Source organism: Amblyomma americanum, chromosome 1 (genome assembly GCF_052857255.1).
Source record: "Amblyomma americanum isolate KBUSLIRL-KWMA chromosome 1, ASM5285725v1, whole genome shotgun sequence".
Classification (NCBI taxonomy): Eukaryota; Metazoa; Arthropoda; class Arachnida; order Ixodida; family Ixodidae; genus Amblyomma; species Amblyomma americanum.
Window position 1 is genome coordinate 78,341,560 of NC_135497.1, and position 72,089 is coordinate 78,413,648.

General features: G+C 47.8%; 1 protein-coding gene, 1 long non-coding RNA gene and 1 pseudogene across 2 annotated transcripts in view; 1 reads left to right on the plus strand and 2 right to left on the minus strand.

Annotated features, from left to right (window-relative positions):
* The window catches only part of LOC144113091 (kalirin-like), a gene marked incomplete in the record, with an annotated part of 253,434 nt that extends 243,245 nt beyond the window's left edge, over positions 1-10,189 (minus strand). Inside the window, 6 exon segments of the mRNA XM_077646013.1 lie at positions 1,462-1,575; positions 2,213-2,314; positions 2,523-2,613; positions 2,707-2,821; positions 8,856-8,927; positions 10,006-10,189. Of these exon segments, the coding sequence (XP_077502139.1) occupies positions 1,462-1,575; positions 2,213-2,314; positions 2,523-2,613; positions 2,707-2,821; positions 8,856-8,927; positions 10,006-10,072 (561 nt within the window).
* Positions 10,190-17,454: 7,265 nt separating this feature from the next.
* LOC144108150 (uncharacterized) lies at positions 17,455-19,734 on the minus strand (annotated as a pseudogene).
* A 12,868-nt stretch (positions 19,735-32,602) lies between these two features.
* On the plus strand, positions 32,603-58,144 carry LOC144133478 (uncharacterized). Its single transcript, XR_013315058.1, has 5 exons — positions 32,603-32,909; positions 57,154-57,242; positions 57,359-57,408; positions 57,558-57,742; positions 57,956-58,144. It is a non-coding gene; the product is annotated as an uncharacterized LOC144133478 (long non-coding RNA).
* Positions 58,145-72,089: the final 13,945 nt, after the last annotated feature.

Consider the following 72,089-nt stretch of genomic DNA (forward strand, 5'->3'; position numbering starts at 1 on the left):
ACAGGTAATAAATTAGGGGTGTGCAAATTACGCAAAGGAGAAAATTATGCAAGTAAATACAGTACACACATCACCTGAAAATAAATAAAGGAAGACAGACACCTAACTTTAGTGGCATGTTTTTTCTCTACAATGACGCGGAAGACACTACTATGCATGAATCACCATGTGGCATCACCATGTGGCATTCGCCTATGATCGCTAAATAATTTATAATCAAATTTTTCTGTCACACTGTTTCGGTTTCAACAACCGAAAGATCTCTGTGATGTCAAAGAGTGGTATTGGTTTTATGTCACGTGAGGCATGGAAAAATGCCGATATAATCGCTGCTTCATCGTTTTCATTCACCACAGTGCTGAAGCCAGCCTTCCTCAAGAGCTGGAATGACAACGAATGTAGTAGCAGCGATTATATTGCAGTTTTTTCATGCCTCACGTGACCTATAACCACTCTCTGATATCACAGCCACCGTTCAGCTTTGCAACCGAAACCGAAACAACACAAGAAATAAATTCGATTATAAATTATTCAGCGGTCGTATGAGAATACTACGTGGTAATCCATGTATAATAATGCGTTACGCATCATTACAAAGAAGCAAACACGCATGCAAAGTTAGGTGTCTATACTCCTACTGAGCCTTTAACAGTCCAAAGAAACTATGAAAGGTACTGTGTGTTTCGTGTCATAAAAACATCACTTTTATCGCTATTTTTTGTCTCCCATTACTTTCTCCAGCCTGTAGCTTTTCCGAACGAGGACGGTGCCTAGGCCCACACCGCTTGCACCAGCATAGATTTCAGTCTCAGCATTTTCATCAAAGTGCCCGAGGACTGGAAGGACTGGAAGGGGACTGTACACGACATTGAAGTTCCTTGAAGGCTTCCGTTTGCGGCACTTTCCACTTAAATGGCACATCTGCCTTAGTCAGTTGGGTCAGAGGTTAGGCAATGCGCGAAAAATTGACAAATCGGTGGCAAGGAACCTCGCCAGTTTTCACTCACTCCCAAGAGGGCGCCACATCCTGTGTAAAAAGTGGATTGCGATGCTTGTAATGAGAGACTGTGACGAGGAGGGGGGAGTTCCTCGGCATATGTTGAAATGTTGGAGGCTGTAGCGAATGAACCTGCTAGTGAGCACAACTAGATTTCTTGTCAGGCATGATAACAGACAAAAACAAGAATTTCTGGTAGCAAGAAAATGTTTCAAGGCAATACACACCCATGTGAAATGCGTACTAAAAGAATCAGAAGTCACCAGTAGATAACCCTCAAGGTGAAGTCCAAGCAAAGCTAGACAGCACAAACCATATCTGGACAAACACAAAGATAAGAAAGAAGGATAGCACCACCATTCTTTTTTGATAGGCTCATCCAAGTTTGCAGCACATGCACCAGAGCCAATGCCAATTCAACCAGTGGCAGGTTCTGGTGTGAAGTGATTAATAAGCCCTCTCACCATTCTAAGTTCCAGCCACTGGCCATGGTCATAAGGTAACGTCCCATCCAGGTCTGCTGTTAGCTGAGATGGATCAATGTATTTTGAGAGTGCTTCTGGGGAGATCAAATTAGTCTGCAAGAAATCACACATATTTTTTACAAAAATGTTTGCAGTCTAACATGCATATTTGAATTAAAAAGCAGCGAACAGCAATTTTCACTCACAATACAAAAAATAACATTAGTGCATTAGATCACTTGTACAGGCATGGACAAAAGTAAACAGAGCATGCTATTGGCTTCTAATATTTTTCACGCGTTGCCTAACTTAAGTTGAAAACTATGGTATAAGCATGCTCTTAGTGGACGCTAGTCATCAAGCATCAAACACCAATCAACCGAAAAAGACTGCAGCTCCGAACATCTAGTGTTTCATAAACTACATTAGCAAGCATTTTAAAACAACAAACGCTAATTAACAAAAGGTCCCAATGATGTCACGTAGCTATAACAAGACGCTTTACCCAATATTTTTCTTTGATTCAAAGCAAAATAACCTTCGCAGTCTTCACGCCACAGCTCTTGAGAAAAAAACGTGTTTGTTCTGATGACCTTGAAAAATTAGAGTAAACAAGAAGCTAACTGCCTCTTCATAGAGACGCCAGTTTTATATTCAACACTGCATTCTTGAGAGTACGAAGTACATTGAAAAAGCTAAGATAAACAAAACAGTCCAAAATTCATAACGGAGGTGAAAAAGGATTACACACCTCAAATTTGTATTTTGAACTTCCCATGCTTGTTCTCTGCTTCTGCCAGAAGTTTTCTGGTTTTATTATGTATGCTGCATGAATCTTTGCAGGAAAGTACTCCTGAAAACAGGAACAGAGAAACATACCAACGTACATTACAACAAGCAAATGCATAAAAGCACGAAAGGCCATTTCAATAATCTAACATATATTGTGTAGCTGGGACATTCAAACAACTCTGCTCAGCAGTAACAGAAGTAGTAAGCACTGACAATGCAAACCATGCACCGCATTTTTATAACTAGAGGCTATAATGGATGGCACATGCCTGAAGGACTTTTAGAATGGGTTTCACTGTAGCCCAAGTAGCTCCTCGCATGTCAATCACTACTGAGAAGCCGAGTTCCCGAGCTTCCTCACTGAAAGAAAGCACGCAGCATAGTGTTAGGAACGGACAGCGTACTTTTCAAACAAGTAAGAACTCTGGATGGCCACATGTGCACCGAGCTTACCAAGGAATGCTAGACAGGTAGGTTAAAACCTTGCGCATTTCTTCCGGTTTTAGCCGATCCGGTCTAGACCTAGCTGGGAAGGTGAGGACTGGACCTCCTCGAAGGTCTCGGCCACCTGGAAGCAAGCAGAAAAGGGATGACCAACGCACTTGGGATACTGAGCTTGCTCACAGCTAGGCATTACAGAGATGCTCTTTCCAATCCTATCAGCAGAAAGTAACAAGTCACAATAACTTTCAACATCAATTTACAAACCATTCTAAAATTACAACTACTCCAATATACCGCCTTAACCAACCCCCCCCCCAAAAAAAACCAACACGAATAAAGCACAAGCCATTTGAAGTCATTTATGGAAGACACAACTAATACCCCTGTCACACGCATTCCTCTAAGGCCTTTCCAGCAAAGGCACCATTTTTCACCAAAGGAGCGAAAGCTTAAAGGAGCAGCGACGTAGCTACACGGTGCAGCCCAAAGGTGAAACTGTCGTTCAGGCTCAGCACCAGCTGCTGTGCTCGAGGCGGCTGAAGTGAGTGTTTTAAAAGTGGTGTATTCTGTTCATTCGTTGCTCAGACAATTTTTTCATTCTAACTGCTTCCTTAAAAGAACTGCAACAGCTACTCTCACCAGCAGCAGCAGGTATTGTGTATCGCCTTGGCCGCCAGGTGCACTCGCTGTTGCTGCAACACTTTTACTGTCTTGAAATCTGGGCATAAAATATAATCACCCGTAGAAAAAGCAAAGCCAGACACCCCTTTCATATTTATAAAAAGATGTTTTCAAACATTGTTGGCTGTATCTATTTTTTTATTGCTTTTACTTTTTGACGTTGGGTGGCACTGCGTTTGCACGTACTCCACGGCTGCGCATTTGGACTCCAAAGGTCTCTGACAAGCGGCTTCGCCTTCAAGGCCCTCAGCGGCAAAGGCAAAGGGATATTAGTTGTGTCTTCCATAAAGGACTTCAAATGGCTTGTGTTTTATTCGTGCTGTTTCTTTTGGGGGGGGGGGGGGGGGGGGGGGGGGGTTAATTCTGTTAGTGCGTCTTATATACGTTTTTTCTTTTTTTGCGAGTGTGGAAATGTTCAGGCTTGTTTCATCGTTTAGAATGGACAGCCTTAAGTACTGCGCTATAGCTGTGATGAAACGAGCCACACAAAAGGGGGAAAAAAAAGTATCGCTATCGATCACACGGCTGTAACATGGTGTTACTTCAATACGGGGACCTCTGCATGCAACATTCATAGGTAAACTTTATTGTGAAATGGCGGTGGCAACGACTTCTAAGATTATGAAACCCTTGGCCGTCTTAGAGGCCCCAAGCATTAGTAACATGAAATGCCAAAAGATGGTGACATCTGCGCTTGTCGCCGGCCCACACTGCCAAGACAAGCTAGCATGAGCCGATTCACTTTTTGTGCCAAGGAGAATTCTTATAGGAACGGAGCATTTCGCGATGGTCGGGCAAGCATGTATAGTTAAGTCGCACTGCTCTAACTGGGTAACTGAGGTGCTCTTATACAAGGGTGCATCTTTAATAGCAACTCTTTTGTTGAAAGCCTGCATATATGGGGTCTTATACACCAGAAAATATGGCAGGTCGCACGAGGCATGAAAAATATAATGCAAATAAAAAAAACTACAATATAACCACTGCTTCTTGCTTCATGAATCCAGCTCTTGACGCAGGTTGGCTTTAACATTACAGAGAATGAAAGCAAAACAGGTGAGAGAAGAAATCAGATTATAAATTACTAAAGGCGTATAGACACCTAACTTTTGGGTGAGTGTTTTTTGTTTGTAATGATGCGTAAGGCATTATTATACATGGATTACCACCTGGTATTCTCCTATGACCCCAAAATAATTTATAATCACATTTCTTTCTCGTGCTGTTTCGGTTTCGGTTTCAACAGCCGAATGAAGACTGTGACGTCAACATGTGCTTACAGGCCATGTGAGGCATGAAAAAAACTGCAATATAACCGCTGCTTCTACATTCATTGTCCGCTGCTTCTACATTCATTGTCATTCCAGCTCCTGAGGAAGGCTGGCTTCAGCACTGTGGTGAATCAAAACGATGAAGCAGCGATTATATGGATGTTTTTCCATGCATCACGTGACACAAAAGTACTCTTTGACGTCACAGCAATCATTCGGCTGTTGAAACCGCAACCAAACAGCATGACAGAAAAAATTCGATTAAAAATTATTAAGTGGTCGTAGGCGAATATCACATGGTTATTCATGTGTAGTAGAATCTTCCGCATCATTGTGGAGAAAAAAGCATGCCACCAAAACTAGGCGTCTATACTCCTTTAAGTGGGCATAGGCGACTACCACGTGGTATTCCATATATACTATCGTCTTATGAATTAATACAGAGAAAACACGTAACCAAAATTTTGGTATCTATACTCCTTTAATATAAAGCAGTTGTACTATGGTAGTGAAATTATTCCTGAAATGTAAATGTTCTATCCAATAAACACAATAAAAGTATACCCTAGAACAAACTGCAAACAAATCCATAACCATCGTTTAAACATGGTAATGAAAAAAAACGTGCTTCAGTATGGGCTAGAGTATAGACCTTTTCACTCTTTACAGCTTGATTGAGAGCACGTGCGTCTGTGCTGCACATGCGGAGTAGATGCCTATATAAAATCCGCCAATCAGAAAGCTTCTAGCAAAGCCCAGTGGAAATATGGCTGCGCTCAAAAAGGCAAACGTGAAAAGGTCTACTATATACCCTTACCCTTCACCTCGGGATAAATAAGTACATGTCAAATAAGTGCATGGAGAGTCCTAGTTTCTTTAGTTGCAGTGGCTGTTCACAGATGATAGCAATAGTGTGCCCATTTATTTCTTGGGAAGTGCAAATGGTCAAAAGACTGCATTTATGAACAACAAAAGCTGCCTTAAAATAATTTCACTTCTACTGATACAGCATTGTATCTTCTGCTTTTTGTTGCATTAAAGCTCCAGAACACCAATTAAACAAAGCACCATTAACAAAACTTCATATTGAAAGATGACACAAATCCTGCACCAGGAAAGCTTGCAACCTGCAATCATAATGCCTTGACACCTCAAGTACATCACTAGAGCTGGAGGAATGCCAACACTTTAATCTACATTAAGGGTAAAGTGAACAACATGAAAAGTTATCAGGAAAGCATGAAATGAAACTAGAACAGCACTGTGAGTGATGGGAAGGTAAACGATCGATGTCAAATTAAGAGACAAAGAAGACTAGCATGGATTAAATAACTGACATGAGTGGACGAAACCCTGGTTAAGGTTAAGGAAAGGAATGGACATGGGCGAGACATTTGAGTGCTCAGAACTGATGACTTGTGCCCTACCAGAGTCGTAGTTGTAACAGCACGGCTGGAACAAGATGACATGCATGAAACAGAGGACACACACAAGCGCTACCCTACCGATTTTATTGAGACAAAGCAGCATATATTTCAAGACATATCTAGCTCCCCATGCACAAAAATCCAAAGGAACATTACGTAAGACAGGACAGGAACCATACTAATTATTTACGAACGAAGACCTTGCACTTTCAATCGGTTTGTAATTTGTGGGGTTCCCAAGGCCATCAGCTGAATCCGGCAGAAAGGAAGAGGAAATCCTACAGCACAATCAAAAAGACGAGAAAATGTGTGGTTTAGTTTAGTTTGTGGGGTTTAACGTCCGAAAGTGACTCAGGCTATGAGGGGCACTGTAGTGGAGACGGAAACCACAACGTGAAAAGAACGAAGACAAGAAGGAACACACAAGGACGGGTGCTGAAGAAGGTACACACAACATAGGACGGGCACTTTTCTTCTTGTCTTCGTTCTTTCCATGCTGTGGTTTCCGTCACTCAGATATGCACCAACTAGCCTAGATAAAAGTCCTTCCTTACTCAATGTAGTGGAGGGCTCCGGAAAATTTTGACAACCTGGGGTTCTTTAGCATGCAATAATATCCCAAGTACACGGGCCTCTAGAATTTCTCCTCCACCAAAATGCGACCGCCGCGGCCGGTATCGAACCTGCGTCTTTCAGGTCAGCAGCCGAGCACCATAACCACTGGGCCATTCCGGTGGCCGAGAAAATGGAATAATTTAAAACAAAAACTGCACAGGAGGTGAGAAACAGAGGAGAGGCAGACAGGACGAACGTGCTTGTGTCTTGTACCTGACGCAGTTTTTATGTTTTAAATCATGCTGTACAAACTGGCCCTCACCGCACACTCCGTGAAAACAAAATCAGCAAGGTTTGCATTCATTTACAGTGTGCCACAAAGGAGCTGCAGAAAGAATGAAATACCTTAACAAATTTGCAAGGCAAGGCCCATACTGAAAAGCGAAAAAAGAACCAGCGTAGACATAAACACCAAGCATAGCTAAGCAGAATCAGCATTGAAAGCAAAAGTTTGTTCATAGTGAAGAGAGACAGTACAGGTACAATAGGAGTGGAACTATAATCAAGCATGGCGGACTGAGACAAAGTAATGAGCTTGAAAAAATCACTGTGCCATGGCTGGCACAGGATAAGGCTAACTAGATATCACTGGGAAAGGTCTCTGTCATGCAGTGGACTTAACTCAGCAGATGACAACGATCAGACAGTTCGCTACATCAATGCTAGCTATAAGAAGTTTCAACTAAGTATGGAAACCAAGAAGACAACACTATTGGTGGATAAAGTGACGTGCAGGTTTGTCGCATATGTCGCTCACCTGCTGCTACCATATGCCTGACTACTCAAGCTATGCTCCAGCATTGACTCTACATACAGGTTAGCCACAGCTGAATGTATCTGGAGCATCTGGAGTATCTCCACCCTGTCCAACCTTAAAGGAAATGCAATGAACACTATATGCATCAGTGTAATTCATTAACTTTGTTGCCACACTACAAAATAAAGATTTTGAAACCAACAGGGCACCTATGACAGAAAATTTTCCTGCTTTTAACCTGACCACAATACAGCCATTCCTGTGGTACTGAGTGAGCTATGTAATCAGTAAAGCCAACAACAAAGTTTATAAAAAGGAGAGGAGCTGTGAAGAAAACATTTTCTGCTGCCTAGACGTAAATAATTATAAAACAGATTTGTGAAATACATATCAGCATGCATCAACCAAGTGCACCTTTCAAATATAGGCTGCCCACCAGGGCTGTTAAAAAAATGAACTCCTTTTGTTGCACCCCTATTCCCAAACAGTAGCACTTGCTACGCACTAAGCACCTCTCTTTTTATCCCCCCTGCAAAAAAAGACAACAACAATAAACTGCCTATATGCTTTGCACCATTGTAAAGCATGTAGGCAATTTAACATAACTCTTAGCTTATGTAAAAGAACACAAACAGCATTCACAGTACTAAGAGCACAAGAAATCTAAGTCCATGCACCTCCTGAGCTAAACTTTGACAGACCAATCTGCAGTTTTTTCAACACGAATAAATGAGCAAAGTAAATAACACTATTATAATTTTCCACAAGTAATGGGCAACATGAAAGCCAGCATTGAATGCTCATGTGAGGCAAGTGAACCTAAACTATTCATGGTAGTGCAGCTGAACACAGACAGAAAAGAAAAAGGTAGAAAGGGAACACAACAGCACTTGCTCCATACCATTTCTTCCCTTTTCTCTTGTGTTCCACAGCACTGTTGTCCACCATGAATCTATACCAACTTGCCCAACTTTCTTTGCTAATGAATCTAAACTACAAGACAATGCCACCAAGCTTAAAATGCAACAAGCAACGGCTTCCAGAAGCCCCCAATAACCAATAAGTTATGAGATAATTGCAAACGTTATTCAGAGTGCTGCAAATATTTTATTTCAGAAAGCTAGAAGCCATGGATGTCTGCAGTTTCTTTTTCTTGCTTTACCATATTACAAAAATTCATTTAGTTCTGTTGCAAAAAGTCACAACAATGAAACTTTTTACATAACCCAAATGTTTCAGGAAAAAAAAAACATTGCTTTCAACAAAACCCTTCAGAGACACAAAGGAAGTTTTGCTAACATTCAATACAGCAGGCTGCATGCACATTGCAGTGTAAGCTCTTGATAAGTCACTGCAAGGTCTTACAATGATTGTTTACAAAAAAGAAGCTAACGAAAAACCACTCACCAGATAATATCATGAGCCTCTCCTGCAAAAGGGGTAGTAATTCATGTGCTCCCTCCATCATCCTTGAGGGCCCTAAACACAAGCACAAATCAGTGTCATTGCTTTAATGTTGGACTAGTGAGATCAAACACTTACGGGACAAAATGTTACAAGGTATTAACACAAACATTATTTGTAACATATAAATGCGGTGTGCTATCACAAGAAATTTTCCTTCTACAAAAAAAGCAAGATATGTCAAGACCTAAGTCAAAAGCTAAAGAACTACACTGCATTAGGTTTATTCAAGATATTCCAAAGTAGTGCAAGACTTTTTGAAAAACCTTTGAAGAATCTCTACCTTAAATGTGTGCGCATAGTTTGCACAGCTGACGGCGCATACATAAACAGACTATACGGCACCCAGCTGATTTCTCTGCGAGCATCAACATGCAGCACAACAGACTTGGAGCTTGAATAAATAAATGCGCTTCATTATCCTAGCTTCGCTACCGTAAAAACAGACAGCGTGCTGACTTCTTTATTTTTGATCACGCTTTTCGTTCATTTTCCTTGCGACAGCTGAATCTGGTTGCTAAGTTGACCACAGCCGCGCAAAATGTAAACGCTCAAACTACAGTGCTGCAGAACAAAACAACATAATGTGAAACGTGTGTCAAGGGCAGGTGCAACACACAGAAGCAATGTAGCGACAGATGCTACCCTCAGAACAGCTGAAGAAACGGGATACGGTAGCAGTGTGTAACGGTACAGTAATGCGTCCCCAAAGCCTCTGAACTGGGAGGTATCACAGCTTACATTGGCTTCATACTGTAACAGTTTCTACATTATTGATTAAGCTAGGCGGTTTGAAATCGGTGGAGTGGCGAGTCTCTTTTTCATACTTTTTTTTTTTTCAATGTGCAAGTTGTAGTGAGCGCACACCGCTGTCAACTCAAAATAAAAGCACGACGTGCTTAAAACAACTGCACAGAGCGAAAAAAGCAGACAGGCACTTCGGGTACTACTCGCTCTACACAGCATGTTAAATGGGCAGTGCACCTTTCAGCACAGGAAAACAAATCAGACCCGAAAGATCGATCTGACATGTAGTACCGTTAGGCTAGAGCAGAACTCTACGCTTGCTCTTCACCATACAAAAGATCCTTACCAGACTTGTAGCGAAAAGCTCCGTCGCTGTCGGCTGGACCATCAGTAGATGACTTGGTCGCACACATCACCTGCCTATGTTAACCAAAACATCATGTCGACGCGAGAAAATAGAGGCAGCTCCAATATTGCACTTCAAAAAACAGCATTACTAATCGGCCATGTTTACATCCATCGCCGCTCCTGTCACCATTGGTCGATAAATCAAAGGTTGATTTTATATAAAATGAAATAACAGGAAAGTTATTTTTTATATATATTTTAAAAATACATACGCGCTAGAAACTTATATTTTACATTTTGGTACCTTATTTTGTCTCATACCCGCTGTCCCTTAACTGCGGGCCTATTGCTGCGATCAAGCAATGCCTAATGAAGAACTTGCCTGAAGCCGTTTTGTTGGTAGTAGAATATAATGGCTAGTGTGCCGACCGTGGCCTTCCTGGTGGCACCGCGAGCGATGAATGTCGACGGCCGCCGCATGGAGCGTTGCAAGTCGTGAGGGTGCCGCCGAGCCGCAACGCTCTCGCAACATCGGCAAGAGGACTAGTGCATTTTTGCTTTCGTTCAGCTGTAATCGACCAAAGCTGTCATGGAGGCAGCTTACTATAGGTTTCAGGGTTTGTTTTGAGTCTCTGTCGAGGAGCTGCACATTTAGCACTTGTCGCTTGCGCGAAAGCTGCTGTGAAATTCAGCACAACTTCGTGTTTCGAAACACGAAACTTGTGCTGTACATAGATATCTTTTGAAGTACTTTTTCGGTAACATTTTCTCTAATAAAGTAGGCGAAACGCTTCGGTTAATTTTATTGGATTATATTTAGGTGTTCTCGCTGTGTACGTACTACATTTGCGAACGAGTAAACACATGCAATGTGAATAACGCAGGAAACACAGTCGTGCAACACTCGTTTTTATTCGCGTGCAATATCAATCGCGGACATGTTACAGAAGTACAGCAAGCAGGGCCCATATGTGCACATGCGAAGCATTTATTGGCAGCGACGCAGTTTTAGAAACTTATGCCGCTGCCTTTGCGCTTCCCTCTCTTTGTTGAGGCCCTTGACAAAAAAAAAAAAAAAACGAAACCTTAAGAGAACATAAAACTTTACAACGGTAGATAAAACTGCCTTTTCATGCTGTTGTTGTCGTTGTTGTTGTTGTTGACCTCACACAATGGCACATACCTTTTCATGCTCTGAGCAGCCAAGTTGACGAAAAGACAGTGTCTGTAGCTGACTCGAAAATTCAACTAAACTTATTTCATGGAGCTTGTTTTTACTAAAAACACAGTAAAGACATCTTCCATGGCCTTTACAGCAGTTGACAAGCTCTGGCTGGGGTACACTAGGCCCCCATTGTCAAAATGGCTAGTAAAGTACGAAGCGGCGTCGGCACTGGCTTCAGCTTTGCTTACACATAGGCAGCCTGCACACTGTGGACAACAGTTCTTAGCAATGATCTTTCTTGCCACGTGGCCTGTAGTGTAGTAGATCAAAGCACTGTGGCTCTTCTTCTCTATGCCGATGCATGGTCACTGCTAGACACGACAGCTTGAACTACATCTTCAGCTTCACTGACGTTTCCGTGGTCAAGAAGGTCATCTATTTTGTCTGAAAGGAACTTACTCGTAGTTTCACACACCTCCTTTGGGCTCAGCAGTGCTTTGATTACGTCTGGGGTGCAGTTCACTCCTCTAGGCGGCTTTGCCAGGTTGTAGAATGCGAGTAAATTCACAGTCATCAGAAACTGTGACACTGTCGGATGGTCGTTACAGCCAGACGACTGTCTAATTATACCAAAAAGGTTTTCAAGCTTATCCTGGCTTAATCTGGATGTTAAAAGATACTTGAAACCCACAGTCGACGTCAGGTAGGACAACAAGCCAAGTGTACTCTTGATGGTAACCCTTAGCCCAGCAGACGTGCTTTCTGTAAGAAAACCACCACCAGCTGGTTTTGCAGTTTGCTCCCATTCCTGCAGATACTCTAAGAAGCCTTTCAGAAATTGCACATTTGGACTGTCAGGCTTGAGTGCCTTCTCGCTTGTTCGCGATGTCATAACACGAATCAGGCGATTCATTTCTTTTACGAAATCTACTGTCGGCTGCACGGTCCTACGTGAGGCTTCAATGTGTTCTCTATAAATGAAAAGTCCTTTGATGACCTGGTCGCTGAAATGCGATGTCCACTTTCATTTTTTCAAAGCAGTTTGGCTTAAAGGGACACTGAGGAGAAATTGAAGTTGGCTTGTATCCATAGAATAGCAGCTCCTGATCACAAAAACGCCACTCTTCCTGAAAACAAAGCTCTTGTAATGTAGAAATTAGCATGAACCAAAATACAGGTATCGCCGCCACAGGCCAATCTCGCAAGTACAAGCGTGATGACTTCCTAGGACAAGAGGCGCCAGCTTGGAGGAATTTTCTTTACTTCATGGACGTCACGAATCTCTGAGGCTTGCAAAAGGAAGGTTGCACACCGCACCGCTAGCAAGCAGAAATCACGGAGTCTGCGTTACGTCACGATACACGTCACTCCGTTCTGTGACGTCATAAGAGTTGCCGTGGCGTCATAAGAGTTCCCTGAGTTTGAATCAGAGGGGCGGGAAAAACTTTTTCAACTTCGAATCCAAATTTCTTTGATATAAATGCATATTTCGCGCCCGGACAAGCGGCAACAAAGCCATGAAATGCCGAACTATCAGATTTTGCTAACAAAAAAAAATCATAGAGTTCTCCTCAGTGTCCCTTTAAGGTGTGCATTTGTCAGGCTTGGCATAACTTTCAGTGTAACATTTTCTCGATCCGCTTCGAAGGCTGCTAGTACAATACCAATGTGAACATGTCCAGCTGGTGTCAGGTATCCTTTTCCAACAAATCCATTTCTCACATTCTTTAAAAGGTGTGGAAAATCTGACAAAAAAAAAGAGCTGCCTTTTAGGATCCACTGGGTGTTTGGTGCTGCTCCGAACGTGGCTTGGAGAACCTTTGAAAAAAAAAAAAACTTGCGATCAGTTTCTTCATCACAATATTTAAACATCAGAAACATGAAATCTGCACTAGCACCATGCACACTCTAAACAATCTTGCATTTTGCGTGAAATTACAGCCTTACCCTGTATTCCAAACAGCCGCCACATGCTCCTATTCCAGCTGGCGCCGTCGCATGTTATGCAATCCACGAAGAGACCAGCCTTTTCCGCAAGGACTGTGGTTTCCAAAATGATTTTCGCCAGTGTTGGGGCCTTCACATTGCCCTTTGAGGCAAAAACACCGAGGATTTGCGTCCATTTTCCTGCGGAAAGGTAATCTCTCACAAATGTACGTGCGTTTTACGTATAAAGTTGCGAACTATAACCAAGAGAAAAAAAAGTTTACCAGTAAATGGCTGCAACAGCGCAATCATCCCATGGTCTGCCAGCACATTCTTCTGGTCAGCAGGTGTATGACCTCCAAGGTCAACAAAGCCTTCAATATCACCTGAATTGTAAAAAAAGCACATGAAAAACACATTGTTTTATGCGCATACATCTCTCAACACAGATCAGAATATGGCAAAGGCGCTAAACCAGCATAAAAAGAAACACGTGCTAAAAGACTTGACGATCGAATATTACCAGAGCACTGCACGGCTCGAGCAATATTGTAGTGCTTAGCAGAACATCGTATTTTTCTCATACTGTAAAAGCTCGCTGATTCGTGCTTCAATGGACCGGAAAAAATGTTCGCATAGTCTGAAATTAAGTTCGAACTATCGAATGACCCCGAAAAAAAAAACTGACAAGAACCGCTTGCATCGCGGTAAATTTATTTGGTGAAAGACTTGGCAGTAGTTGCTTGTTATTTTAGATGAGAACGGCGCAACAATCACTATTTTTAGCGGTGGAGCTCTGCCGCTAGTGCATCGCACGCCGCAAGCGCGGAAGATTCACGGGCGATGAATACGGCTATAGTGTTCTAGAAGGGGGGACACTATAATACGGCTATGCTCAGCAGCTCCGAAGAGGCAAGAAAAAAATGTGGATAGGGAAGATTAGCGAAACAGCCAACCAACGCTATAAACGGCGCGTAGCTGGGTTTGGCTGGCTGGCTAGTGCGGTTGGGCGTACGTTTCAGAAAAGCAAAATCGAAACTATCAGTGTGTCCGCTCTTGTAGATGAGGCCGTCCGTCCGCCATCACGCCTGCCATTCAGCGCAAGTCAGAGGTGCGCGAGTGATTCTGCAGCACAGAATTCAGCTTTGAGGGGGGCTATTTGGACGACCGCTTGCCGAACCGATACCTGTATATACACAACCTCCTTTGGGAGCCCGTTCGAATTAACCGGTGCGAGACCCGTAGCTTCCGAAACAGCGAGCGTGCAACGCCATAGACTTGCATAGCGTTGGCCGGGACCGCGCCGGCAGTTCGAATTATGCGGATTTTCGCATTGCGGGGTTTGAATCAAAGAGCTTTTACCGTATACACAGAACGATCCAAGAATTCATTGCAGCTATACTCACCAGCTGATTTCACATTTAGGTGCTCCGAAAGCTTTATTTCGTCAATGACGAGGCCACCGTGACGACTGTAAGCATCCATGGTCTTTGTTTTTCATTTAGGGCATCGAAGACCTTTGTACTGAGGCCAAAGTCACCCTTGAAGCGCTGTAGGTACTTTTTCAGGCAAGTTTGCCCTGGCAGAACCATAATAGACTGTCCGCGGAGATGTTCATACAACTTCGGGCTTCGCATCCTCATCAGCATACATTATAAAATCCTCTCATCATCGTATCGCATTCCCTTGTGTGATTTTCGCCTTGCAGCAAGGAAACAACTCTCTACAACCAGCTGCTGCTTTGAGGGAAGAGATTTAATTTTGCTGTTAAATGTCTCTTCACTAAGAGCCTCATTTCGCTCTTTCATGTGAGCCACCTGTATCCTTGCATTTGCCAATCTTTTCTTGGTTCTTGACAGGCTTCGAGAAACGTTCCTGCACTGTTTCTTTTCATCAGATTTTCTGGCAATTTCACTTGTGCTTTGCTTTTTTCTGCACGCTTGGTTTTGAGCCAGAATCCTTTGGTACTTGCAGAAAGCGCAGGATTCACCTTCAGACCTCACAGGTAATGAACACTTCTCAGAAAAAAATCATGCCTTTGTAGGAGGTGTGCTTTCCTGAGGCCGGCTTTATGCCGCATCCATCACAAAGATTTGTCAAGGCAACTTCCTTGATCAAAGTTTCGGCCTCTTCGCAAGTTGTGACGATGTGTTTTGACTTTTCCCTTCCCCTGAGGTAAACCGTGGCTTCCACTGAATGTCCATCAAGTAATGGCTTTGCAAATGCTACCATCTTTTCAATGAAGAGGTTAGCGAAGTTATTTTTTTCAGCCTCACAATAGGCGTACGCTAATGAATCGACTGTCACGGATGGCACTTTCATCCATGTCACTGGAATAGCGACGCTGGAGAATGGATGGAGACGATCGTTGGTTGTTCGTGGTCGTTCGTCACCAGCATTTTGCGCTTCGCCAGCGTTTCCTTCTGCAGAAACACAGCGTGGGGTGGTGCACTTTTCAGTTACTGCAGCTCCGCTGTTGGTGTCAGATGCTTCCATGCTCACCGATTCAGCACAACTCGGAGGCTTCCGACGCAGCACGCCTGTGACGCTTTGCTGGAGGCTCTTGCTGGCACAGATTTCTAGTTTTTCTTTTAGCTGACACTTTAGGCAGAATGTGTGCTGGGTAATGCGTGAATATCAAAGGCACGGCGTCGGGTTTCAGGCGCGGTTTATCGCGGGGAAGCTCGCTGGTAACACCATTTACGCGGACACTGAATGTGCGCTCGATACAACTGCTCTCAAAATGTTTCTCGCAAACCACAGCAGCTGGCGTCAGCCTTCTGTCCTCTCTTTTGATGTTTCTTTCCCATTCTGCAAGCCGCGTAGCATCAGATGGTGCAGTAAACATGGAAACACGTTCCTTGTTCGAGCGGTAACCACTTTTACACATTGGCACAAAGCAAGTCTTCTCTTTGCACTGTCGCTTTGGCTTTGACATCTTTTTTGTGCAGTCACATGTAGCTCGTTTAGTGGTGGACACGGGAAAAAAACGATCGAGAGCTCAGTGCATGATTTGACTACACGGTGAAAGCACGCAGAACGGATACACGCACGCACAGAACGCGCGCACAAAACCGTCGAAATCACCACAGAACTGCTCGGAGGAGCGGATGCGTCGACTTTCATGTGCAAGGAGCCACACAGGACAACATACACTGCACCTCAGTCAACAAAATTTCGTGCACAAGCAGGTTAATCGCGCACACACAAGACCAGGTCGCTGTCTTCCGAAGCGAGAAAACCGTGTCGTCTGCTGCGGCAGCACCCTCCCAACAAGCAGCGCCCTCTGCCGCCATCGGTGGGCTTTCATTGCAAACGGTGCCACCTGCTCCCATTGCGCAGCGCTGGCGCTCGGCACACTAGCCAGTATATTCTAGGCACTATAGTAGTAGTAGCTCTATGCCTGAACCGTCAGGAGTTTTTCTGCCCGTGGCCTCCGCGATCAGCTCCGGCGGCGCGCCGTTGCTCCGGCCATTCCATTCGCACGGCGAGAGCGTAATCGGAAAAGCGGTGTGACTGCTCCTCTCGCCGCACCGTGGCGCGCGCAACCCAAGGCTCGCTTTCCCTGATGCGGACTGGCGCAGAGGACGAAAACGCAGTTTTCGCAGTCTGTGTGCGACGCACACTGGAAAATTTCGCACAGCACAAGTAGCTGACTGGTGCAATTAGGCAATTGCTTTTTTAAATTGTTACGCAGACTTAGGACCGGGGTGAGGCAGATCGTCATGAGAGCGTTCGTTTCACAACACGCAGGCAATTTTCTTTATTTCTGTAGCCGTGCATGGTTTCAAAACACGGAACATTTTACAGTTGAGCGGAGAGGATTATTTTAATTCTGCAGTTCTTTTACATATTACTTTAGAAGCTGAAATTACTTTTGATATATAGAGATCGAGAAGTTCTGTCAGTTTTCCTCTAGAAATGGTACAAATGTGATTTGTACTTACATGCGTGTAATATATTTCGCTTGCAACGCTTGCAGATGCCACTGAATGCATTGTCCCAGTCAAATGTTGGGCTTCCTTTTTGTGGATGGCTCTTTTGTGACGTGTTCAAATGTATCATATTATACCCCAATCCTGCTACAGCCTCGAGAGAGGCTAGCAGTATCCCCAAATAAATAAAAGCCTGCAATTTGCATAAGGTTTTTTTACGTTGTGTATGGTTGGAACTGAGGCGAATTTAGTCTCGTTTTTTTTCCTTTCGTGCGCGGAAAGCAAAAAAGAGGGTTTAAAGCGCCGAAGCTACAGCTTGGCAGGAGTACAGATAAAACCATTTGAGGATAAATTACATTTTATTTACAAAAACAAAATCGGAGTCATATTGTTCGGCATCCGTTTTTACATTGTGTTTATTTTAAACATGGAGCACTTTCCTGTGCAGTGGCTTGCAGGCCAGCTTTTTTCGGTAAGCAGCCCTGTCTGTCATAGTAGCGCCGACGTTGGCTAAGAGTGGCCTCATGAACTTATCAAACACTACAGATAGTGTGCTTGCGGCGTGGTCATCCCTTGCTGGGCAAACGAAAAGGGGGCGCTGCTCTAGTCGAGGCAATAACAGTTCAGCCAGCTGCTGACGCACGTTGCTCTTTTTTATGTGCGGCAGGGCAATGTCAACAGCCTTCTTAACGGTCACAAGGACGGTGAAAAATTTTGACTTTGGGAATGTTAGCCCACCCCTTGATTGCAGGTCAATAAGCCCCATCAGCACGGGACTGGGTCCATCCGACTGGTGGAGGGGAGGGCAGAAACTGCATGTTCTCCGCTCCTCAACTGCTCTTGCCACGATCGAACCCTGCTATATAAGCGATGCTGGCATTTGCTAAGGTTGATGGGGGCCACTGCACTGAAATAGAACATACCCATATTAGTATATGGAGCTAGACATTCTGCAATGTATTCCCATTTGTGAGAGCACAAAAAAAAACAGCTTTTGGCACTAACCTATAAAAAAGCTCCGCAGAGCAAATTTTAGACAGCATGTAGAGACAAAGCTTGTGCATAAACCAAATATGACATTTATCATGTCGCCACTCAACGTGCATTCCCTCAAAATTTTCAAATTTTGGGCACTGATACCACTCAGTTGTTATAGCCTTGACATAATGCGAAATGATCGCTTCTTGGTGGCACCTCACATGGGTGGAGTAGGTGAACGAGTGTGCACCCACGAGGCATCGCTTTCAGGGATGTGAAGAGCTCGTCAATGTGCATCACAATATCTTCAGTTGCCGTGAACCTGAAACAAAAATATGCACACTTTTCATATCAGCCAAATATATGTATTAGACAAATCGCTGTTGGCTGCAAAAGAACAGCACTAGTAGTCCTGCGAGCCAGCCAAGCGTAAGCTCTTGAGAAACATTTGATGCAAGATATACCTGGCTGGGGCAACTTGCGCTGTCTCGGTCGAATCATGCGTGGTTGCCTGGGCTGTTGCTTCAGCCGGAATATCAAGTTCGGAGGACGTCACATTCAGGGAGACACCATGCATACTGCAATGCATGTAAAACAGTTACCACCACTACTAAGCAGCAGCCACATAAAAGCAAAAACTGCTTGTAACACATTGGCCATCAGCACAGCAGGATTTGCGTGCTCGTGTGTTCTGAACTGTAAAAAATTCCAGTCAGCAGGCAGGCTACAACACTAGTAGATGTTCGCATCGTGAAATCTTAGTTGTGCAAGCGCCTGAAATCTGATAAGCTTTCTATTTTTAAACAAAAGACAACCAGTTCACAACTATGAGCACTCGTCCCGGAGCTCAAATAACATGCACATACCTCAAAACAGTCTGTCCGTTCTCAACGTTTGAAGCTTGGGATGGGCACAGGCTGCCAGTCCGCAAGATCCTCTCCAGGCTAAATGTCACGGCTCTTGCGTCCAGACAGTCGTTGCCGCCAGCCATTTTCCGCAAAGAACTGCAGAGGAGAGCTCGATGGGGTCGCTCGAGAAGTTCCTTGTTAAAACATAAAAGAAGCCGCTCTCGAGAAGGTACTTAATGCATAGTACCGTAGATTTGCTTGTCAGCAAGATAGCTTCGTAGGTTTCAGCACTAAGAAACTTTTTCCCGCTCCTTTTACAGGCACTGTAGAGAGTTTCGAGGTAGTCTGGGAACTCCTTCTCCAGCCACTGTAGGCGTTCGTCGGTAGCGCAAAAAAGTGCATTTGGTCAGGCTTTCTCATATGCACATGTGCTGTTCGATTGGCCGCATTGTGGATGGCAAACCACTCCTGCATCGTCTTCATAAACAATATTGTTGCGTCTGCGTTCCTGAACTGTTCTGCCTGAGGGTGGTAACTGGGGTATTCTTTCAGAAAAGAAATCGCCGAGATAACTTCATCTGAAAACAGCTGCACTGCTCTGCCCACATGCATCTTCTCAAAATTAGTGGCTCTATGTGCTTCTGTGCCAGGAATCGAACTGGTTTCACAATCTCGTTTTTTTTTAAAGGACAGAGCTGCATCACAAACTCTCCAGTTATTGGCTGACTGCCATCTGTCATTTCCCCGTCCAGAAGAAGGCTTCGCACGTTTTTTATAATATGACACTGGTCAAAGGACAAGAATAGGCTTCTTTCTGGATCACATGGATGACTGACCACTGGCTTGAGGGAGCCATTGCCCAGGTGGCGCATCATTGTGACATTAATCTTGTGGTTATCCGTGACGATCCGGACGACGTAGAACGCCACACTTTTCAACTTCAGTGATCACTTCTTTTGTGATCACTTCTGATACAGGACCTTGCCACTTAATCGGTTAGTGAAGAAAAAGCCGCAAGGAATTTTGTACGACGTGGACAGGCCTGTTGCAACGAAACACAGCACCTTATTGGCAAGCACGATCTTGTTTACATTCTCTCCTGTCCCAGCGTCTTTTCTCACAGTTTGCTGACCAAAAAAGCAGTCCATTTTACGATCGTAGATGTATTTGGAGCTTATAGCCATTTCATCCACAATAATTGAGGAAAACCGCGCTCGCTCTTTCAGCTGCCCCACCTCTTGCATTAGGCGCTTTCATTAGTGGTGTGATCCCACTTTCACTGTTGGATTTGCCAACATAGCGAAGTAGCGTGTTTTTTGAAGGCAATTTCAACAGTCCTCTGTTGCATATGTAACGGTATGCCTTAGGGGACAAGTAGTACAAGACTACACATTCCCGGACAAAGTCTGGAGACCACACTGGCCGTTGCCTTGACGCATTGGCGATCTGTTCCGCTAGGCAGTCTTCTAAGCGGAACTGGGCTGTGCCGACCTTGTCCAAGCACTTTCTCAACGCCGAGTGGAGAGTGTGGTTTTCAAAACCACTGAGCTTCTTTTTTAGGCGGCTGTTTTCTCGCTGCAGTCTCCCGACAGCATCTGCTTTCCTGAACAACTGCACTCTCATTCGGTTTATATTCCTTGAATCCGACTGCTTGCGCGAAAGAAGGTCATCGGTAGTTTGCGTTGCGCAATCAAGTGCCTCACTAAACTGCTTTAATTCACCGACTGCATCTTGTGCACTTGGTTTCTCATATCCTGCACCTTTAGGACTTGCTTCTTCATCTCCTAACAAGGGTGCATGAATCAGGCTACCTTCATACACTACAGGAAACGAGCAGGCAGAACTTGCCGAATGGCCTGTGCTTTTTTCGCGACCACAGGCTGAACCAGCAGCTTCATCAGGGCCGCTCGATAAATTTGATGCCCCTTCTTGGTTTGGAGTAGAATTCTGCGTCAATCGCTCCAACTTACGTCTTTTTTGTGGCTGTTGTGGCTGCATGTAGCTTGGGTAACCCGCGAACACGCTGGGAACAACATCCCGTTTCAGGCGCCGCAGCTTTGTTGACCCCAAAGTATAATCCGAATCTAAAAAATGAAGGCTGCAGACGACACTGCTAGAAGACTTGTCATTTGGGAGAAAATCTTTTCTTGATATGGGGCCTTCAGCCATGCTTGGCGGCGATCATCATTCGCGGGAAATTCGTGAAAACTTATTCCAAGTTTTTTTTTTCTGTCAGAGTGGTAGAAAGGTACGCAGCAGTACATTTATCTGAAAAATACAGAAGCAGATAGGATTTTGGTGCGAAGCTCATGGCAGAGAACCAGTACAGTTTTCATCACACAGCAAATAATTTAATTGCGGGATCACATATTAGCTACATGAAACCACTCGCACCTACCAGGTACACATGCAACATAGCAAAACAAAGCCCAGCAAAAAGTTCTCGCTTCAAGTGCAAAAAAGTAGAACTCAGAACTTCTGACTCTCGTGGTGGCGTATAAACAATGCACGAGCGCTTATCGTAATTAATTATGTTGTTCGAACCAGAGAGAGCTTCGCTGTAAAGTAGCTGCCCAGTACTTAAAAATCGAGTGGAAGACACAAAAAGCATACCTGAGTTTTGTCATACAGCACGGCAACTTTTGCAACACACACAGAAAAAAAAACATTCAGCACGATGGCATGCAATCTGGACGAAATGTTGCGCGGTAAAAGCCTCGGTTGCCCCAGTCGGCTTTTAGATGACCACTAAAGTTGCATGCAAAAGCAATCCGTAACTGTTTAACAACGTACCTCGACTTCTTTGTAGCTGCAAAAAGGAGTCGAAAAAAATTGACTTCGTATTCACTGTTCTTCTGCGTGAAAACGTGCCAACAGGGTTGATGTCGCCACTGAAATCGCAGGCAGTGCCGGCCAGGCGAGCGCCGCTTGAGCCTTGGGCTAAGTTCGCCACCTCGCGGCGTGTTACGGAGTTAGTATAATTACACTTCTCCGCTGCGCTACGCGCCGAATGGGACGGCCTGAGCAACGGCGCGCTGCCGGAGCCGATCGCGGAGGCCACGTTCTGCCCGTCGTAGAGCGCGCGTCCGCCTTATGACGGCGCTGTCAGATGACCCTCTAGCAGACGACACGCAGGCAGCACAAAATTTTCTTGTGACTGCCGTTGCAGCAAAAATTATGCCTTCTGGTGCGCTGTTTCTTATAGTATTGTGCGTTTTTATCGTGAAGACTTTCAAAAATTTCCCTGCCTCAACCGCTGGCTCATTTGCGGTGAAACTGCACACAGAGCTTGCGTATTATGGTAACTTTTGTATCGTGGCAAGTTTGACAACGGTACTTACTGAGCTGAGCCGTGCATGATGCGAAAACGTAATTGTCTACGTAGAGATCGGCGAACCAAAACCCATAGGCGACATCTTTTCGCTGAAGGGCAGCAGTAGCACCATCTCTTTTCGGCAGTGGAAAGCGTAACGAAAAGTCCGCCGAGACGAGCGTTGCAAACAATGTTATTTGAAATGTAAAGCCCCGTTAAATCAGTTGTTTTGATATTTTTTCGTTCAATTAGCTGAAAATGTTGTAAGCGCTTCAGTTGAAGCAGACGAAACGGCCGGAACGGCATAATCAAAGGGCCCGCGCTTCTTGCAACGCTCACCTCGCGGCCTTGTCGCTACGCTTTCGACTTCTGAAAACAGATGGCGGCACTATCGCCATTCAGCGAAAAAACGTCGGGTTTTGGTTCGCCGATCTCTACCCCAATAATTCCCAGTTCGTTGCGTTTTCTCTTGACCTACTTGAATTATGTGTACCTTCACTGCATTCTGAAATATCTTTGTTTTGGACTGCTTTATGCTTTTACTCAAGGAAAAATAATTATCTGAATACCCAATTTTGCTTTTTCAAGTATTTCATGCTATTTTATTCCCCTCTCCTCCAGTGTTAACATCCTTGTCAGTGGAACCTTAGGGGTATTCTTAACAAATAAAATAGTTAAAAAGTCTAGACAAAGCTTGTTCTCATGGTGAGAGACTGGCCTCCCACTTCTGCGTAGTAAACTGGAACTAGAACAAAATTTCACATACAGTTTGCTTGTCAAACATTCTTTATTTCATAAAAGAAACCATTTCTGCAAAATGTTGGTGGTGGCAGCAGAATAAACAGACGGGCTGGAAGCGGCTGCACATGAGAAATGCTCTGTCACGTGCAGCCAGGTTAGGAACAGAATCTTTGTTCACATTTTCATTTGGAACCTGTAGCTTTGCAGGAAAAATGAAGATAATTTGTTGATGGCAAACATGAGTCGCCGCATGGAGTTTGAGCGTGTCTGTTGAACAATTTATAATTTATATTGAACTGTAATTTTTATCAGACTAGGCACAGAGGCAAATGATAGTTGCAACGCCGGAGGGAGGTATGAGAAAATGGAGGTAATGTGGCTAAGTGAGACATGCAAATACGGTAAAATAGTGCTGTTTATTCTCTTATCTCGCATATCCGAGTTCCTTTCGGAGATGCTTTCACGCGTCCCATACGCCGCTGACGTACGACTGACCGTCCGGACGGCACTGCGTAAAAAGCTTTGCCGCTTTCGTAGGTTCTTGCAGTTTTCCGCACTGCACCCCGTCATAGTTGGAGGCTGCTGTCACTGCACACTATCAAAATATATACAACTGGAGCGCACGGAAAAGGCGGGAACACATCGCACCGGACGCGTCCGATCACGATGGCAGCCGAGAGGGTACTGGGGCTGGCGAGGAACCGGCGTTGCACCTCGAAAGTCGGCTCTTCCACTTTAAAATGGAACAAACGTCGTCTGCGGAATCACGTGACGGCCGCTTGGCGAATGGCGTCAAGAGCGGCGCGAGGAAAACTGTCGCGCAACTCGGCTCCCTGCGGGAGCATATACAGGAACACTATTGAGGGTCATCTTTTAGCGCCGCCTAGCGGCCAGTCTGTGCATTTTACGGCGATCTCGGGGTCCATTGATATCGAGTAGTTGCTTCAGGCATGTTCTTCAGGAGGCATTGGCTCAGGCACCTGTAGTCCTGTAGTTGTGTGGCTCTGGTTGCGGTTGTGGCACGGTTGTGGTGTGGAGGTTCTGGGGTCGAGGGCTGAATGACATGCATGGAGCGTTTTCATGACTGTCGTCGCGCGTTATGTCCCAGGTCAAAGCAGCGGTAGTAACTTGCGGATTGGTTACTAGGTCTGGTTAGGTCTCAACTTTGGTGTCATTGCGAAGGGCGGGGACATTTAAAACTGTGTGTGCTCTAACTGGCGGAGTCGTAAGTATATCGCAGTAATGACCGTTTCACCGAACACCGTCTGGTGTGGTGATGCAGGCTAACAAGTTCGTTGCTGTGACGTAAGTGGAAGTCAGTTGTCAAAATTAACAGGGCAACGAAAGGGGCTCTGTGGTGTTTCATGACGTTATTGATAATAAAAGGCATGTAAGACGCCTGAGGCCCTTCCTTAAAATGAATTCAGCGCTTATTACAATAAATACGAAAAGACCACACGTTACGCGTCGGTTTTCGTGTCATCTGTTCGTAATCTGTGACAACGAGACAATGAATCCATTGAAGACCGTAACACGAAATGTTTCACTCCAATCAGTCAATATTAGGCGCGCGTTCATTTTTTTTCTCGTTGTGTGTCAGTTATGTTTTAATGATTGCCTGCACAGCGAAAGTTTGGTCCCAAGTACGCGAAGCAGCATTAGCGCGAGCTTGAAAAGCAACCCAGGCAACTGCTCATTTGAGCTGTCTGGTGGGGCAGCGAAGCCGCTTTTCCCAGTCAGAGGACCTCCTTCCAGCCAGTGGGGTCTGCCAATTCCCCTGACCCTACTATCGTGACAATGCAGGGAGTGGCAGATGAAAGGGGATAGTCCCCTCTGTGTATTATTGCGCCGCTCCCTGCATTGGCACGCTAGCATTACAGTGAACTATTCTGTAGTAGCATGGTCATGAGAATCGGCCGACGCCATTGGCTAGAAAGGGTCCTTTAACGGGGAAAAGCCGTTTCGTTTTTGAGTTGTAGCCGACTGTAATCTGACTAGGTGGGGCGTTTACGATATCCCCGAAGCACAGAATCTCTGGAGGCGAGTATGGGTCTCGCCATTACCCCTAAGGATGTAAACAGCTTCATAGCGGCCGTAATCGCTCCGATGCCAATAAGCAGGTTTATTTTGGCGGCCGCACAGAACGCTACAATGCTCCTGATGAACAGCCGTGCCCCGTTTGTTAATAGATATTTCTTGCATAGTGCGTACCGATACCACCACCCCCTTACCGCGTACCGTGCCCCGCCGCTGCGCACGTGCTGATTGATCCCAACGCGGCAGGTGGGCGCGCTGCTGACGGGAGCGTAGCGCCTTCTGGGCTATCTTCGCATGCGCAGTGGCGGGGCGCGGTACGAGCTATGCTAAAAGCATCTAATGCGATAGCATTGGAATGGCTACGTGAACGAAATCCCGGCGGCGTCCAACGCACAAAGCGTGGAGAAGGTAAATTTGGTTGGAGAGGAAAAGAGAAGGGTGGGGGGGGGGTGACGTCAAGCACTAAGGAAGGCTAGCAGATGTAGAGAGAGAAGAGGAGGACTGAAAGAAGGGGAGATGAGCGTGGTTTAATGAGTGATGTAGTATACGAAGCGCGCCTGTCTCTCGGCATGGTAGAGATTCGGCTCGTTTGGCCCTTCTTTCTACGTTTAATTCTGGGTGCATGTTTCTAGGGAAGATCAGGACTGCCAAGGCGTTCCTGCTTTCCCTACTAATTTCGACTTTGGTTCCTTTCTTCTTTCACTCCCTCCTTTATCCCTTCCCTTACGGCGCGGTTCAGGTGTCCAACGATATATGAGACAGATACTGCGCCATTTCCTTTCCCCCAAACCAATTATTATTGGATCCCTCTGTCTGGCTTGAGTCCCACTTTCGTAAGGGTCGCCTTGCCCGTCTCGGTCGTCTCTCTAACTGGGAGACTCGCGCTGCCTCCGCCAATTCTGCCCCCGTGTTGTGCAACCCGAGTTCGAGCAGTCGCTCGGTCGAGGGGCCCATGGGCAGTCCTAGCCAGGCAGATGCAGCTTTTCGTTTTCAACCAGGGTTAACCAGAGCTAAACCACCAGAATTTTTTTTTGACATGACGCGGTTGAAGTTGCGACAAAGAAGCGTGACAGCTATCGCGCCTTTTTTCACATAAAAGCATTTTTTTTCTCACAAAGCGGCGTAGGTGTCCCGGCTGGCACACGCTGCGGTGGCTCAGTAGTGAGGGCTGTCGGCTACTGAGCCGGAATTGCGTAGCTCGAACATCGGCCGTGGCGGCCGCGTTTCAATGGAGACGAAATGCAAAGGCACCGGTGTGCTTTGCGATATCAGTGCAGGCTAAAGATCCACAGGTGGTCGAAAATATTCCGGAGACGAGGCAACACCTCGATGTCCCCACGTGGGAGACCTAAGGCCCCGTTCGGCGGAAGCTCTGCAGGACTTTAAATCAAGTTGTTATCAACCAACCTCCACTACGGCACCTCTTTCTCTCTTTCTTCTTGGACAGCCGAAGGGTGTGGTTCGTGTGCCGTCCCGAAACGAGACAATTACTGCGCCATTTCCTTTCCTCAAAACCCATTTTTTTCCCAATAAGATCCCTCCCCTCATGGCGATGCCCGCGGGAAGCAGGACCAAATCGCGGGTCTGTGAATGATAATAATAATTCGTTTTTGGGGAAAGGAAATGGCGCAGTATCTCATATATCGTTGTACACCTGAACCGCACCGTAAGGGAAGGAATAAAAGAGGGAGTGAAAGAATAAATGAAGAAAGAGGTTCTGTAGTGGAGGGCTCCGGAATATTTTCGACCACCTGGGGATCTTTAACGTGCACTGACATCGCACAGCTAGCACACGGAAGCCTTAGCGTTTTGCCTCCATAAAAACGCAGCCACCGCGGTCGGGTTCGAACCCACGAACCCCGGATCAGTAGCCAAGCGCTCTAACCACTGAGCCACCGCGGCGGGTAAACCAATTTTTCATTTTCGATGGAGGCGAAACGCAAAATTGGCTGTGGTTTAGCTGTGGTTAACCCTAGTTGAACTGCGAAAGCTTAGTTTCCTCAGCACGTCGTCTACGCAACGTCTCATTCCAATGCTCTCGAGAACTCAAACCGGTCTCTTCCGCAGTTGAAGAGTCACTCCAGGACGTGGCACGACTTCTTCTAGGCGAATCTTCGTTACGACGCTTCTCGAGTCGTGCGGCGCGTTCTTCTGGCGTATCTTGAGCGCGTTGTCTCTTCTTCGCTTTGTTCTGTCGTTGTTTCGTCTCTTTCGCGCTCTACATGTAACGACTACAATACACTGAGGCGAAGCGCATATATATATATATTCTGTAGGGGTTCCAATGCGCCAGTTTACAAGTGTAAGTACAGTATTACGACAAACGCGACTGTTCGTTTTAAAGGTTTATTGGCACAATAAACCTTTAAAACGAACAGTCGCGTTTGTCGTAATACTGTACTTATATATATATATATATATATATATATATATATATATATATATATATATATATATATATATATATATATATATATATATATATATATATATATATATATATATATACCCCTTTTACCCTTTTATTGGTCCTCTAAAAAACAAGAAAAAACAAATGAAAAAGAGAGAGAGCCCGGACCAGCAACGCTTTACCGGGCTTAAAGTCGATACAAAAAAAAGAAAAGGAGCTAAACGCCAAAAAACTTAATTTAAAGAGAAAGCAGTAAAATAGAAACAACAAACAAACAAAAACGTGTAAACCCAAAGTCACAGACAGTCAGAGGCACTGATAATGTCACATAATGTCAGCACCCGCGAGGCGACACCTCCTCTCCCTCTACCCCAGCGGAGCACATCTGGGGCTGGATTAGGCAACTGTCAATTGGGAAAATTGTCAGAACTTTGTCAAAAAGGTGTCAATAAGCCTCGCTCGTATTGGTCGGTCGTGGCCGGCCGCCATTTTGCTTTTTTTGCGTTATGGGTGGCTCCAGATTACGTCACGGATGTGGCAGAAGTGGGGACGTTGCACACCTAATTATGCAAGCGGAAATTGACACTTTTTTGTGATAGTCTCGAGGCGGTCAATTTGACTGTTGCGTTTTCGACAGAAAATGGCGGCGGTGTACGCTGCCATACGACTGAGGCGGCTGCGTTGGCGCGAGAAACGGCGAAGGAAAGCGCACGAAGACACGTGTGACTATGTTTGACTTGCCGGACAAGCTGATTCAACGGCTTTTTCGATTGGAGAAGCAGACTGTGGAGTGGCTAGGCGACGAAGTCACCGATGAACTGGGAGGTTTGCGTGTGAGCGCGCAGCCGATGCGGCGGCAGGGGCTGTGTGCATGCTGTAATTTGCTTCCGGCGGCTTTCAACCTGACGTTTGTAACGAGGCGCACGTCGGCATCGCACAACCGATGGTAAGCAAATGCGTGCGGCAAGTGTTGGAGGCAATCTGCAAAGTTAGCGCGCAGGAGGGGTGGGCTCCCGCGGTCACCTCAGTGCCACATAACTAAAACACACTTATGCTGGCAAAGCATGCACTTTAATTTTCTCAGCAAATCGCACCTCGTGGTCGTCTTCTGTTTCCCAAGAAAAAACAAACAGACAGCCACGCATCACATACTGCAACACCTCACCTTTTGGAATTTTTGTCATCGATCGAAAAAGCCCAGCAACACAGACTTCAACAAGTTGTCTTCGTCGATTTCGTACCAAGCGCTTCTTGCAAGTTCGCTCGGTAGTCACGTAGCCTTCACTGCATTCGTTGAAATTTTTCTGCGCACTTAGGTCAACCGCACAGTAGCTTGATTTCAGACGCCGCGTAACAAACAATAACACGGCGTGGAATCGGCTGCTTTCGTGCAAAGCGGCTTGATGTTTTACCGCCGTCAGTGCATCCAATGCCTCCAGAAGAACATGCCTGAAGTGTCTCCTCGATTTCAATGGGCCTCGAGACCGCGTCGACATTGCGCAAACTGGCCGCTAGGCAGCGCTAAAAGATAACCCTCAATGTTTCGGTAATGCGGTCCTGTGCATGAGACCAGATGTTAAAGCAAGGTTAGAAATTAAACAACGTGGCGTAGGGAGGTTATCTTTGGGAGCCCATGGCAATACACCAAATCAGGAGGCACAGTGTGATACGCGATGGGCGTCTTTCGAGAGCAGAGAAGCTAGCAGTAAGATAGCATTTGAGGAGCGATTCAGAAAAATGGGGGAAAAGCAGTGGGCTAGGAAAGTTTTCAGATACTTGTATATAAAGAATGTTGGCATGAAATAGAGAAAGCGAACTAGAAAATTCACAAGAAAATATCTGGGCAGTAGTAGGGGGCAAATCAGCAATTATCAGTTAAGAAAAAGGTTAAAGAAACAGAGAGAGCTCTGTGGAAAACAAGGATGCTGAAGAAATCGGCCCTTGGAACATACATAATCTTTAAGCAGGAAATTGCCAAAGCAAATATCTATGATAATTGTAGGGGAAGCTCTTTGTTGTTTGAGGCCAGGACTGGAGTTTTGCGGACTAAGATATATAGAGTCAGGTACCACGAGGTAGACACGTTGTGCGTTGCGTGCGGAGAAGAGGAGAAAACTGCTGAACACTTGATACTTTTCTGCAAAGGCCTTCACCCTACAGTGGAAAGTAGTGGGGCTGATTTACCCAAGGCATTGGGGTTTAAGGACAGTGAAGGGAAAGTGGATTTTAAGCGGTAGAAGTAACCAAGCGAAGGTTATCTGATTGGTGACTGAAATCAAGGCAAGAATAAAATTTCATGTCATGGCTAGGTGGCTTGAGCCACCGCCCGATTTAAAGGGTTCAGCCGTATCCATCCATCCATCCATCCATCCGTCCATCCGTCCGTCCGTCCGTCCGTCCGTCCGTCCGTCCGTCCGCCCGCCCATCCATCCATCCATCCATCCATCCATCCATCCATCCATCCATCCATCCATCCATCCATCCATCCATCCATCCATCCATCCATCCATCCATCCATCCATCCATCCATCCATCCATCCGTCCGTCCGTCCATCCATCCATCCGTCCGTCCATCCATCCATCCATCCATCCATCCATCCATCCATCCATCCATCCATCCATCCATCCATCCATCCATCCATCCATCCATCCATCCGTCCGTCCGTCCGTCAATCCATCCGCCAATCCATCCGTCAATCCATCCGTCAATCCATCCATCCATCCATCCATCCATCCATCCATCCATCCATCCATCCATCCATCCATCCATCCATCCATCCATCCATCCACCCACCCACCCACCCACCCACCCACCCACCCATCCATCCACCCACCCACCCACCCATCCATCCATCCATCCATCCATCCATCCATCCATCCATCCATCCATCCATCCATCCATCCATCCATCCATCCATCCATCCATCCATCCATCCATCCATCCATCCATCCATCCAATTTCGGTTTCAATGGCTGGGAGACTGTGATGCGCGGCGCCCGACCATTCTGTTTCATTCTTTTTTCAAGCTTTGAGCAAAAACGTTTAGTTCGCTAAAGACAAAAAAACGTGGGTTTGGATGCTTCAGAGTGCAGCAAATGCTTAAAATGTCCAAGATTACTGAAAGAGGATCATCAGTTTCGATTTCGAGATCTAAAAGCGTGCTGTGCACCCCGTTCTATCATGCTGTTAGGACCATTTGTCTGCTGCATAACCAGTAACTTTTGGACAGTTTAAAACAAAAGGAGCATGTTCAAGCATCCATATTGCAGCAAGTGCTTGAAGTGGCAAGAAATACCGCAAAATAAGCATTTACACTGCATGATGTATGGTTGTATATATTGTACTGTTGCCAGTGGCAAGCAACAAACTAGTTCGGACAAGCAAAAAGAGAAAATAATCCATGAGATTGAATATAAAGACCGGAGGAAGTGCGGAATTACCTCAGCTCTGAACTGTAGCCAAGTGACCCGTGGCAAAGGAGGACTGCATATGGCGCTCAATGAATGGAGGCCGGAGACGTCGCGGTAATTTGCCTGGGGAGTCGCTGGCCCGCAGGGGGCCCATCCCTCATATCTACTGTTTAGAACTTTGCGAAGCGCGCATTTGTTACAATCTTGCTGCGGAGCATTGCGAGAGATGTGTTGATCTGGTGAAGCAGATCTTGGAAGGCCCAGCCTGCGTTGTTTCTGGTCATTTTTCCGACGAGCTTTCGCCGAACGGTACCTCCTTGAATAACGCTGACAAATTTCAAATAAACTCATGCCCCTCTTCTCTATTCTTTTCGCTAGAAACACAGCTCACTAGGTTCCTGTGTGATACACACGCGCACAGTGACTTCGGGAGTAACACAACAGGCCTGAATGACCGGATTTCTCCAAATGACAAGCACGTGCGTTGATGAAATGACAACTGGAACGAGGGGAGTATCAGACATGGCGAGTGACATGTGAATATTAAAGAAACTGCGCTTGGAGGCACAGACACGTGCGCACTTAATTGCAATGAAAAATGGCATGCGTCGGTGCGATGAAGGCGGCGGAATTCGTTCCTTACTGATCAGTGGTTAGGGCGCTCGGCTACTGATCTGGATTTCCCGGGTTCGAACCCGACCACGGCGGCTGCGTTTTTATGGAGGCAAAACGCTAAGGCACCTGTGTGCTGTGCGATGTCAGTGCACGTTAAAGATCCCCAGGTATGTCGAAATTATTCCGGAGCCCTCCACTACGGCACCTCTTTCTTCCTTTCTTCTTTCACTCCCTCCTTTGTCCCTTTTCTTACGGCATGGCTCAGGTGTCCAATTATATATGAGATACTGCGCCATTTCCTTTCCCCCAAAACCAACTAATATTATTATTAGTGCAGTTTCAAGAATTTTCGGGAAACAGGGTCCTTGTTGTACATATATATCTTCGCAAATGCGTTCTTGTCTGTTATGTGAAGTGCATGGTTTGTTAGCAACGGTTTGATGAACTTCTTGCTTATAATATGCCGCTATCCTTGTTCTCACAGGTCAGGACAGGGAAACCTGCGATTTTATTGACACTGTACAGCAAACATGTGTCCAGTGGCCTTTGAAGATGCGTTCGGTCTTTGAAGATGATATCGACGAACTTCTTGAGGCCCTGTAACACTCTCAGGTGCGCTGAGGTCGGTTAAAAGAGTCCGCTCCTGTTTTGGTGGGCAGACAACCTGCCTACAGTAGCATTTCCTTGACTGATATTGCCAGCTACAACCTGCAGAATAATTTGATGTTGCGTTTGGCTGCCATTTTTTTCTTCGAATTACGTTGAGCCGTCTTTCCCGGAGTTCTAAGTCGGCAGGAATTTCATGAAACGAAACGCCAGACTTCTTGTTTCGCTGACTGGACATTCAAAACGGGACGCAACAGCAATGCAGTTTCACTCGCTACTCCCTCCAGCAACTGCAGTCATCGACGCGTCACCTGTCAAACGGTAATAATAAACACACCACACAAATAATATAAGAAACAGCGCACCAGAAGGCATACTTTTTGCTGCAACAGCAGTCACAACAAAATTCTGTGCTGCTTGGGTGTCGTCTGCTAGAGGGCCATCTGACAGCGCCGCCATACGGCGGACGCGCGCTCTACGGCAAGCAGAAAAACCCCTGACGCTTCAGGCATGTTCTTTAGGAGGCATTGGCGCATCCCTGCGGCAGCAAAAGTTACCCACCAGCCAGGAACGAAGACGACGAAGCCGAGCGGTGAGGACGTGCGTCGCATGCGCTCCCTCTAAGAAGCTGTTTTTCGGCATTCAACTTGGGCCTGCAAGCCGAAAACCACCACGAAAGGATCCGGTTTCGTCACTCCGTGCAAGAGGACACTGGAGTTTGGCCAATCGGTGGGCTATTTCGGATTTCATCGAACCTTTCACTTTTCGAACATGTGGAAGCTAGATAGGCCTAACGCCCTGACATAGTGTAGCCTACCCTGCATCGACGGGAGCCGGCACCTGGGCTGGCCCCGAGACCACCACGATGAAAAACGTCGTCGACGGACACGAACTGGACCCCTCGGAATTCGAGAACGGTGAGTGGGAGACTGTTCTCGGCATGCACGACCGCATGAGGGAAAAAGAGGGGAATATAATCCAACGTGCAAAGAATGCGGCGAGATAGCCGGATACAATCACATTCTATGGGGCTGCAAAAAGGCGCCGCCACCGGCGGACCTACTACCAGTCCCTTCTCTAGAGCGGTGGGAGGCTATACTGGCCAGCTCAGACCCGTTGACACAAGTCAGGGCCACTGAGTGGGCTCACAAAATCGCCGATAACTACGGGCTCGAGGCCATCTAGTATAGCGCCCACATAGGGCTCAATGCTGACAATAAATGTTTTCCAATCCAAAAAAAACCCACCAGCCAATTTATAAGCACAACTTCGAACGCTTTTTCTTTTGCTTAATATTTTCCAACTTTACACACGTTTTAATCAATCAATCAATCAATCAATCAATCAATCAATCAATCAATCAATCAATCAATCAATCAATCAATCAATCAATCAATCAATCAATCAATCAATCATTTTATTCAGACATGAACTTGTATGCACAGTACATGCCCACGAGATGAGACAAAAGGAAGAAGCTGCTGGCATTCTTCCTGACGAGGCCTCACCCCGGGTCACACACCAAAGGCAGAAGGGTGGTTACATTCATTAAAACTCAACAAGCTCTTTAGTTCAATTTTCACAGTAGTTGAAAGTTAATGAAGGCACATAGGATAACAAAGAGAAAAGAAAAAGACCAGTAACGCTACAGTTCGCAACACATAGAAAATATGACAGGAGTGAGGCTATCACTGTAAACACTACATAGCACAAGTATTTGATGGGTCAGTCGTATGCATAAAAAGCATCTTCATTTTCTTTTTGAAATGACAAGTGGTTTTACAAGTTACAGCTTCGTCAATTATGGAAGGATACACATTGCAAACTGCAGAAATTTGGTTATCAATGTGTTCGGTGCCGTAGTTTGTCCGGGCACGACTGGAAATAAAAGAAGTGACTCGCAGACTATAGCGTATGTTTCTGTTCACGTACTTGTTTCTGAAAGATGTGATGTCCTGCTTTATTTTATGATAAATATGAACAGCAACTGAAAGCTTATAGCACAGTGGGAATGGAAGAACATTGAAGGACTGTAATAAGGAGTCACCTGAGGAAGGATTAGGAGAACATGCGCGCAGAGCTCTTTTTTGTAATGATAATAATCTGGCTGTATCTGTTTTGTTGCAAGTGCCCCAAATTAAATTGCAATACACCAGTTGTGAATGGATGAGGGCAAAATACAACTGCTTTTTAGCCTGTATGGGCAACAAGTACCTGATGCGATTTATCACACCAATAGATCGAGCCACACGCAAACGGACGTGATTTACATGGTCACCCCAGCCTAGGTCACTACGAAAGAATACGCCCAAGAATTTACAAGAATTTACGGATTCAATCAATATATTGTTGAACTGGAGTTGGATGGGATAGTCTATAGGCTTATTTTTGGGACGGAAAATGATAAACTTTGTTTTCTTAACATTCAATTCCAATCTGTTCACTGCAAGCCACAACATAAGTTCATGTAGCCAGGAATTTGAACGACGCTCGAGTTCACGAAGATCTGAACCGGAAAAGAAAACGTTAGAGTCATCTGCGTACAAAGCAATGCTAGAATAAGATAAAATGTTTGCAATATCATTGATGTATAGTGTAAAAAGAAGGGGCCCCAGTATGGATCCTTGAGGAACGCCAAATTTGATTAATTCTGCGTCGGATATGGCATCATTTAGTCGCGTGAACTGAGTGCGATTTGACAAATAGCTTTGTAGTAACCTGTGAGGTGTTCCGCGGATACCATACGTGTATAACTTATGAAGTAGTATGTCGTGCTTGATGGAATCGAAGGCTTTGGAGAAGTCAAGGAAGACACCGACAGTGTAGAGCTTATGTTCGATATTATGGATCAGACTGTTTTTTATCTCGAGCAGAGCTGCCTGCGTGGATTTTCCGGGCTGAAATCCGTATTGCTCCTTGCAGATGATATTGTTGGAATGCAGGAATTTGTATACCCTCGTGAAGATCACTCGCTCAGCAACTTTGGAGAACAAAGGCAGTATAGATATCGGACGGTAGTTATTGGGATCATTTTTGTTGCCTCCTTTGAAAATTACTGTAACACGGGCAGACTTCATTTTATCCGGGAACTCTCCTGATAGAAGCATTTGATTACAAATATGCGCAAGAGGAAGGGCAATAATCTTAGCAGCAGCTTTTATTGCGAGTGCAGTAATGCCGTCTGGGCCAGGAGAGCATGTATTACGAAATGAGTTTATAATGGAAAGAATTTCATATTCAGAAGTGGGGGATAAAAATATTGAATGTTCACAAGCTGGGACCTAAAAGGAATCGACTGATTTTACAGCTAAGGGAAGATTATACGAAGTACAATTTCCTACATTTAAAAAACGGGCATTCAGCTTATTGGCGAGAGAGACACCGCTATACATTACTCCATTGATTTGCATTTCCGAAGGAAGAGCGTGCTGCTTCTTTCCAATGAGTTTATTAATGCTTTGCCACAGTGATCTAGTGTTTTGCATTGATGAAAACTTTAAGCGATAAAAAAGCGACTTTGCCTTTTTTAAGTCAAGGTTTAGTTTATTTCGAAACTTTTTAAATTCCTTAAAATCGTCTTGATTGCGTGTGTCAAGAAATCGTGCAAATAAGGCATTTTTTTGGTCACCAGAGATCCACTCTTTTCTTGCTTTCCTACATTTCCTGACTTCTACAACTGGAAAGGCTTTGTCGAACGCATCCAGTGTATTCTCAAGGAAGATGTTATACGCGGCAGATGGGTTTTCTGTTTTTAATACTTCATCCATGCCAGTTTCAAACAGAAGTAAACAAAATTTAGCAATGTTCTTTTGGTCATATGTCTTGCGTATAAAGACAGAAGTATCTGGTACCTTCGCACATGAAAAATGTGCAAAAAAGGGAAGGTGATCGCTTATTCCCGATGAGAAAACACCAGAATCGGTATTGCAGGGTGAAAAGTCTGTGAAACATACATCGAGTAAGGTTTCCGATTGACAACTTATTCGAGTGGGCGCATCAATGATGTTGTCACAGCCATAAGATAACATCATTTCCATTAATCTGATTTGTGTTGGATTAACATTCATGATATCAATATTCAGGTCACCTAGTAATACAACGTGCATTTTTTGTTGACTGGTAAATTCCAAAAAAGGCTCAACAAACTGGAAAACACATCCACATCACTGTGAGGGGGACGATACACCACCATTATAGCTATATTATAATACCGGATGGTAACAACTTCAAAATTTTCAGTCACCAGTGAATAGTTGTTCAGTACGTCAAAATACAGGCGCCTCTTTATGAACAGGGATACTCCCCCTCCTCGTTTATTTACCCTGAACTAAGATACGTTTTCATACCCTGCCAGGGGGATAACATCCTCCTGACAGCTAAACCAAGTTTCCGTAAACGCTAGGAAATCAAATTTGTGCGATAAAGTTTCTATTTCGCCTTCGATGTGCTCCATTTTATTTTTCAAACTCTGAGCGTTTAAATGATAGATAGATAAAGACTTATCTACAGAGTAGCTAGCATTAGTGAGCAAGTCTTTAAATGTATTAGTATTGTAGTAGGGCATGGTGACAAAAAGCGGATCTTCGTATAAAGTGCGTATACGAGATCAGACTACACTAGCTTAGCCAAGTCTTCCTCGCACCCAATCCTGATGGCCTTTGCCCCTGCTTCCTTTCGAACGTAGACCTTCCCTTCCTTTGTCCAGTCAAATTCGTACCTTTTTGCTTTGGCGGCGGATTTTGCAAGCCACAGCAGTTTCTTATTCAAGACAGTCAGGTTGTCAACAAAATAGACACCGTCCTTGAGGCCTGCACGCTTAGCCATCCAGTTTGTTTTTGTCAATCTTTTCGCAAACCTGATCAATACAGGCGGTACAGTGTCTGGTCGAGCGGACAGACGGTGTAATCCCTCAATATCGCTCTCCGTGAGGCAAGGCAAATCGAGCTGATTGGCAAGGTTGTTCACTTTTTCCAGCAAGTTTTCATTTGCTGAGAGGGACAATCCTCGAATTTCCATATTTTGGCAACGACTGTATCGTTTCATATCATTCAATTCAAGTTTCAACTTTCCAATGTTTTCTGCGTCCTGTTTCTTTTCAATTTCGTCCACCCTCTTGCGAGTATCATCGATTTCTTTCTCATGCCTTTCAGACGTTAGTAGCAGCTGATCATATGTATCTGACATGTGTTGCACAGACGCTTCAATGCTGGTCACAGTTTGTTTTAAGGATGATAAATCATCCACCTTAGCTGTAAGAGCGACTAAGGCTTTGCTTATTTCAGCAAGGTGCTGAGCCAACATTGGGGAGGGAGAACCTGAGAGCTGTCTTTCATCGGTGCGGGATTTTGATAATCGACATACCGGGCATCTCAAGGTTTTTCTTGCCTCAATGTTTTTCTTTCTATACGCCTGCTCACTAACACCCGCACATTTGCCTAGATGGTAACACTGGCAACACTCAGCGCATTGCATCATTTCTTCCCCTTCTTGAAAAAACTTATAACAGGAAAGGCACGTATCATCAGGCAAAGTTCCCATGACTATGAATCAGCTAAGAGCGTACAGTACGGCTCCACGACACAAAGACAGAAACAGTGCGGTGGCAGCAACGGCAACGACAGTGACAGAAGAAAGTACAGTGAAGCAAAACCAACCTGTAACACGAAGGTAGGTTTGTAAAGTTGCTCGTCGATAGCCGCTGCCGCCACCGCTGCTGCCAAGCTTTTATAGCTGCGTATTTCTTGTCTTTTTAAAAAAATTTAGGAGACAGCCCCTCGTCCTGGAAGAAACGCTCTCGGGGCACCGTCTTGCTGTAATTAGCTGATGCCTCGTTGCGTCAAGCGGTGACGTTTTTTTGTTTCGTGGTTTTGACGTCACTGCCAATAACTTTGACAGAATTTGTGACAGTTACGTAATACTGCCCCTGGTGGAGCGACGGCAGCGGCGTCGACGGCGGCGCCATCTGTTGGAGCGCGGCTGCGGTGTTGCTAGGCAACGGCGGCTCAAGTTCGTTCGTCGGCCGCGGCATACGGCTGTATTGTGCGACGAGCCGAAATGGCTCGCTGGCTGGCATAGTAAAGCTTTCGCTTTAAAAGACGCCCGTGTGCTGCACCCGCCGCGGTGCCTCAGTGGTTAGGGCGCTCGGCTACTTATCCGGAGTACCCGGGTTCGAACACGACCGCGGCGGCAGCGTTTCGATGGAGGCGAAACGCAAAGGCGCCGGTGTGCTGTGCGATGTCAGTGCACGTTAAAGATCCCTAGGTGTTCGAAATATTTTTGGAGCCCTCCACTACGGCACCTCTTCCTTCCTTTCTTCTTTCTTTCCCTAATTTATCCTTTCCCTGAAAGCGAGGTTCAGGTGCCAGTCGAGATCTGAGACAGATAAGGCGCCATTTCCATTTCCCCCAAACCAATTTTTTGCGTGTGCTGTATACGATGTCAGTGCACATTAAAAATTGCTAATGGCCTAGCTCAGTTAGGCCAGGATATACTTAGCGAAAGCACGGAGACTTCTGCATCGAAAAAGTGCATTCATTAGATGCGCCTTTATTCATGGTTTAAGCTTGAGCCATCGTGGAAGTATTTTTTTTGTTCAGTGGGTGTATGGGGGGGGGGGGGGAGGGAGGGTTCAGTGGCTCCCATAGATGCCGCCACCGAATACGTTGGTCAGCGGTTAAGCGCAGGCTCGGTTAAGGCGCTCTTGTACTCCGGCGTAACGCGCGCACGCGCGCTGCACAGCGACGTCTCATCGGCCAAAGCTGCTGCGCTTGACCGCCGACGCGTTCGGCGGCTTCGGCGCACTCTGACCGCACTGGTGGAGGCTTGGAGCACGTCTCTATTTCGCGCCGAGTGCGTCAGCCGCTGCCGGCTGGCCAGACTCCGGCTCCGCGGCGAGGCTCGCGTTATGACATCATGTACCTCCTCGGAGCACCGCCATGGCGAAATAATAATAATAATAATAATTGGTTTTTAGGGAAAGGAAATGGCGCAGTATCTGTCTCATATATCGTTGGACACCTGAACCGCGCCGTAAGGGAAGGGATAAGAGGGGGAGTGAAAGAAGAAAGGAAGAATTAGGTGCCGTAGTGGAGGGCTCCGGAATAATTTCGACCACCTGGGGATCTTTAACGTGCACTGACATCGCACAGCACACGGGCGCCTTAGCGTTTTTCCTCCATAAAAACGCAGCCGCCGCGGTCGGGTTCGAACCCGGGAACTCCGGATCAGTAGTCGAGCGCCCTAACCACTGAGCCACCGCGGCGGGGCGGCGAAATCGCAAGTTCGCTTTAAAATACCCCGGTTGCCGAAACTATTCTGGAGCCCCCTCACCTACTGTACTTTTCTCTTCCTTTCTTCTTTCACTCCCTCCTTTATCCCTTCGCTTACGGCGCGGTTTGGGTGACCACCAAGACTTGTGAGACGTTTACTGCGCCATTTCCTTTCCTCTAAACCAATTTTCATCTTTTTTTTCACTGCCTCACGCTCTGCGCAGAGATGGAGCCTCTTGAAACGTCAACCTTCAAAGTTCTGCGAAAACAACAGCTTATATTAATTATGTTTCGTTGTAAGGTTCCATGCCTAACCTCTGGATTAGAAGACTAAGGCCTTCTTTAACAAGTGATTCCGTTAAGTCTGCGGGTTAATATGTGAGTTTAAATAACACACGTAGTAGTTAAGCTAAACTTGCGCTTGAAACCAGTGGGCCTTTGCGCATTCTACACAATGGAATGGCGGAGCAGCTGCAGCAACAGACTTTATTTAGCCGACATTTGGACTGTACTCTGAGTGGCGAAGAGTGTATCTGTTCTGCTGCACATGCACCCAGTCTCTTAAGACGAAAGTTATCTACGTCAATTTAGAAATGAAAAAAAAGCTTCGCCTACGGTCACGCCCTCGCAGACGCATCTGGGCACGTTTCGACAACCTATAAGTACGGTCGTCCACTGCTGTGAAGTCTGATATCTGATGCGAAGTCTTATGCGGTGAATATGATATCTGATACCTGATTTAATCTGCTGAGGGTCCTTGGACACAAGACATTAAACTTATTTTTGGAATATGGTGCAGTGCTTGGCTTGAAGCACTCTGGCACGGGTCGGCCCGGTATTGCAATCCCTCTGGGATCGGCCCGGGGCATATTAGCGTGCGCCTTTTCTTTCTATCTTTGCTCTGCTATCCTTTAACTCTCCTACTTTGAGCTCGCGGCAGCGAGCGTGGCTCGGCTTGAACCAGTAGGCAGGCTCGCGCACTTTCCTTTTCTTTCTTCCTACCAGCAACAGCAGCAGTAGCGGTAAAGTCATACGCCCGAATTCTGACGATTTTTAACGTTTTGCAAGCATCGAATTGCGTTGCGAATTCCTCGCGGTAGATATGATCTGCGGAGTCGCGTTGGCATGTACCATAGAGAGAGAGAGAGAGAAACTTTATTGGTAGAGAAGAATTTATGGGTCCCCGCAAAACCCCACTGCACTCAAGTGTTTATGTCCGTAAGGTCCATAACACTGGTAGCCCGGCCGGTGGTGATGATCTGCATGGCCGGGTTCTCCGAGCGCAGCAGGGTCTCCCACTCCTCCCAGGCCTTGAGGGCCTCTAGGCCGCGCGGGGGAGGGTCCGCCGGGCAGAAGGAGAGGATGTGGAGGGAGGAGCTGAAGGGTTCTGGGCACAAGGTGCAGACAGAAGTGGAGAAGGAGGGATGATAGTGGGCTAAGGTCAGGGTTGAGGGGAGTGTGTGTGTCTGTATAGTCTGCGTCAGAGTGTTGCATGTTTGTTATCTAGAGAGGGGTGAGGCGGGGGTAGAACTGGCGCGAGGCTCTGTAGGCCTGCGTCATCTCGCTGAACGAGTGCATTTGCTCCCTCGTGAATCCCCGATCCAAGGCCACCTGAGCCCGGTTTAAAGAATCTCGGGCTAAATGGTTGCCGGCCTCGTTTCCAGGATTCCCAGAGTGCGCAGGCACCCATATAAGCTCAGCATGGCGGGGTGGACGTGCATCGGTCGAGCCCAGTATGCCAAAAGCAGGGACGTGCACTCGGCCTAGCGCAAAATTTAGGAGGAGGAGGTAAAATTTATTAAGGAAGATGTCTTAGGCGTGGGTTGGGGTGACGTTCCCCTCCCCGCGTTGGGCTCCTCTTCTAGTCCGGACGCCAGGTGGCCGACCGACGATGTCGTTCGGCGACCTCTTCGGCCCGCTCCGTGACTCGGAGTTGAACCTCCGGGTCCGAGCTGAGCAGCCTGCCACTGCGATTGGGTAGGGAGCTGCAGACTGTTCGACGGCTTGTTTTGATTACATAAGTATAGGATGTGTGGTGTGTCTGCCTTATGGTGTCCACAGAGACGAAACATATAGGGCTAAACTGCTCTGGGAACCATATAGAGTACATGTACGGATTAAAGAAAGTGTCTGTTTGGAGCTGCCGCCAGCTGACTTGTGTTTTACTTAGAGATCTACGTGGTTCTGGGTAGATTTGTCTTTCTTTTTGCAGTGGGTAGTAATTTGTTTGTAGGTCGTCACGCGCTCCTTGGCCGACCTGAGCTCGGGGTAGCGCACTTCCCGGTTAACTACGAATCCTCGGGCAAATTGGTGCGCCGCCTCGTTTCCAGGGTGGCCCGAATGGGCAGGGACCCAGATCAATGTGATCTGGCGGGTATTGGAGATTTTTTTAAAATATTTGGATGGCTGCGGAGTGGGCCCTTCCTTTGGTAAAATTTCGAATTGCGGTTTTAGAGCCGCTGATGATGTATTTGGCAGTGGTGGAGGTAATGGCTAAAGCTATGACAGCTTCTTCGATCTATAATAATAATAATTTGTTTTTTGGGGAAAGGAAATGGCGCAGTATCTGTCTCATATATCGTTGAACACCTGAACCACGCCGTAAGGTAAGGGACAAAGGAGGGAGTGAAAGAAGAAAGGAAGAATGAGGTGCCGTAGTGGAGGGCTCCGGAATAATTTCGACCACCTGGGGATCTTTAACGTGCACTGACATCGCACAGCACATGGGCGCCTTAGCGTTTTTCCTCCATAAAAACGCAGCCGCCGCGGTCGGGTTTGAACCCGGGAACTCCGGATCAACTCCGGATCAGTAGTCGAGCGCCCTAACCACTGAGCCACCGCGGCGGGTCGGTGAAAGACACCAGAACTTCAATTTTGTTTTATCGACTGACGCCGATGCGAGGGAAGAACCTCGATGATCGACAACTGCCAGGGAAAAGGCGTTTCTGTCCGCATGTTCTGCCACGTCCACATGGGCCATGTCCTTCTGAGATGAAAATCTTTCGTGAAGTGTTTCTGCCCTAGCCTTTCTTCTGTCCGTATCGTAGTGTGGATGCATGTTTTTGGGCAGAGGATGGACTATTAAGTGTTCGTGCACGTGTGTTGGAATTGGCAAGGTGTGCGCACGGATTCCCTCATATTGTAATCCTGCCTTCTTTAGGATGAAACGTCCCGTTTCAGTGCCTGATAGTCTTTCGTATTGTGCGGTGAGGTTCCTTCCATAATTTCCGCTAAGATGTTATGAATTCCTAACTCTAGTAGTTTTTCATTTGGGGTATGACAGGGAGGTTGAGCGCAGTTTTGTAGGATTGTCTAATTAGAGCATCCAGGTCGTCTCCTTCCCTGACTGTGAGGGTGACGAATGGTGTAGAGTAGATAACTCTACTAAGAACGAAGGCTTGGATTAGTTTCCTGTTCTCGGCTTTTTTAACACCTCCTCGCCTATTCGCGATGCGTCTGATGAGGAGGGAGATTTGGTTGACGCTGTTTCACAGTTTCTTACTTAGTGTGTCTTTTTTTGGTTTGACTGTATCAGCATTCCCAATATTCTTAGTGTTTCCACTTCTGGGATGGCTGCCCCTTCCGCGTAGATTTTGATCTGAGGCGCTTTATTCTTTCTTTGATGCTTTGGGTGTAGGATGAGGACTTCGGATTTTCGGGGGGGGGGAAGGAACACGCAAGTCCCGCTGCTTGTGCCTCCTCTACTACTACATCTGCCGCTTGTAGCGTATCTTGTATCGTGCCGATACTCCCCTTGGTGGTCCAAAAGGTGATATCATCCGCGTACGAAGAGTGTTCTAGGTTTGTGATTTTGGCGAGTTCGTGTGCCATTTTGATTAGGGTTATATTGAATAAGAAGGGGGACAGGACAGATCCTTGCGGCGTTCCTCTGTCTCCTAAACTGAAGGAGGCCGCCGCGGTGGCTGAGTGGTTACGGCGCTCGGCTGCTGGCCCGAAAGACGCGGGTTCGATCCCGGCCGCAGCGGTCGAATTTCGATGGAGGCGAAATTCTAGAGGCCCGTGTACTGTGCGATGTCAGTGCACGTTAAAGAACACCAGGTGGTCGATATTTCCGGAGCCCTTCACTACGGCGTCCCTCATAGCCTGAGTCGCTTTGGGACGTTAAACCCCCATAAACCAAACCAAACCAAACCTAAACTGAAGGTGTCGGATTTGATTGTGCCAATTTGAGTTTTAGCCTTTCTGTCATAAAGTCCTTGATGTAGTGAAATGTGCTCTCACCTACATTCAATGGTTAAAAAGAATCTAAGATTGCTTTGTGTTTGACGTTATCAAATGCTTTGGTTAAATCTAGAGCTAGAATTGTCCTTGTTCTCCTTTCTTGCTCCTGAGATAGGACTTCGTTTGGTAGTCTGAGCATCGTATCCTGTGTTGATAAATGTGATTTAAAGCCTACCTTAGAAGCGTCGTCTATGTTTCTGAGTGTCTTATTGTTAATGCCGTCCTGTCCCGGAACGGATGTCATGATTATCTTAAGGAGGACTGCTCTGATTTCCACTAATGTTATGTCAGCGTTCAGGATGGGGTTAGTTATCCTTTATAATCGGGTAGGGACTTCGTCGCTCGGGTTGTGCAGAAGTACTTCTGCTGTAGCGTGTTCATAATATCTTGACCCGTGCCTGTGTCTATGCTTAAAATTTTGGTGATTTGCTTTTGAGTCGTAGCTTTCTTCGATTTCGGATCAAGGCGATGCCGCAGAAGATTCCACGTCTCTCTCGTGCCTAGATTGCCAATCACATTTTCGAAGATATGGTTATACTGCTGTCTCACGAGTTCTGCGGAGTGGTGGTGAATTTCTTCCGTGAGTGTGACTATCATGTTTCAAAGCTTTTTGTTGTATTTTTGCTTAAGCCTCTTTGTTCTAGGCTTTGCCTTGCCTCCTACATGTGTTTAAGTCGGCTGTCAATCGTATTTACGCCTAGGTCATGTACTAGTTCTTTAGTGGCCTTTCCCACATCCGATAGGAGGGTTTGTGTCCACTGTTCTAGGTCTGTGATCGGTTCCTGATTTTGGTCGCGGATCGTCCTAAGTTTGTCCCAGTCGGTGATTCTGTTTTTCTGGGTTTGGATTTGAGATTGTTAATGGCGATTTTAGACGTTATGATATAATGGCCACTTCAAACATTTTGTCTGGTGTTGCTCCAGCTTAAGTCTGGGAGATTTTTGCCTATCGTGAGGTCTGGGCACATGTCCCTGTTGACGCTGTTGCCTATTCTGGTAGGTTGCATGGGGTTGGTGTATTGGGTTAGCCTTCTTTGCTGGATAAAATCCATTAGGGCCGTGCCTTTCCTGAATGTTGTTGCGTGTCTCCCTTGCACGTGGTGAGCGTTGAAGACGCCCACAATTAGGGTTGGGTTTTGGCCTGCGATTTGTAGGGCTGTGAGTATAGCGGCTTTCGCTGGTCCAGCCTGTGCCCTGGCGTGGCTGTATGCGTTCAGTATGAACAGAGAATTTCGAATAATATACAATCGAGCTCTACGTTTTCAATCTCGTGGTTAACCACGGTAAGGTTGCTATGTGCCATCGTAGTGGTTAAACGCTGTTCTGCGATGTGACATGGCAGAACTGCCCGGCATCCTGGCAGTCTTAGTCGAGACATTCTGGGTTCTTGGATCGCTATTACGTCAGGTTTTTCGGATTGCGATTGAATGTGTAACTGCAGGTCTGCTTTTTTGTTGCGCATAGACCTGCAGTTCCACTGCCAAATTTTATGGTTTCAGGATTCGCCATTTTGCTGGGATAGATCGATTGGCGCCCCTTGAGCTGACGGGGGAAGCCGATGTAAAATTTCCTGTAAAACGGTGTCGATTGCTCCGAACTTGTGATTTACATCCTGTATGTGTTTTTCGAGACTTTGTGTTAAATTGTCAACTCTGTGTTAGGTTATCGAGTTTCTGGCGGTGCTCTTTGACTTTTTGTTTGAGTTTTGGGACCCTATCCTCCAATGAGGGATTTCTTATGTCAGCTACTGCTCGTTTTTTTCGAGGTGTTTCTTCCTTGCTTTTTACGCTTACTGGTGTTTCGACTGATGCGGTCACAGTAGTTTCCATTTCTGTGACTTCCGGCATTGGGAATGGTTTTGGAGGAGAGTCTTTAGATTTAGCGGGTGCTTTTAGTTTACTATTTTCTTGTTCCAAGTGTTTGATTCGGACCGTGAGAATTTGAATGTGGTGGAGTGCCTGCTTGAGTTTAGACTAATGACTGCAGCTCCGTCCCCTTTCCGTGAGAGGCCATTTCAGCCCAGCTCACCTGTTTTGGCCCGGGACCTGAGTCCGGCTGCTGGTGCTGCTGACACCACCACTTCGGCTGCTGCTTCCGCTGCGGCTGCTGCTGCGTCCGCTGTCCAAGGGCGGGAAGGAGTTCGAGCGGTCCTTCCTTTGGGTGGATGTTGGGTCGTCGCAGGTCCGCGATTTGGATCTTGACTGGTGCTCCGATGTTCTCGCTTGGGGTCGTTGAAATCGTTTCTTACAGCTGTTATCGCCTGTGCGGTGCCCTCCTCCGCAGACAATGCAAATTGGGTCGCATATTTATTCCTTTAGGTGGTGGATGCCGCTGTACGGGCACCGTTGGTGAGGTGGCTCCGGACATACGTCTCTTCTGTGTCCGACTCTTCTGCAGTTCGTGCACGCCTCTACTTTTGGAATGGAGGGGTAGACTTGGTAAGGACTCCGAAGTATACGATGCTATCTGGTAGTTCGTCTGCATCGAAGTGGAGAAGAAGGGACTTTGATGTTATTCCCATGGTTCGTGCTTCTATAATTTCAGGGTTTCTTTTGCGGAATTTTGTCATCATTTCTTGTTGAGTTTCGCCATCATAAGCCCGATAGATGATGTCCTGCAGGTCCTTGTCCGGAGGGGCGATGTACGACGTCATGACGATGTCTTTGCCATCTTGATCTGCTTGACTGCGACGTAGCGTAGTGCGTTTGCCTGCACCGGCGTCGGTATGGTGAACACATTTTTTGGAGAATTTGTTCTTGATTGGTCTTTATCAGCCTCGGTCGCGCTGATGCCACTCGCTGATGCGATCGCGTGCCTGATGGACTTCTAGGTGTAGCGCGTGTAGTCTACTCCACCCGTTGGTCTGTAGATGATTTTAGAGTCCTCCTCCGGGAGTCGGGGAAGCGGTTTCTTAGGATGGAGTGGAGGGAGAGGTTCGCCTGCGGCTTCCTGGTCTGCTGATTTGGCTTCTGAGCTGTTAATGACTCAGCTTTGGGGTTCTCGTTACGGTAAGAAACAATCGTTTTCCAATCGGTCGTATCGAATTCGACTGGGGGCGCGTAAGTCCCAACTACGGCGTACTCCATGCCTGCCGCCGCTGCGTTCGCGCCGCGCTAGTCCTGGCGTTCGGTTAAGCTAGGGCGCCGGAGCGACGCTGGCTTTAGACAGTCGGAGCGCGGTCACCCGAGCTCCGATTTGCTTAAAAAGGTCTTGAAAGGTGCCTTATACACTAACGCTTCTTGTCCGTGTGTCGGAGTCGACATGTCTTGATGTTTTTCCTTGCAGCAGGTGCTCGAACGCGAAGCACTTACGAAGCACATGTGTCTCCGTCGGCTCCCTAGCGGGAAAAAAACGCGCAAAATTTAGAATTGCAGTTTTAGAGTCTGTTAAAATGTCTCGGGCCTCTGTGCGGGTGATGGCAATTGCGATGGCGGCTTCCTCTGCAGCCTCTGGGGCGGTGTCCGGGTGGAGAGGTAGTGTGAGGAGGGCGGATGTAGAGGAGTCCACCACGGCTGCAGTTGCTTCGTCACCCGTGCAGGCAGTGTCCACCCATATGGCGTCCAGTTCGGAGCCGTACACTCGGTGGAGTGCCTTCGCACGGGCTCTGCGGCACTGCTCATGGTGGGAGGGGTGCATATTTTTTGGCAGTGGCTTGATGACCAGCTCTCGGTGAAGGAGTCGAGGAATGGGGAGGAGGGCTGGGTCGTCGGCCCGTATTCTGATTCCGAGGGAGTCCAGGATATACCGGCCTGTGGAGGTTTATGTAAGCCTTATGTATTGGGGCTGTCAATGGGCCTCCACAAGTTCCCCGATCGTTTTGTGAAGGCCCAGGCCAAGTAATCTGTCTGTGGGGGTGTTGAGGGGAAGATGAAGTGCGACTTTGAATATCTTGCGGATCAAGGCATCCAAAGCATTTATGTCGTGTTTGGATAGTTCTAGGTATGGGGTAGTGTAGAGCACACGGCTGAGGACGAAGGCATGAATGAGGCAACAGAGGTCGCGTTCCTTAATGCCTCTATGATGGCCCAAAACTGCGGATGAGATGGGATATCGCGCCTGCAACCTGCTTTAGTTTCTTAAGGGTGTTGTTGTTTTTGCTATCGTTCTAGATATGCAGGCCCCATACGCGGAGGGTGTCAACCTCTGGTACCGGGTCGCCATTCAGATAGATGGTAATGGGGGAGCGGTGGTCCTTAGTCCGGATGAGGAGCAGTTCGGACTTCTTTGGGGAACAAGGCAGTCCGATGTTCTGTACATAATGTTGGGTGAGGGTGGCTACTTCCTGTAAGGTGTTCTCTAAGCCGCCGTCACTGTCGTGGGTGGTCCCCAGTGTGATGTCATCGGCATAAAGAGTGTGCTTAAGGTGGGGAATAGTTGCCAATTTTTGGGCGAGGGGAATGAGGGTGACGTTAAAGGGGAAGTGGAAGAGGACGTACCCTTGAGGGGTTCCGTTACTCTGAAGCATGTAGCTGTGCGGTCAGTTAGGAATGCTTTAATGTATGTGTACGTGCGCGCACCGACATTCAATGGAGATAGGGCAGTCATGATCGCCTGATGTTCGATGCGATCAAAAGCTTTGTAGAGATCCAAAGCTAAGACTGCCTTGCTGTGATCAGGTGGTGGTGGTGAAAACTTTAATAGACACAAGGGAGTTCAGGACACGTAGGTCCTTGGGCTCCCGCACGGCCCCACTGCACTCAAATGTTCATGTACCGGAGGCTCATGACGTTGGCAACTCGGCCTGAGGCGACGGCTTGCTTGGCCGCGTCCTCGGAGCGCAGTAGGGTCTCACAAGCCTCCCGAGTGGTAAGGTGCTCCAGGCCCCGCAGGGGAGGATCCGCCGGGCAGAGGAAAAGGATATGATCGAGAGTGGCTTTGGGGTGGTGGCAGAGGGTACAGGAGGGGTTTGTGTGCACTTGGTGATATCGCGAGCGTATATAAGGGAGGGTAAGGTGCGTGTTTGGAGCCGCCTCCAAAGTGCTTGGTGGTAATTGTCGAGGGAGGGATGGATTGTGGGTAGAGCCGACGCTCGGCTTTGCAGGCCTGCGTCAGTTCACTGAATGAATGCATGCGCTCCTGTGATAATCCCAGATCGGAGGCCGCCGGTGCCCGGTTGAGAGAACCTCGGGCTAAAGCATTGGCAGCCTCGTTTCTGGGATTCCCGGAATGGGCAGGCACCCAAATGAGCTCCATGGGGCGGGGCAGGTGTGCGGCGAGGGAGTTCAGTATGCGACATGCAGAAATGTGAACTCCTCGTTCCGGCTCCTGCATCAATGACAGGAACAAATTCAGAATAAAAATTAGCCTACGCTTCTCAGTAATGCAGTTTGTGAGCGCTGCTCCTGCGGTACCTGCAGCACCATAGGGAACCGCGCAGTGTCGAACGGAGTCGGCTCTGGATCTCTGCTGGAAGCTAGCGGCGCCGCTGAGAAAGGGAGGAGGCACCGCAGCTCGCGTCAAGCTGCGTCTCCCTCCCTTAATAGCTGACTTCTCAAGAGGGCTTGAAGCATCCCGAACCATTGTCCGCTCGCCGCTTCGCCAGAGTAGCGGGGAGAGGAGGACCAAGGCCGTGGTGCGTGCGTGCGTGCGTGCGTATGTGCGTGCTTGTGTGTGTGCGTGAGTGTGTGCGTATGTGCGCGCGCGCGTGTGTGTTTGTGTGTGTGTGCGTGTGTGAGCGCGTGTGTGTGCGTGTGTATGTGTGTGCGTGCGCGCGCGCTTGGCGACGAGCCCATCGGGTTGTGTGCAAACTGCCCACCGGGCTAGTGGCAGTTCAATTAATGGTTGATCGCGACGAGACCTTGCTTGGGAACAGCGTCCTGGGCCTAGCAAGCCCTACCGATGGGATAACATGCAGCATATCGCCATATGAAGAACTTTCATCCGTGAACAATGGATCCGAACGCCGGAACCAAAGTGAAAATAGAAGTGCTAGCGCACACAATTCACGTTCGGCCTAATTGCGCACATCGACCGTAAATTTCCTCCTTTTTACCGCGGTTGTTGCCGTGTGACGTATACCTTCGAGCTACCCATCGAACCCTACTCCTCTGCTTTCCTCTTCTCGCCCTCTTTCATCCTCTGCTCCGCTTGGCGGTTACGCCGAGGCACGCGCCGCTCAGCCCGGCAACGGACGCTCAAGAGCTACGCTATGAATATTACAGGAGTGCTCTTAAGTCTGCTTAAGAGCGCAAATGCGAAAGCCTTTCCCTGACCTCTTTCGCTCTGCATTTTTATTTTGTTTTATTTTCTGTATTTTTAATTTCTCTTTTTGATTTTATATTCTTGTTCTTATTTTTATCATTTATTTTTACTTTTTTGTATATTTAATTCCGGTTTTTTTACTTCATAACATTTACGTTGCTTAATTTTTACATTTTTGTTTTATGTACCACAAACCTATGTGACAGTCCGTGCGGATAACTTCCGTCCACGCGACTCATATGAGCCAAGAAAAGGTTTCGCCTTAAAATCACGGTGCCGAAGCGCCAAACGGAGAATTTTTCAAGTTGCCTTGTCGCTCATCTGCCGTTACGTCTTCGTTTATGCGCTGTGCTTCCACGGATGCCCAACTTGCCCAAACTCACTGCCTCCTATAGGACTGAATCATAAGTTTTGGTTCCTCACGGTGAGCCTGTCCTCAAGCTAGTTTGGAACGCTGTCATCTGGACGCGCTAAAGACTATCTGCCGACGTCTGCGCCCACTGCTGTGTAGTCTGTGGCACAGCAGACAATGTCAAGCACACGGTCACTTTCCTGTTCCTAATGTCTTTTGTCACTCACGAGGAGGCACCAGGCGTCATTCCCACCACCTGACACCAGTTTATACGAAAACAACAAAAAAGAAATAGCCGCCGCTGTGGCTGAGTGGTTATGGGGCTCGGCTGGTGTCCCGAAAGACGTGGGTTCGATGCCGGCCGCGGCAGTAGAATTTCAATGGAGGCGAAATTCTAGAGGCCCGTGTAGTGTGCGATGTCGGTGCACGTTAAAAAAGGGGTGCCGTAGTGGAAGGCTGCGGTTAATTTCAACAACCTGGGAATCTCTAACGTGCACTGACATCGCGCAGCACACGAGCACCATTTGCGTTTCGCCGCCATCGAAACGCGGCCGCCGCGGTCGGGTTCAAACCCGGATACTCCGGCTCAGTAGCCGAGCGCTCTAACCACTGAGCCACCGCGGCGGGGTAGCAGCTTTGCTTGCTGTTTTCGGAAGAGCGAACGTGTTTGGGCGTTTGCGTAGCAAAATCGCGCCCGCCGATTGCATAGCGGCGCGCCAGACTCGACGCGTGCACAAAGGTGCGCCGGCGAGGAAAGGGTAGCGCAGGACGCGAGTACAGCGCAGCGGTGAGCACGTTTCGCACACGTTTCGACAGCGTTGCACACCTTTTTTGTTTTAGTTGTTAGAGCGGATGTTCAGAGGAAAATTCGTGCGCGCTGTCACTATAATTCAGGATTCGTCGTCCGGGTTCGTGACCTCACGGTACAAAATCTAAATGAGAAGGAGACGCCGTTCATCAGAGAAGGCGGAGGACGGGTGAAGAGGGTGAACAGTCAGTGTGTGTGGATAATTTTCCACCGCTCTGTAGTTGGCACGTCGACTCATGTTGCAGGGTGCGTGACGTGGCTGTTGGGGTAGAGGAACGGCGAAGTCGCGCTTCTCAGTCCTGTCTGCAGTTCGTTTGTGTCAAAAGAGATAATCCAAGGCGGATGCGTGCGTAGCGTAATGATGCCTGCTTAGCCAAGTGGTGCTTGTCGAGTGGCGAAGGAGGGCCAAGCGACATCTAACGCGCTTCCATAAGGCTGGTTAAGAGTTTGCAAATTTAGAGTCAGCTGTCGTGTCCTGTTCATGACACCACCAACCCAATTGCTTGAAATCAGCTCGTGTTTGCGCATGCGATGCAGCAGTCGGAGATCAGCTTCATAACTTGAGACTGTGTTCCTGGGTGCTCTGTCAACACTAGAAAAGTACAGCGGCTATTTCGCTTTGATTGGGACAGCGCGCGCCGCATTTCGATGGAGGCGAAACATATAAGGCGCCCGTGTGGTGCACAATGTCCGTGCGCATTAAACATCCCCAGGTGGTTTAAACTATTCCAGAGCCCTCCTCTACGACACCCCTTTCTCTCACTATTTTACTCCCACCTTCCCGCTTCACAGCATGACAGTATCTTCAGCAGCGCCGCAGTGGGTGAATGATGACTTCAGATGCACTTCACTCTCTATGCTTGCCCAGTAAAAATAGCATGCTCTTTTTTCTGCCCGATCCTTCACTGCGGACGCTGAAACGCAGCACTCCGGCTTACTTCATCACTTGTTAAACGCAGGCTCAAGACCCGACGGCTTTCGGCGAGGACTTTCAAGCAGTGGCGCGCAATGCGATGAGGCTCCACTATGAGTTCCTGCCTTTCTTGTGTACACCCTGTTCCACCGCGCCCACACGAAGGGCACCACGGTGGCCAGGCCCCTCTTTCATGTGTGAGGGCACTTCCCACAAGCTACCCTTAGGATGATTACGATCAACTTAATGTGAATCTGGAGCCAAGGCTAGGCGAGAAAGGGAAGTGGGCCTTCTCCTGAAGGCTGGAGGAGGACCGAAGCGCAAGTGTCATTCCGCGGCAGAATAAAGTCCTGAAGACTACGGGGACAAGGGAATGAGTTAACACAAGAGAATCGGCCCCTCCTCGCCACTCGCCTCTCGCAATTATTAGTTTTAGGTGTCCGGAAGAAAGCGGCGGACACGACGAAGAGTGTTTTACACACAAAATACTCTCCTCCCCCTACTGGTTTATTGGCCGGACTATTCGGCGCAGTGACACAGCATGGTGAGAAAGGCGTCTCCTTCCTTTTCCTGCCTAGCCGTGGCTCCAGAGCCACAGAAAGTTGAGTGCGTCGCCTTCGAGAATAGCTGAATTGCTGTAGCAGACACCAGCAACAAAAACGCTGGCATGTTCCCCTCAAGACACTTATTGAAGCCAATAACGTATAACGAATTTGCCAGAAGGTTGACTCCATTACTCTAGGGTATATAAAACGCAATTTGTTCTACAGTACAGCCTTGTTTATCTCTGCGTTCCATACGTGTATGCACCATGATACTGCGTGCTTAGTTTTTGTTTGACACAATCTTATTACGATTATGACTAATACTGCTTGTCTTATTATGATTGCTGGTGGTGTAAATTGGCCTTTCATTATTTTTTCGCCACTTGTTCGGTGTTCACTCTGCTTTTTAAGCCTACTCTAAAACACCCCCAGCGAAAATCTTTCATGTGTAGGATTGTGATTTGCAGCGTGTTTTGAGAGGTCTATAGCTATCCCACATTGTCCATTACGGTGTCGGTATCTGCGCGTTTTTCTTCACTTATGCATCAAGATGTAGCCGGCGACAGGACCAGACACAGCCGCAGGTGAGTATTCGAAAGTCAGGCAGACCAAATCCAGCAAAGGTGTCATCCTCGTAGGTGCTGTTGCTGTGCCGATTGATTATTCCAGGTGGGCACAGCAACAGCACCTACGAGGATGACACCTTTGCTGGATTTGGTCTGCCTGACTTTCAAATACGACGAAGGTGAGTGTACTTCCCAGGTGCTCTTGCGCTAGAACTCCTTATGCGATGTATCGTTGCCCAGATTTAAACACTTATCTATCAATTCCCGGTCCTTGCGAGATTTCTAGCCACACATTTATCTCTCCAACGCGCTTCTGACACAAGCACACAGCAGCAAATATGACACGTCGGCGTTTTCCTGTCCCCTCACCTCTTTCATTTCATTTCTCCATTCTGCCTGCTATCCTTTATTTCCTCTGCCCCAGCTCAGGCGCTTTAGTGTCGATGACAGATGCCGGGGCTAGCAAAAATCTTTTCCTCCTTTATTATTATTATTTTAACAAAACCATTTACTACTACTACACGTAGACATTCCATTTTCGTCGCGCGCCACGTCATCATCCATTCGACACTAAACGGTGTGCCTATTCTTAACTGGCATAGTTTGTACATCAGGTGTTAGAGTTCGCCAGACATTTTTTTCGCCTTCATTTCTTTTTTCAGCCACATCTTTAATTAAAACAGCCAGGGCAATTCCTCGTCAATACAGCCTCCGGATATACCCGTACAAAGGATGAGGGGGCGAAGTAGAACAAACTGCATTCGGCAGTGTGCCATATGCTCTGCGGTTGCTGTGGTCACTTGGGGAATTTTCACGAGCGGGACGCAGATACATGAATATGTCAGTATATAGGTTAAATCGTTTGGAGCGCTTCCAAGTACGTGAACCATGTGCGTTCCCCACTATGCTTAGCCAAGAGACACGTCCTTTCATCATTAGACAAGGGTTCGTTTTTTCGCCCCTGTTCTAATCCACTACGTTGAGCGAGTTTGCATTTACGGCACTTTCCTCGCTCATTTGCTTGCTTGCTCGCCTTGGCGGAGACCCACATGGCTGGACTGCTATATGCTGTGGCATGGTCGCATTTTCGCTCGCCGCGGTGGCTCAGTAGTGAGGGCGTTCGGCTATTCGGCTATTGATTCGTTGTACCCGGGTTCGAATCCGATCGCGGCGGCCGCGTTTCAATGGAGGCGAAACGCTAAGGTACCGGTGTGCTGTACGATCTCGGTGCACATTAAGATCCCCAGGTGGTCGAAATTATTCCAGACCTTTCTTCCTTTTGTTTGTCAATCTCTCCTTTATTCCTTCCCTTTTGGCGCGGTTCAGGTGTCCTCCTAGATTTGTGACAGATACTGCGCCATTTGCTTTCGCCAACAAATAATTTTTGTTTTCATTTCTTCCCCTACGGTACCTCTTTCGTCCTTTCTTCGCTTGGTCCGTTTTAACACGACAACGTTAAAGGCCCCGTGACGCAGAAAAGCCGGTGTCGTCGACGTCGGCGGCGTTGGCCGTGAACGAAAAATCTCTCCTCCCCCCTCCTCCGTGGAATCCCTGGCAGTTCCGTGGTCTCCCTGGCAGTGCTGCAACACGCTGTCGCGTTCCACTCTTAAAGGCGAAGCTTAAGCGTCCTCCAATTGTCCTATCCCTTCCCTTACGGTTGACCCATCGCGGTGGCTCAGTGGTTAGGCGCTCGGCTACTGATCCGGATTTCCCGGGTTCGAACCCGACAGCGGCTGCTGCCTTTTTTTGGAGGCAAAACGCTAAAGAGCCCGTGTGCTGTGCGATGTCGGTGCACGTTGGGGATTTCCAGGTGGTCGGGGTTGTTCCGGGGCCCTCCACTAAGGCACCATTCTCTGCCTTTCTTGTTTCACTCCCTCCATTATCCCTTCCCTTAAGGCGCGGTTCGGGCGTCCAACGACATGTGGGACGGATACGGCGGCATTTTCTTTTCCCAAAAACCATTTATTATTATTATTATTATTATTATTCCTTTACGGCGCGGTTCGGGTGTCCGCTGATATGTGGGACGGATGCTGCGCCATTTCCTTTCTAAAAAAGCCAACCAACCAAATCTAGAAAATTGAAAATTGGTTTTCAGGCAAAGAAGTGACGCAGTAACTGTCGTCGTAACTGTCGTCGTCGACGCAGTAACTGTCGAGTTTGCCGCTGCTGCGGCACTTCCGTCACGTCGTTAGTGCGGGGAAAACCTTGCGCAAGCTTTCCACTTTTCGCAGATGCCACAAGGAGCGCATCGAGGAATTGTCGTCATTGTTGGCTCCAGAGGAAGCGGAGACGAAAGTTGCCCTTGCACGGGGGCTTACCCGCTGCAGTGGATCAGTGGTTAAGGCGCTCGTCTACTGAGCCGGAGTACCCGGGTTCGAACCGAACTGCGGTGGCCGCGTTTCGATAGAGCCCCCGTGAAAAATTAAAAAAAAATGTATTTGAGGAAAGGAAATGGCGCAGTAACTGTCTCACATGTCTCCGTGGACGCCCGGGCCGCGCTGCGCGGGAGGGAATAAGGGCGGGAGTGCAAGAAGAGAGAGGTGCGTAGTGGAGGTCTCTGCAACGATTTCGGCCGCCAGGGAATCTTTGGCGTGCACTGGCGTCGCACAGTAGGGGGCGCTTTTTTGCACTTAGGCCTCTAGGAGCACTGCGGGTGGACGCGGGCGCTGTGGTGTTTCACTCTTAGGGCGGAGTTTAAGAATATACAAAGCTTCTTTTTCTGATGGAGAATGACAGCAAGTGTGAAAGATTTTTTGTCGGCACTTTTTCTCTCTCTCCCTGCTATCTATACTCCTTGAGCATGGTTGCCTTCCATGGCCATTTCTATTCAGTGTTTCATGTCAGGTTTATTTCCGAATTTGCTACATGCACTGCTTGTTTGCCGGTTGCTTGATCTCCTGCTTGCTATATTGCTCTCATTTTCTTATGCATTTTCGTATGTTTGCATTCTTACTCATACCTGGACACATTTCTTATTGTGTAGATAGTTTGTACATATTACTTCTCCCCCTATCCTCTCTTCCTGTCTCCTCACCTCTTTCATTTCATTTCTCCATTCTGCCTGCTATCCTTTATTTCCGCTGCCCCAGCTCAGGTGCTTCAGTATCGATGGCAGATGCCGGGGCCAGCAAAAATCTTTTCCATCCTTTTTACTATTATTCTTAATAAAACCACTACCACCACCACCACATGCGATAGTTTCTCTGAATGTATTGCTTTCAATTTTCCTTTTCTCGCGTGCAATGGCTGCGCCGTAGAGCCGAAAGTTCTCTAACTACGACAGTGGCCACTGGCTACCGGTTCATTAACCCATGTTCGACCCGGACCGGCCATGCAACCTGCACATCCTCGGCTGCTTTGTCATCCCCACGCAGGGCTACGCCAACTCCACCGCCTTCAGGTGCACGAATGCTCACTGCAATAACAACACTCGATGGCGCCCCCCGTGCTTCTCTCCTCAATATGCAATGTATTTCACGCCGCAAAAATGACGTCACATTCTCTTTGTTGCGTTGCGGTGTAAACGGGAGAAGACATTCCTTAATTTCCTGTAGTTTTAGCGACAGATTATTATTGTTATTTTTTGCCTAGAAGTAACCCTGGTGGTTGTTGCCTTATTGCTTCCCTCCAGTGCAGTGCCTATTTAATTCCTGTTGCAGGTGTAACAATAATGAAATATTCACTGCACTGAAGGGGAACAACAGATGCTCGGAAATGTAGAGCTGTTTCATCTTTGAGCTATGGCACATGCAAGAAATGTGTAACGGCCGATGCCAAACGTTGACTTTTCTACCCTTTCAACGCGCTGTATTTATTTCAAAGACACTTTTGTTTGGAAATACGGAATTGACATTTATAGAAGCAGTAAATATTGCATACTGAGAGGTTGCAGAATTAACGCAATAATTTCTTTCTTCTAAATTGGTCTTTTATATGTCTTTCGTAACACTTGACGCTTGCATTTTCCTAACAAGCCCCGCCGTGACAGCTTGAACGCCAGCTGACAGCAAATGCAGTCTTCAATTTGGTACAGACAAAAGCTCTCCGATATTGCAAGGAAAAAAGAAAGTCTATATGCAAAACGAGTAAAAAAAAGCAACCGAAAAACTGTGCGGCAAGTTCTAAAGAAACTATTTTCCCCGCGTTGATTCAGTCATTTTCGTTCGTGAGCTGCTAGAACGAACCTGCGTGATAGCTGGTCATGTCCTGACTCCGGGAGTGTTCGATTTTCTTTGAGATTAAAGTTACTTTTCTAACTGTTTAGCCGCAGGAATCTAATGAAGCTCCTTGTGGCTCTCAATGGCTCGGACGAAGCTGTCGGTGACCTCTACTTGGATGACTCAGAAACTTTGGGTGAGCCGTTGTTGCGTGCATCTCCTTGTAACCAGCCTGCGGAACACATCGCGCAATGAGCGCTCGAGCTAATCGTATTTTCATTTGGTTTCCTTTCCTGCCGCCTGTTTGTACAGATGCGCAGCTCCTGGGTGAATACGTTTAACTGAAGTTCCGTGCGGCCAACGTGAGTTCACCTCCCTGGTGCTATAGTTTGTTTCGTAGAAAGTCTCCATTTCTTTTTTCTTTTTTTTCAGGCCTTCAGCTCATAGCAATGCAACCTGACGTTTCAGAGCATCTGCCACATCTTTTTCCCCCTTTCACATGCTATTCTAGTGCTCTCGCAGAACTCTCTGGAGATCTGCAGCTACCAGTACAGGAAGCTGATCAACTCGACCTTCGACGAGCTGGCCATCATATCCGTGCGAGCGCTGGGCATCCGCCGGAGGCCCACCCGCGTCCAACTGGACGGCTACTACCACCTCTCACGCAGGCAGTAACACTGGCACCACAACAACAGGGTACAGAGTTTACTTCCGTGAATGCGCAGGGGCCTATAAAAAAAGAGAAAGACCACCATTGGCCGAACAAACCGGGTGGCCCAGTACCTCTGTCGTCGCATGTTGCTTTCACAAACATCGATTAAACGAACCATCCCCTTGACTTGTGAAGACGATCGTTAAGCTGATACGCTGTGCTTATATTTTTTCTCCACCACCTTTTCCTACTCGCAGGTCATGGACTTGAAGCAGATACTAATGCCTCTGTGGAGTGGGATGGTTTATGTCCTCACCCGAAGCTTCGTCGTGGCTGACTGAACACGCGGCGACCGCGTCCGTTGCGAGATGGCGAGGCAGGAGTGGTGCTGCGACATGTGCGCGTTGCGCTGACGACTCCTCTGGCAGCACCAGGAAGTTCGGGCGCCACCATTGTTGTAAGTCAAACTTGCCAAGTTCAAGTGCTGTGAGAAGACTGCCCGTGCGGGTGGTTAATGTTAACCACTGCTACGAGACAGTGCGGTTGTTGTGTACGATGTACAGAATTGAGGCTGGCTGAATTGGCCCTCCTGGAACCATGACCGCTCACAGGAATGTCAATACGACAGCTGAGCTTTCGAGCACGGATGCCGCATGTGAGGAGGATATTGCCGCAAATATTTGCAGTGTTTGTTCATTCTTCAAATCTGCCGCCACACCACTTTATCGCTTTGTTCGCGACGCAAGACGCGACTAGATTTATCTCGATTGATCGCAGCCAGGCAGAGCTGATACTACGTTGTTCCGAACTGTTCTAGTAACTTTGCACGCTTTATCTCGAAAGTTCGCTATCAGCTTTAAATTATTGAGCACGGCCGACAGCGGCGGGCATTCTGTTCGACGACCGCCGAGCACGCTTGTCGCTTCGCCGCCACCGAGTGACTCAGTCCATTGTGGGCGCAAGTCAGCCCAATGAACAGTTTTCTTTTAGAACACCTTTTGTCAGTCTTCATCAATCCTTCGACTGCCGCCACCACTACGTGACATCTGGTGGAGGTGCTGGGTAGCCTTCCATGTTCCGGACGTCCCCTTCAAGTCGTGACGCCAGCCCTCAGCGTTTCGCACCCGAGGACGAGCCAGCAGCTCAGCGAGCCAGGGGACGTCTCCAGGGAGAAGAGCCTGAGTTCGGGACCCTGCCGGATCGCACCAGAAAGCGAAAAGACGCGGGTGCCGCCAACTTTCAATGGATCCCTAGGCGAAGACCTCGAAGGATGGCTGGACAAATTTGAGCGCGTGGCGTCATTGAACAAGTGGGATGATGCGGCAAAAATTGGATACGTATTTTTATCGTTGGATGGCTCCGCACGCACGTGGTACGAAAACCACGAGTCATCCCTTACAAAATGGGGGCTATTCAAGAGAGAACTATTGAAGGTATTCACCATTGTCGCGAGCAAAGAAAGAGCCGAACGACCCCTCGAGTCAAGGATCCAGCTTCAGAATGAGCCCGTCCGTGGTTAGTTAGGTCGAGGAGATGAAGCGCCTATTTCGCCGCGCCGACACCGAGATGACCGAGGAATAGAAAGTTCAGTTTTTAATGCGCGGCGTAAAAGAACAACTCTTTGGCAGCCACGTCCGCCAGCCGCCAATAAAAAACAGTCGAGGAATTCATGCAAGAAGCCTGCACGATTGAGAAGGCCCTCGACGTGCGAGCTCGGCAGTACAATCGCCCTTCCTCTGCCTGTGCAATTCGCTCGAACACGACGGCCACCACCAGCGACAGCTTGCGGGAAGATATCCGCGAAATCGTTCGAGAGGAGCTACGCCGATTACTGCCATCCTCCCCTCAGCCACAAGCAGCGACTCTGATGGATGTGGTACGGGAAGAAGTGCAACAGGCACTTGGCACCACGACGGCCACAGAACCCCAGGCCATCTCCTACGCCGCTGCAGTAAGGACTCCTCAGCCCCAACGACAACCCCTGCATCCTGTCCGACATGAACAACTTGTTACTGAACGCCACGTCCCTGCCCCCGCCCGCCCAGCCTACGATCGACGCTAAAGCCCCAGGAAATGCGACGCCTGGTGGACTTCCGACAACTGGCCGTTGTGCTTCCATTGTGGTGAGGCCGGCCATATTCTCCGTCACTGCCCGTACCGACGTATCGGTCTTCGAGGATTTACCGTTAACGCCCCACGACCACCCTTCCGACAACGTCTGCAGGAAATCGACGAGTACCTGCGTCGAGAGGAGTACACGCCGAACCGCTTTTCGCGCTAACCATCGCCGTCAACCTCGCGCTTTGCGTCGCCACGCCGCAGCTACGCAGCCACGGTACGAGCAAGGTCTCCCAGCCCCCGTAGGGGAAACTAAAGGCAGCAACCTCTGGAGGTGAGGTTGCTCACGAGCGAAACGCCGAAGATCCTCCACCGACCACGCCCCATGAAGACGCTGCACCCGCGACGCCGCAGGAAGAACCTGCACTCGCTGCACAGACGCCGCACAAAATGACAACCTCGACCACGACTCAAACTGCCTTCAAAACGACGCCGCCACCCAGAGAAGCTTCAACCACACGCGCCACCAACCACTCGCATACGCGACAAAGCCGTGACCTGAGCGACATGCAATGCAAGAGCCAGGACCTCCGATTTAGAAGTGACTATCGACGGCCGGAAAGTTACCGCTCTAGTCGACACAAGAGCCGATTACTCGGTGATGGATGGAAGATTCGCTGCGCAGCTGAGAAAAGTCACAACGGCTTGAGACGGCGCACAAATTCGCGCTGCAGGGGCCACCTCATTACGTCATCAGGACGATGAACAGCGCGAGTGACTGTCAAAGGACATACCTATCCTGCGACCTTTGTTGTGCTACCGCAATGCTCCCGCGAAGTGATCTTGGGTATGGATTTCCTTAATGAGCATCAGGCGATCATCGACCTGCGTTCCAAGCTGATCACGCTTTCGAAGGACGAAACCATCGCTTCGATGAAAACTCGGGAAAATCACGTTGCCCTGAGTGTCCTGGAGGAAGAAGTGAGCGTCCCACCCCCTTCAATCGTTATCATGACCGCAGGCGCCACGCAAGCCATTAACGCTGAAGCCATCATCGAGGGTAACATGCAGTTGCTTCTAGACCGAGGAATCAGCATCACAAGAGGCATCGCACATTTCCGCAATGGCCAAGCCGAAGTACTGCTGACTAACTTAAGCGAAGAATACCGGCACATTAACAGAGGAATGACGATTGCTCTCTTCGACGAAATTTTCGACGTACGAGACTCCTTCGCCCTCTCCGACCCCTCCGTAGAAGATTCGCCTGACCAAGAGAACTCTCCCGCTTTCGACATCAACCCAGCCCTGCACCGGAACAGACAAGACCAGATCCGGAATCTGCTTCGAAGCTACAGTAAGTCTTTTTCGACATCGCCGAAGGTCCGACACACGCCAATTGCTAAGCATCTCATTTTAACGGACCAACACGTCCGACCTCTCCGAATTAACGATCTAATTCGTAGACATCACAAACATTACGAGCACTGAGGGTTAATCGCACGGCTTCCACCCTCTCTGTAATGCAACCTGGAGAAGGCTCGTTCGCATTTCCATTAAGGCGAAATGAAAAGTGCGCCTATAGTCAAATTTTTGTACAGCGCGAAAGACAAATTGGTCACTGTATATCCATCGTGACGCTTCAATGGCCACTGTGCAGTTTTTGGAGAAGAATTATATACTTCAGACCTTCATTCATGTTAATAAGAGCAGTGCATGGATTTCCACAACAGAGTGGAATGTGGCCCTCACCAGTATTGCCTTCGGTCCCCCAATTGGCGGCAATTGTTCGCCTGTAACGTAAAGTCGTGGAACAAAGTAACAGTGCAGATGAGTCCGGACCGTTGCAGACAGTGGACTCTCTTAACAAGATGTGCAATGTTTCCGCCTGCGCAATAAACTTGTCGCCAGCCACGCTAGAAGTGCCTCGCTCCAACTCCGCTCAGCCGCGGCCAGACCATTTTTTTACAATGGCCAAGGGGTCTTTAGCAGAAAAAAGGTCGAAACCCGGTTGCCGGTACGTTTCGGTTAGCAGATAATTTCATCAACGTGCATTTCATTGTCTAAGCTACTACTATTTCGGACGCATCAAGGGAAGTGCTAGAGGTGCTACAAACGCAGTTTCTCGATGTTAGAAAGAAAGCTGACATCTACCATGGAAAGACGCAGAAATGTCGGATGCATGAGCTTTCGTATTTGGCTTGGCTATTGTTAGTCATAGAATGAGCTGCAACAATAAGACCTTTCTCACGGCAAAATCTCGAAGTGCTGTCAAAGGTTCCACACGAGCCTGACACCTAAATGGCACTTGCGTTAAATTAACCGAAGTGAAAAATTACACGTTCGAAGTAAATTATTCTGCATACAGCGGGCAGTATTTCGCCAAAACCTCCACATGTATGCCGCATCCCAGGCAGAATACACGTTTTCGGCCGAACACTATCAATGCCGATAAGAAGCCTCAACTTCCCACACTCCCTACGTGGATGAAGCACTGTTCAAGAAACTCACACAGACAGTGGTGTGAGCTCTCAATGTAGGTATCAGTGAGGAACTCTATAGCGCCATGTATGAAACATGGCGTCTCCCGTTTGAGCTCAAGTCCTTCGCTCTCGTGTACATTTTCATCAAGATGTACCTTCATTATCGCGTGCAAACGAAACTCAACCTTGTTCTTTCAAAGCAGCTCATAAGAGGAAGAGTATACTTTCCCGATTTAAAACGGTGCGTTTTAAATTGCTCTGCCCGACTCGCCAAGATGGTGCAATACAATCTACGCGCGCTCTTCGATCCTATGCTTGGCGCAGCTCTTTTGACAGGACAAGCTGTACCCGCCCCTAGATTAATACAGGTAATTTTTCGGTCAACAGTCCGCCTGCGGTGTCGTGGTGAGCATCGACTTGCGTAACCGAGTTATCAAAAGCAGAGCAAAAAAAAATATCGCGGACATTGAACCCACAACGCATTTGAATGCCCCGTTTTTCACTGCACGCATGGTGGCGTGAGGAACACTTATTTTTCTTGGCGCTGTTCTGAAGGGGAAACGTTGGGGGCTTTTTGGGATACGCCTGGTCAATGTACTTGGGTTATCTCCATCTCAACGCGAACTGCAAGGTTAATCAGCCAAGATATCATTGTTTCGAAGTTGTCACGCTGTCGACAATCTGAACTACCGATTCACCTGTTATGGAGAGCGCGAGTTGCTTGAAGGTTGCGGTTCCTGCTGCCGAACCTGGCAGGTTTAATGCACGCCACAAGTATCCTCCGTTGCTTTGTGTTCTCCGCGCTTTCTCTCTCCCGCGCTATACCACTGGGAACTTTACTTTAAGAAGTTCATCGAAAGCATCCTGCCACGGATATTGCTGTGCTTGAAGCAGCCAAATTTCACGCACACGCACATACTGACATCCCTCCAGTGACGTTCGTGGAAGCTATGTACTAGTATTGCACACGCAGAAAGATACGCGAAAAAAACGGCAGGCACCGCTATGGTTCACATTCTGTAGGTAATGGTGCATAGGAAGCACGTGGTATCGGTAACAACGACTGTTCCCGCTTATTACAGTTTTGGTCATCTTTAACAAGAGTGAGTGAGTGAATAAACTTTATTGCTCTAATAAAGGAGTTTTGCTGCTTGCCCGAAGATTGCCGATGTCTTCCAGGCTGAGCGTGGTGGGCTCCCCTAGTCCAAGGCACCACTGTCCCTGGCCATCCTGCATGCGTGGCTCACTAGGTCTCTCTGGACCTTGAGCTGGCTGCTGGTTAGCCGGTCCTCCCACTGCTCCGCATTTGGCTCTTTGTTACCTCGCAAAACTACGTTGTGTATGCATTCCCACGTGATATCATAGCGCGTGGGGGTTGCCCCGCACCACGGACATGTATCCCTATACTGCTCCGGATACATTTTGTGTAGAATGTGAAGGTTGTGGAAGGCTCCTGTTTGGAGTCTTGTCCAACATGTCGCTTCATATTGTGTTAGCAGAGGATGTGGCTGGGGATATTTGCGTCTTCTGCCTTTGATGAGGTTGAGCATAGCTGCGTACGTGAGCTCTACCTTTATCTCCGGGCCGTCCGAGGCGTTTGACACACCAGCTCGGATAGTAAGCTCGCTAGCTAGCTTGTCCGCCTTCAGATTGCCTTCGACTCCGGCGTGTCCCGGTACCAAGTAGATCCTATGTTGGATCTTTTCGTTGGTTCGCTGCATTTTCATGATAATCCTTAGTGCTTTCTTGTTGATTCTTCCTACCATGTAGCGTCACCAGGCTTCTTGGGATTCTGTTATGATTGTGAGAGATTTGTTGGTGTGATAACCCTCTGCCGCCGCTAGAGCTACGGCGATCTCCTCTGCCTCAGTTATCGTCCCATCTCTCGTGGATGCGCCGCCGATGAGGCCACCCTTCTTTGTTGTGACAACCGATACCATTTTCTTGATGCTTTGGCTATGAGTACACGGGTACAGAGTGGCGTCAGTGTTAACTACCTGATCTTGTGTGGCTATCTTCGCCTCTACATATTGAGCCCTTGCATGTCTTCTGGCTGCGTGTAGATTTGGGTCCATATTCCTGGCTATAGGGCTAACCTGGTAGGTTCAATGTATTTCGTCTGGTGTTGTTTGTCGATCTGTCCTCTATGTCCAGGACCCACTTATAGTTCACCCTTCTTAGGAGGGCCCTCCCTGTTGCCGAGTTCCTTAGCCTTTGTATCTTTGACATGACTTGTGCCCTGCTTAACTCGTCGAACGTGTTGTGCAGCCCCAGTTCTGCCAGCTTGTCGTTCGATGTGTTTCTGGGTAAGCTCAAAGCTGTCATGTAGGCTCCTTGATTAGGACCTCTGCCTGATTTTCTTCACTTTAACAAGAGCAAATCTTCCCGTCGTTCGTGCACCTTAAAAGACGCTGTTCGGTTCCAGCGATTATACACTAGCCGCTTGTCTCAGGTCGGGCTGTCAGCTGACTGTATGCTCGTCGCTTTATCTGCCAGGTTTGCGCCGGGACATGCATTAGAGCGTCCCGGCCATCTTAGTGCGGGTTCCTCACGACAGCTTTGACAGAAAGAACGAAAGTATTTCCCAACAACAATAGAAAGAAAGGTTCGAGAGGATAGCCGCAGCCCCACACGCTCTTCTTACAATAACTGCCGTCTGAATAACAGCTAGTATTCATTTCTTAACGCGCGCATCTCTTCCAGCCGAAAAAGTATTGGTGGTCCAGCTCTGCTTAACCCTGGTCGAAAGCGAAAAGCTCCATCTCCCTGGTTACGTTTGTGGTCGACGAAATAGCGGTCGCCACGGTAGGCGCCGCATCGCACTCACCTAGCTTTAGGCTAAACGCATAAAAGTTCGCCGGTGTTTTATGCAGAACACACTTTGATGCCCAGTGCATGAGATTCCAGCCGACGCTTTCCGGCTGCGTTCGGGCAAGGCGTGTAACGTCACGCAGGGACTAGGCAGCACACCTTGGATGCCTCCTTTCCTTCTCTCCACAGTGGGGTGACGGAGCGCACTTCTGCTGCTCTCCATGGCAGGAGTCGCATCTATCACACCTAGCGTTCTGCTGAACCCATCGAAGTGCACCAGCGTGTTACGCAGAACTCACTTTCTTTACCTGCGCATGCGAAGCCGGCAGATGCTTTCCCGCCTTCTGCTTGATCGAAGGTCAAGGCCAAAGGTCAAAGTCGAGATAGATGGTGCAGCAGCCGCTGGTGTCGCTGGTGTTGCTGACGTCATGTGTCGAACCTGAATACCACCAATTATGCTCGTGGTTTGACCTCTAGCTACATTCAAGGTCAAACTTGCGGCCCCGCTGAAATATAGCTACTTTCCAGGTCAAGATCGCGGCCCCGCGGACGGCTCGAAAAGCTGGCGCAGTGAAGCTTTTCGCTCGAAAGAAAAAAACACGCAGATACTTACCTTCCTCGAAGCGCCACGCTTTCGCGAGGCTGGTTCCACTGCAGGATGCGGTCTTATGTTCCCAGGACGCCCATGCGGGACCTGAGATGCAAAGGACGGAATGGGAGGCAATCTACTGCTCTGGTTCCTCGCTGCAGCTCCTGGCAGCTGAAAGTCACGGCTGTGCATAGAATGGGGGCGAAGTTATTGCCCTAGCTGAAAGCTGGTCGCGTACAAGGCGGTGCGATCCGATAAGAGGAGTGCGTATAGCATCCCAAACGTAGCTCCTGAAGGTTATCTAACCTCGCGTGGGTTCTCAAGCTTTTGCAGAGCACACGGGTTAGGACACCTAACTACCAACGAGTTCCGAGTTGGGGCGTCGCACTAGGCTTTTGGGCCCTTCGGAATTCAGGGAGCGAGAAAGAATTGTCTGTTGCTCTAGGGGCTTTGAAATGATGAACAAGCCTGCTGTTTACGCCATCTAAAACAAGGTGGCTATAGGAACTCAGTGCAATGCTTGAAGGCATCATTTGTCTCTCGCAAATAACGGTTAAAATATTCTCACACGCGTCCTATTTAAATTGTATTTGTAAGGGGAGGTGGTAAGTACCGAAAATTGCCAAAAGCTCTTTCGCCTGAGCATCTGACTTCATACCATACAAAGCGGAAATGCTCCAGGAGCTGGCAAAACATCAGATAGATTAGTCTCGCTTCATTCAGTTGAAAGCCCTTTCTCAATAAAAATGTTTTCTTTTTCATGTCTTGGGGGGAATCGCGACGTCAGATCAACATGAAATTTAATAACCGAGTATTTGGTGATCAATAACGTTCTGTGCCAAAGAGAGCACCCTGATTCTTCCATCGCCATCCTGCATTTTCCAACTTCCCCGAAACCACACGTTAATCTGAAACATATCCTTTATTCACGCCATGTAGCAATTCAATCCCCTTCAATCCGCACTCCACACCCCAGTCAAGCGTCCCTGGCCGACATCTGGCCAGCTGACGGACAAACTGTCCTTGGTGACTCTGGCGCAGCATGCACTCGATGCTTGGTGCTTTATTTGAACCTTTCTCTTCCTCCCTGTCCACAAAAAGTATATAGCGCTACATAGCATATTGTCGCAACACACTTGTATTATGGCACTTCCTAATGTTTCTTCCTAATGTTTCCATTGAAAGAGTATGCTTGATTTGGTTGGAATATGAACCGTGTAAATAACCACTAATAGACATCAATGGCAATAATGTACGATCCTTCGCAAAATGAAGAGAGATTGACGAACAGAGTGCCAACGCTGTGGCATCCATCGAAGAAAAAAAATAGTGTCAGAGAATGACGGATGCTTGGACCAATACAGAGCGTTGATAACACGCAGTGAGTCATAACCACACCTTGATTGTGGTGCACTTGCCCTCTCGTTCGCATAACGAAGTCGACGAGCCAGAGATAGGATATTCTCCAAAACACCCACTCCCACCTAATCTGCGCGTCCAATATAAGGCTCAGGCGCCCACACAGCTTAATCCGAAGAACGCGCTGTCCATTGCTGTCACACTGTCACCATAAAAATAGCAGGCCTTTAACTTCAAACGCTCACATTACGCACATTTTGCAGTAATTCCCTTTCGGGAAGTCATTCATGCAATGCACAGTCATCGAATGGAACAATTTGCCATGAAATATAGTATCGAATCGGACACAACTAAATTTTAAGAACTAATCAGTGGTTTGAATGACAAGTAACTTAACCTGCAGTCCTAATGGTGTCACCCTTTCTTTCTTACAATTTTTTATCTGAAGATGCGCCTGTTGCGATGATTCATTATGCACCCCAAATTTTTTTTTGCCATGCATTTGTTTAACCTTGCGATTTACCCGTGCTTATCATTTCATAGTGTAGTGATAATAATAGCGTTGTAAATTTTTTTCGCACAATTACGTAGAATATTGCGCGTATAATTTTAGTTATTCCTGTTTGTTTTGTGTGTTTTTTTCGGTATTATGTTGCGACTAACATTTGCTTTTTTACCGCCCCCCTCCTTATTTAGTGCCCTCGAAACAGGGACTTGAACTGTATTTTGAATCAAGAAATGAACACACGCTAATGTCATTGTGGCACAGTCGCGGCGGCGCCGACATGCTGAGTGGAAGTTCTCGCCATCAAGTCCTGGCCCGGCCCACAGCTGCCGCATTTCAATGCATGCAATGTAAGAACTGCAAGCATGTTGAAATTTCTGTGTGTGACAATTGCCCCGAGTGACTGCTGTAAATACGGATCCCCCTTTTATAACGTGTCTAACCGGTCACACTGCTCTTTTTGGATGGAAAAGTTATTAGGCACGAACAATTGTCATTGACTGTTAACTTTGCACGTGACAAGCAGAAGGCAATAGGAGTGCTCGTGGGCGATGCAAGGTCCGTACCTGAAGGGGCATGAGTTCCTCAATGACCCAGCCAGATGACACGAGCGGCTCTGAAAAAAATGTATACAGTTATGAAAGCAGGCGGAACATTTTTCTAACACGTGGAATTTGTAGAACAAACGAGTCAAGCAATTCCCAGCCAACCCAATAGAGAATTGTACAAAGTCCGCTCCTCCCGCTTGATATTCATGGCAACATAGGTGGTGTAAGTAAAGGAGACAAAAACTGAGCACTTCTCACGTATCAAGTAAAAGCCTTTCAATTGCCTAACTAAGGCCGAAGGAATTGCGTTCAATTGAGTATGGCCTGAAATTCTGGAGGCGAGAAGTACCCAGTGTGTACGTGGGCTCTTTGAGATAGAATGATTGTATTAGGATCACAGCGACGGAATTGGCGGATGTCTAAATCCATTTGTAGGCTAATAAACTTAGATCAATGAATGAACTCTTATATATTGACTTCTAGGCTGTTGTTTGCACATAGTGAATTGGAGCGATCCGTCAAGGCATCTTATATCAATTGTCATGTGTGCAGATATGTAAAACGGCCCTTAATACAGTGGCTCGAGTAATATCAGCTGTTCAGAAGTATCTAAGGGACACGTAAGCAGAGCACAGCCACGTCTACCTCTCTCCACCCCTGCCAGATTAGTGCCTCGCATACCGTAATTGAATCAGCGGGAAAGCGCGAAAGGAGCGTGATGCGTCCGCTCTGAACTACGTCACTTCGTGGGAGTGACTATGCGTGCTCCGCAGCCGCCTAGCGCAACTTGGATCCGTCTGCAGGGCCGAAATTCCAAGCGTCGTAGAGCGACGAGAAATGACATCTTTACACATCGGCTAACTAGCACCAGCTGCCCTGATGGTCCGCTATAATTCTCTAGTTGTTACCAAGCGCCAAATTGTTAAAATTTAAACGTCAATTAGCAAATTTTAGTCAGATACTCTAAAGTCAACTTCTATCAAAACCGCCTCGGTGTCCATAAACGCCGTCACCATGATCGCGAAAGAATCAGGACTTTTATCTAAAAATGGCAGTTTTTTTTAAAAACACTTATCTTCTCGTAACATCCAGGACATCTTTGCTGTTCTGAGCGGTTCCAAGGAAACTGAATCATTCATTACGCCGAGAAGCGCAGTGATCGAGTGCTTATGTAAGCCACAGCGCCCAGTTGCACTTTGCTGCCAGTGCAACGTTAGCCATAGCGAACGCCATCACCAGTTGTTAAGGAAAGCGCAGATGCGTTTTGTGCGTGCGTCTTTGGGCTGTCCTCCCTACCTGTCTTCTTCACGTAGTTTTATAAATGCGGAAAGACACGAGTACGACGCACAAAAGGCGCTCTAATGCTGCTAGTACAAAATTGCGCATTTATGTCCAACGCTAAAAATAACACCTTCGTTTTTCAGGAAACACCTCGGCGACTGCGGGCATATGTATTTATGAAAGTATTGCATGTTTAATGCGTCTTATCATGTACTGTGTACATGTATGTGCGGTTCCACTGCCTGGCTGGCTCGACCACTCAAGCCCTATGGAGCTTTCGGAGATGGATGCCTGTGCATTGTGTTTATATTTGGCGCAGTGATGTAGTATTATCAGTGTATTATTATCCGCACATGATATACCGATTAGTGGCAGTCAGGGGCTGTTTAGATGCGATTTAAATTTACAGACGCAGCTGTTTAGCGGAAGACAGTGGGAAACACACTGCATCATTTCGCGCCGAAAACGCCCCTGATCATGTAACTAACGTCGCACTCATAGCCATAGCCGCGCGCCTCCCGCTTAGTGGATATAAGGCGGGGCGCGTGGTCGCAGTAAGACGGCGTCAAGAGGTCTGAAATGCCCTTCAACATTACATTCTATGGGGTTATTCTTGTAATAACGCTCAAAGGGCTAGAATCAGTAGTCGTTCTCTAGCACCAGCGTGCCAGCCTTAGCACTCAGAGCTGTGACCCCCAACCCGCGGTGCGGTAAGTTGCAACCACGGTGGGTTCGGGCCAGAGGGATCAAACACGAGTATTCTACCCGGATGAGCGTTTATTGCTCCCGAGCAATACAATTAGCAGCAAACAACAAAGCAACCGCCGCAACGAGGGAGTGTCCCGCTCGCGTACGGGGTCAAAGGCACAAAAAGGGTGGAACTCACACGAAATGATGGGGGAGGAAGGTTCCGCTCACCTCGCGTGGCTCCTCGTTCACGGCCCGCGGCGGTCAGTTCACACACGGTGGCCGGGCGATAACGGCAGCGGTCTCCGTGGCAGATCTGCGTCCGTGCGTGTGCATGGCTCCCGCCACAGGCCCCGGGAGAACCGCGCGACCGCGCCTTTTCCCGGGCTCTGGAGAGGAGGTCTCTCCGTGCTAAGAGGGGAAAGAGGGAAAGTCTCCGCGTCGGCGTCGCTGCGGGGCGCAAAATGAAGCGGGGGCGGCGTGAGTGCCCTCCCTCGCAAACCTCCCGAACGGCGCGAGCATAACATCGCGTGATAATTACGTGCGGCCGTTAGTATGGGACAGGGGATTCGCGTGTATCCCCACATCCCCCTCCTTAAAACTGCCCTACGCCCGAGAAGCGACTGCGTTTGCCGAGGGGTGTACCGAGTGGGGCCGGCGAAACGCCGTTTAACTTTAAAACCAATTAAGAAAAGTTTCAGCTCACAGCCACCGGTGCCGTCTTCGAAGGCCGTGGTTGCCAGGACAGGAAGGCAGTGCAGACGACCGCCATGGACGACCGAGCCAAGTACTGAAGGGGGTCGATGACCGCATGTCGCGCTTCAAGAGGTCAGTCGGCCAGGGCAGCCCTCCCGGGATCGCGGGCGTCAGGCAAAGTCGGGGCAATTACGCACCGTGTTGTCACGTTGCACAGCGTACAGCAGGCCTCCATTCAGCTGGTTGAACCGTTCGCTCTTGGCTCGCCTTCTTTTCCTCTCAGCGGGGCCGGCAAAGGCGCGTCGACCCATTTTCCCGCGGCCTCCGACGGTCCGCCAGGCGGTACCAAGCTGCTTTCGAGGGCGAAGCCTCTGCCGCGGGGAACGGAGGACTCCAAGGCGGCTTGTTTTGCTGCAGCATTCGCTGTGGAAGACACAGGCGCCGGCTTCCCCGAATTTTCGTTCGCTCGTCCCGCGGCCGACCGGAAGCTGTTTGTTTTCGGCCTGGTTGCTCGGTGGTGACAGCGGGCTCTTGGTTCTGGAATGCGGCCGTTCTCCGAACGGCCTGGCTTTGGTTGTTCGAAGCAGCAACGGTCGTCTCCGCGTCCGTTAGCTCTCCTCAGGGATCGCTGCTAAGGCTGGCCTGCGGCTTCAAGGCTGTCTCTTCTTTTTATTTATTTTTACATTTAACATTTTTTTAGTTTAGGTTAATCTAACCCCGCTCGGTCTTTTCCAAAGAGAAAGCGTATGCTCGCTCTGGAAGCTACAGTGCAAAATAATATAGAAGATGTGTTCCGTCCATATTAAGCAAGAGGAATTACTCCGTGCGCGTTGGCCAGAGTTAGTTCTGCCGTGGGCGCAAGTTGTAACGAGGCGCTGGGCTCTTGTCGAGCCTTGACTTTCGGTGCGGCTGCCTGCTGGCAGGGGAGGGTGTTCTCCATCGGCAATTCTTTCTCTCTGTCAAAGTAGGGTTTGAGATCACAGGCATGCACCGGTCCGCCGGTCGGTCTTAGTGTCAAGTCCGCCAGCCTGTTGATGAGAGAGGAGAATTTCTCCCGAACTACATACGGGCCCGTCCATATCGGCGCCAGAGAAGCAGAAAATTTCTTACTGGCGTAGCTCAGGACGTTATTGCGCCTCAACACAAGGTCACCCGGTTTGTAGTGAATTTACCGGTGAGAGCGATCAAACTGCGCCTTCTGCTGGGCCCGAGCAGTGCTCAGATTCCGGCGGGCTTTGTGTAAAGCCTTCGTCATTCTCGCGCGCAGTCCGGTCGCGTAGTCGGCGTGTGCCGACGAAGCAATCGGGGAGTTGCCGCGAACCTGGAGAGTAAGTTCTACCGGGTTCGTTTGCTCCTTGCCAAGGTTGAGAGCGACAG